The sequence below is a fragment of the Pipra filicauda genome, unplaced genomic scaffold (genome assembly GCF_003945595.2).
Source record: "Pipra filicauda isolate LSUMZ 115617 unplaced genomic scaffold, ASM394559v2 scaffold456_size525446_pilon, whole genome shotgun sequence".
Taxonomy (NCBI): domain Eukaryota; kingdom Metazoa; phylum Chordata; class Aves; order Passeriformes; family Pipridae; genus Pipra; species Pipra filicauda.
The window spans coordinates 232,346-304,166 of NW_024104594.1; the positions used below are offsets into that span (position 1 = coordinate 232,346).

Consider the following 71,821-nt stretch of genomic DNA (forward strand, 5'->3'; position numbering starts at 1 on the left):
TGTCTCTGCGGCTCAGTTTTCCTCCAGAGGAGATGGATTTGGCATTACTTTAGGGAATCAGCTCCTATTTTCCACTCATTTATTATCTTAGTATTTGGAATAACGGGGCCGGGCAAGCAAAGCTGATGGTTTCACACGTAACCAAACACTTGCAGAACAAGGCTGCTAAACAAATGCAACCTTGAGATTTGTGTTATTGAGAAATAATTGACTTTAAAGAGTGAGATCTTTTCTATCCCCCCCTCCCAAACACACTGAATGCAGTGGCTTAGTTGTGCAGCCACCAGCCAGGGTGCTGGAGGGCCTTGTGGAGAGCCAGGGTTGGGGCTGCTGGAGGAGAAGGGGGGCAGCTCATGGGAACTGGGACGCAGCTCCCCCCCACTCCATCAACCTGCCCAACAGGGTCCCACCTTCCTCTCCCCTCACACTCTATTCCAGATTTTGATGCTTGGCAGTGACATGCACAGGGAAATAAAGCCTGAAACAGCTCAGTATTTGTCATCAACTGTTTGTTGGGGATCCAGCACTCAATTTGTCTCTGTACTTACCTTGTATGATGGGTAATTTAGTAGCAGCCCTGGATACTGAGGTGATAGATGCCTTGTAAATACAGCAGGTAGATTAAGTTATTAGTGTAAAAGTAAAAAAAATTCCCAGATGGGGAAGGCACTGAAGCTTTACCCCTCCTACAGTCCATGGAGGACATCGGTGAATGCTCAGCAATCCTTTAAAACTGGTGTCCAGGCTTAATACTGAGTCCAAGAAACCTTTGCACTAACTGTCCAACATAAGGGAAGGAAGGAAGGTAGCCCATATTTTCCCACATTTGCCACTTCTGGACTGGTTGTGTCTTATCCCACCTGACATAAGAGCATCCCATCTCCAGAACTTCTGTCTCCCCCAGCAGCTCACACAGTGGGACTCAGGGCCCGCAGAAGGGAAGCAGCTGGGGAGGCATCTCAGTATCCCCACATCTCAGTGAGAGGGCAGTGAGAAAGGTCTCTCTCTGTCAGACTTAGGAGTGAGAGAGAAGGAGATGGAAAATAAACCTGACCCTAATTTGAAGCTGTGAGGAGGAACTGCCTCCGTGCAGCAGCTTTATGAAATGTGCAGCTGAAGCCTTTGCAGTGCTGGTTGGGCTCCCCGTGGTGCTTTTCAACTCTGTCTGTGCAGCATCAGTGAGACTGAGAACAGGGAAGATGCTGAACCTGCCACTCACTGCAGGGGTGACCCTGCTCAGCAAAGGGGTGGATTTCCATGATCCCACCAAGGGGAAGTGTCAGCTTCACTCCACAGAAAACATGAAGATGCCAGGATCTGCCAACAAAGAAAATCTGAGTTCTGTATCCCAGCATCCATCCCCTCTGGAGTTTGCACGGTGGGGTTTCTGCTGGGGGTAGCTCCCCATATCAAGGTATCGGGGCTGGGGAGGAAGAGGCACACGGAGCACGTGTGGCAGAGCAGGGCCCTGCTCATGTCACAGCATTGCAGTGTCCTCCCTCTGGACCCCACACCAGCATCAGGGTCCCAGGGAAGGACCTCATCAGCACGAGCAGGACAGCAACCCCTCAGTGGTGATGGTGGAATCACACACCACAGGGGAGGGAGTCTCACAGCTCCCTGTTAGTGAGGAGCTGGTTTGTGTCCTTGACTTAATCTCTTTGAAGATAATGGGGAGGGTTGGCTGCTGGGGAGCCTCTGTTCTCACAAATCTCCATTTCTTATCTGAATCTTCCTCACTCACATCTTTAGCACTCAGCTCCACGTGCTTTTGTATAAATGCAAATCATAACAGTTTTGAATTTACCTCCCTTCTGTTTCATTGCTGATACTTTTGCTGTTCACTACTAATTTGGGGGCAACTCTGGTTGAAGTTGAAGCCTGGGAAAACTTTGATTCCCTTGAAAAGTAATAAATATTTCCAGGATATGTTTATATTGCCCTTTTTGTCGCACAAAAGAAAGGAGGAGACTACAGAGATGTCAGACAATAATCTCTCTTCGGTATGAAGGCTGAATGGGAAGCTACTTTTCCTGTTTGCATACAGTATATGCTGTTCTTTCATGCAGCTCCTTTAATCAGGTTTAGTGATCAAATTCTGGCCTGTTTTGTGTAATTCACAGGGCTGGTTTTACATATGCTTTGCAAAGAGAAAATGTCAAATGCTTGTACTTGCAAAGCAGCCGCTGGAGGTGGGCTGTGTGTAAGAAGAGCCGAGCAGGGCAGGGGCAGGGGTGAGGACAGTGGGGTCTGTGTGTGTCCACAACAGCATCACAGGCTGGGGAGAGGGGATACATCCAGTGAAACGTGGGGAGCAAAAAGTCACCTTCAAAGCCACCTGTGGGAAAAACTTGGGCTCATCAGCAACATCTTGTGGAGCTTCCTGGCAGCTTCTCCCTCCTTTCCACTGGTGGGATGACTTTGGCTGTCTTAGAACTGAGGGCTGTCAGGCCCTGGGTGTCTGTTAATAAGAGCATCTGCCTGGATGTCTTCACACTCCTGACGTGTAGGGATTGTGCTAAATGTGAGCAAACACAACAAATCAACCAGCCCAGGGGGAGGGCTGTGAACTGTGAAGTTATAGGGTGTGAGGTTACAGACGGGCCAGGGAGTGAACCTTGACAGGGAAGGAAACTCGATGTGCACAAACAAACACAGCTTCATTCAGCAACTTGTATCAGCAGAGGTGCTCCAAAATTTGGGTGAACATCAGCACAACTGGCATCATATCGAGGCAGTGCCTCGTGCTTACCCTTGGAGGGTGGAGAGCTCCTGTCAGAGAGTGCAAGCTGCTCAAAGTGACCCTGCATAACCCCTTTGCAAGGCTGAATTTTCCAGGCTCTTACAGAGTCAACCCAGGATGTAAAAGCAAATAAAGAAGGTTGAAGCTTGCCAGGAACTGATGATACCTGGGGGAGAGGAAAGTGCAGAGGAAAATCACAGGCACTCTACAAAATGACCGTGAGAGTTTTCCAGGCAAATACCTGTAGATGAGCAAAGACTCCTTGGCACAAAATAAAGATGACTCTGGTGAGTCTTTATGACATTACTGTGCGTGGCAGGAAACATGAGGAATACACATCTATATATTCTTCATATTATACATGTTAAATGCAAGTGCTTGCAGCGGTAATGAGCGAGGAGAGAAAAAAAGGAAAAAAAAAAAGGAGGACTCGGTTGTAAGCAATGAAGGGGAAATATTTGTTTCTGTTTGTGTCAGGCTCAGCACTTCATAAAATATGATGGGACTGTGGCAGCTCTTCCCGTTCCGGGGAAGGTTCTGATTCTGATCATTTGTGCATCATTTATACCTGTGTGCCCAAGGGGAAGCTGAAATAAGCTGAAATGCAGTTAGACCAACTGACAGGGAGGAAAGAGATCTTAAGGACTGGTTAAATTCCCAACACTGCCCTAGGAATGGATTGCATGGGAAGGATTGAGAGGCAGGAATGAGCTGTCTGGGGGGAGTATGGAATATACCTCAGGAGAGTCAGGAGTGGGTTTGTCAAAGATCAGAAAGGACACAAGTGTGACAGTTCCTGCCTTTTCACAGGGATGAGGACAAGAAAAACTTCAGCAGTGTGTTCCTACCCTGGGATTCTGGGACTATAGAAATAACAGTACTGGATTTGGCTGGTTTTTAGTGTTTTTTACTTGACTGATTATTTCCTTGAAGACATTAACTCGGAGTAAAATACCAATAATCACTCTACAGTATTAGGAGCAGTTTACCAAAGTGAGGAATTTACTTTCAAAAAACATCCTAAAGTAGGACACTCAATGCAGTTTATGAGGGTAAGAAAAGCCATCCAGGGAGCCAGTACAGGGAAGTTGCTCCTGTGGCTGGGATGGGAGAGTGTTGGATTTTATTTGTGTTGTTCTGCCATACATCTCTTGTTTGCTTTTGAACAAGTCTGTTTGCACAATCAGTAAAATGTAACTATTTTCTGCTTTGGTTATCACACCTGAAACCTCTCTGAAATCTGCCAGGGACTCACATGCTATAAAATGAGCGTTCACATAAAATGCCTTAGATAGAGAAATTCAGATATAAGACTCTGTAAGCATTTTTACATGGAGAAAACCAATTCCTAGCCTGATTGTCTGCCTTCAAACAGATGCTAAGTAAAATGGTTTATTTAGGATGATTGATTATAGGAACCTCACTCATACATCCCAAACACATTCTACAATCACATCTTCTTTTCATTTGCAAGGGCTGAAAAGAATTTTCATATCTCTTCTCCCCCTTGTGATTTATCATTTCTGAGCCTAAGCCTGTTATCAACATGGGTTCACTCCAGAGCTCCCAGAAGTCATAACACATTAGCATGTCTTATTAAACCAAGGCTGTGGTTGGAGCTGCAGAAATAGCAATGCTCTTTCTAAAGAAAAAGAAATAATAAAGGATCGAATTCTGCATTTATTAGTTCTTCTCCTGTCAAAGATCCCTTTGGATGTCAAGGGGCTTTCTGCTGCACTGTCAAGGGCCACATGGAACAATTTAGGTGGTATTGATTTAATCAGATTTAGTCCTTATAAAAGTTAGGTACTTATTCTAAGACAGTTACACTCTTTCTGCAGCCAGTGGAGAGCGCTGGGTATTCCATCCCACCTGATGTCCAAGATAGATGAGAAGGATTGTCCCAGAAGTGCCCCTCTTTGGACCTGCTTTTATAGGAGTCCATCTGCTCAGCCTGGCTTTGAGCTGACCAGGTTTTGGACAGCTAATGTCAAATATGATTAAATTCATCCTTAGGGCTTGACTCAGAGCTCATTGGAATAAACAGGAAATTTTCTGTTGACCCAAGAGAGCTCTGAGCCAGGTTTTGAAGCCATGAAAATATGGAAATCCAGCCCCTTTCCTCCCTCAGATCAGGGTGTCAAGATGTTTTTCTTCTCTTATACCTGCTAGTCCATTGCCTTTGGAAATGGTGACAAAAGGCCCTGATAACCTGAATAGGAGACTTGTCTGAGGAAGAGCCTCAGAATTGGGTCCACAGTGCACCATTTTTGAATTAATGTAAGGTTAAATGACAACTTGCTCTGAACTTCATCAAAGCAACAGAAAGATTCCCAATGGGAGTTAGCTCAGATTTTATGTTAGACAACAGAGGTGTTCATTTTGCCTTTGCAGATGAATCATGGTTCTTGTGGGTTTGATTTTACAAACTTCCTGCAGAGATCAAAACTAACAGGTCTGAAATGTGTCCTCTGTGTCACTGTGCCCCCGTGGGACACAGCTTCCTGTTCATTATGAGGGTTCTTCTCCCAATCCACCCCTACAGAGGTGTCTTCAGGATATCAAATGAGTGATTAGAGGTGTTCCTGCTGTCACTAGAGCACACTTGTACCATCAAAAATGAGTCCCAGCCTCCAATCAGCAAACACAAACCCCTGGTGCCACGGGAGTGGGCAGCTCCAGAGCCCTCTGGAAGGTGGCATGTATTTCCAGGAGTATTAGCAACTCTGTTCTCCTTGGTGTCTCTTGATTTTGCTTTCATTTTTCTTCCTGAGATGTGCAAATTGCAAGTCAGTGTGGTCTTCTAGATGCAGGTCCAGGGGAGGAATTGGTGCCAGAAGATGCTGAAGGTCTGAACATTTGTGGTGACTCCCTTTGACCAGCAACCAGGGATGCTCTGCTGCCCAACAGCACCCAGTTGTCTCTTGGGATTGTGGTGCATTTGCTTCCTGGAAGTAAACCCACTTTAGGAAAGACCAAGGATTTCTAGATGGTGACAAAGAAGCCAGTTAGAAATCTCAGAAACAGCTCAATCTTGTAAGCCTGACTTCTCACCAACCAGAAATCCAAGGTCTCCAAAGTGACCTATCCCTTGCTAATAATGATCACCAAGAGGAGGGGGGTTGTGGCAGGAAATCAAAGCAGAGGTAGAAGGGATATGCTCCACTTGGAGGAGAGGGAAGGAAAAAATGATTGAACAAGAGGCTGGCTTCCCTTGGAGGGAGGCAGCATTGCTCCATCACTCTGGAAGCTTTAGACAGGCTGATGCAGCAAATGTTTATCACTGTAATGACAAGGAAGAAGACGAAGGGCTGAGATAGATCCCACCTTATTCATCTGCCCTTTCTCGGACCAGAAAAACACCAACAGATGAAGGAACCAGGGGTGTGGCAGATGTAAATGAAGGACCTGATCATTCCCTGGAGCTACGTGGATTCACTCGCTCAGAATTGGGTGTCCTGGTGCTTTGTGGGTGTCAGAGCTTTACCTGTAGAAGGATGTTTTTCTTCCTGAGGGACACAGGGATGTCAGGATGCTCCTGCCTTCAGGAGTAAGTGAACTCCAGACCCATCACACACACTGAACTGGACTCCAGATGCCACAATTCCCTGCTCCAAATCCCTGCAGAGCAGCACACACACCCTGCACAATCCTCCCACCTCCTGCCCAGCCAAAGCACACAGGGAGCTCCAAAAACTGAACTGGGCTGGGCACGTCCCGAGGTGAACAAACCTGGCTGTTACTGGTCTCTCACTCAAGGGTAGCAAGAGGAGCACCTTTTGCACAGCATCTCCTTCCCCCTGTGTAAATGGGAGCGTTCACAGCTGCCAGAGATCCTCCAGCTGATCAGAGCCTGGGAGCTGCTGACGTACTTGGTTATTGTAATTTCTTGTTCATCGTTGCCCGTGGAGCAAAACCACAGTGTCCAACTGCCTGTGGCAGAGAGCAGGTGAAATGAGGCATCAAGGTGAGAGAGAACAGAACATCTACCAAAAAAATCCCCCCAGCTGAAAACACATTAGTGCTTCTATTTCCCCCCCCTTTCCCACACTCTCTTTTCATGCCCATTTTCCCCCTACTGCTGCCTGGGCCTTTTGCAAATGTGCTGTGAATAGAAAAGAGCCCCACAGGCAGCTGTGCTATTTTGGATACAAGTGGTAGGAGGCCCCAGAATATCCTCCAGAACCAAGAGGAACCACCTCCATGGTAGAAAATCAGGTCCTGTGTTAGAAACCAGGAAAAGTTTGGGAGCCTGAATAATCAGGGTTTAAAAGGCTGGTCTTCTTATGGACTTGCATCTTGGGGATGGGAGCCAGTGTGGGGTCTGATGTCTGCTAAGAATAGCAATGAGTCCTATCCCTCAGTAACCCAAACTTTTCCTCCTCTATCCAGTTGCTGCTTTGTCACACAACTGCTGGGAATATATCTTTGTTTACCTTTCCATCCAACTGGGTGAAATTTGGTGCTGAGGCAAAGAAACAGAGAAAGAGGAAAATTAGGAAACAGAATATTACTTAATATTACTTTTTAAGGAATTCACCTCACCCCTGAATCTGCTTCTATGTCACAGCAAGACACGAATGAAAAGTAGTTCTGATAATATCCAATTTGCACATGGGAACGTCTGGAAAAAGAGCAAGGGGATGCTCCAGCATTGCCCACGAGTCAGGGAAAGGGTAAACTTTCTTTTGATGCTTCAATCCTTGCCTATGACAAAGTGAAATAGCAGGTCTGAGCTGTTTCTGGGGATCTGGGGGTAATACTTCCTTCCTGCTGGGAATGAAGGTCACTCAGCTACCCGTGACAAGTAACCTGCTCCAAGGGAACTCCTTGAGGGATGAAACCATTTGTAACTTCCCCATCGAGCTGCTCCTGCCTTCCTGACTCACAACAATTACCTGAGATACTGGGGAAGGAGGAGGAGGAGGGCGGGGGAGAAGAAGGGACGAGCACATCAAAAGTTTAATCCTCCACAAGGAGTTCAAATGCAAAATCCAAAGGTGTATCACAAACAAAATAAAGCTCCCTGAAGTATTTGTTTAATGTTTACCCAGTTCTGAATCCTTTCCTTGGCAAACGGACTGTTCTGCCTGCGAAGGGAAAGGGCTGGCACTGCCTGCCAAGCATTTGAAGGCTTCAGAACAGTGCAGGGGAGATTTGTATCACCAGGATGGATGTGATGCTGAAGGCTATCCCCTGCATCCCAAGTCACAGGTGAAGAATGTTCATGTTCAACTAACGCAAAGCGATGGTATCAGCGGACACTTTCATATGGGTGCATCTTGCATCTGTTCCTTTCTTGAAAGAAAAGCATCCTGGGAGCTGTCTGCAGGATCCCTGCTGCTCTGCACCTTGCCATCTCTTATGTCTGTGTTACTATTATTATTATTATTATTATTATTATTATTATTATTATTATTATTATTATTATTATTCTTTCCGTGTAAAGTTGCCACTGAAGTGCTGGCTCTGAGATTTGAAGTCCTTGTTTCCTGAATGACAAAGCCTTCATGGATGTGAGCCAGGAGCTGGCAACTGGGAGTTATCTAATGGATGAAGTTCTTTTGCACTTCTCTGAGCAACAGAGGGGCATGGAATGTTTGGATTTGAGGGTATTAGAACTTACTGAAAACAAATCATGTGCATACCTACATTCTGTAGATATATGCACGACTTAAAAATATATATGAAGGGCTGATCTCACTGTGGTTGCAGAGAATACTTTTTTTTGGTAGAGAATAAACTTTTTTTTGGTAGAGAATAAACTTTTTTTTGAAAAGAAAGGAGAAAGAAAAGAAAAGAAAACAACCCTCTCATTTTACTGATAGCTGGTTTAGAAGCAGTTATGACTGACAATAGTCTCAGGTCAGGATCCTTTGCACTTGAATGTCCAAAGGAAAATTAATTTCTGCAAGGAAATGCACCGGGAGAAGGGAACAAATGAGGAAGGGGACAGATGGCTATTTTTGCAATAAAAAAGGGCAAAGCACATGACCTCAGCAGACAGGAGGGATGTCTGGAGGTCTCAGGTGATTGGCAATGAAACAAAAAGTAGTCTACCACTTCTGTAGAGCCCTGTAAACTTGGGCTCATGAGGTCTACTTTTCAATGTAGCTGAGCTGTTTCCATTTCCAAAGGTTCCAGTAATTTCTATCCATGCATCACCTGGAAATATCCCATCACATTAATGACAGCACTGTATTTGATGGGCTTAATGTGTCTATATCCCACTATCCTGTCTCCACTCCTGTGATCTCACATGGAGGGAAGGGTGAGGGTAGTGGCAGAGGCCAAACTGTGGGTTTAAGCTGGGGCTGATGTCATTCCTGCCTATGCACAGTGCTCTCTTTTTGCCTTTGTCCCCCAGAACAAGCAATATTTCTGGGACCACTGCTCCCCTTTTCAGGCTTGTGTTTGTTACTCTTGCTTTTCTCCAGACTGAAAGCCCTTGTTTCAGGCCACCAGTGTTGAGGAGCTGAAGCCACTGTCTCCTGCCCTTACTGTCCCACTGACCACAGCTCTTCTTCCCCCATTCTGGCATTGTCATCCATGGCAACAAGGCATCTGGGCCGTGACCGAGGGTTGGGGCAGTTATAATGGCCACAAAGAGGAGCGGTGGGCACATTTCTAGAAGCATTTCCTGCTTCCTGTACAAGCTGCTTGCTTTCCCTGGCAGTGCAGTTGCAACCCCCATCATCTTCTTTGCTCAAAGCCCTCAGTGAGTCCCTCTGCAAACAGTGAGAAACTCCATCAGCAGTGACAAAGCTCAACACACTCCGTGGTGTCCCCTCTCCCTTCCCTCCTCCCTTTCCCCCTCTCCAGCGCTCCTAATGAGGTCATTAATTCCTAAATCAGGCACACCAAAGCTGCTGCCACAGCAGTGTGAGTGTCCCTGCCACGAGGGAACAGTGGGCTCAGCAGGGAAAGCCTCACTGCTCCGTGTGTTGACATAACCACCCTCCGCGGAGGGTCCTGCCCGGGGAGTGCAAATCTCGTGTTTGCCACTTGTTGAGACAATTTTTCTCCATAAGCCACCTGCATTTATATGTACATGTGTATATTTTGTCCTGTTTTCCTCTGGCTTCCCCTCCCTTGTTAACTTGTGTGTGGCAATTATTCTGAGTGAGGCTTCTGCAGCGCACGGAACGGGCGCGATGCCTGCAGAGCTGAGCCCGGGCCCTGATTGCAGATCTGGAGCTGATAGCCCTCTTCTTGGCACTCAACCATTTCTTTTGACTTCAAAGCAAGAAACAAAAGATGTTTCAAGGACTTCTTTGGAAAATCACCATTAGATATGATGAGGCTTAGGGCCGTTTCCATGGCAATGGAGCCTTTTTACATTGTGATCATCGCTGCAAAATGGAAATGTTCTTTTGTCTCTGAAAGTCTGTTCACTTATTTATATATATGTGTATGTGTGTGTGCGTGTGTGTGTGTGTGTTTCTTTCAGCAATAAAAAATAAGAAAAGGAATTATATCTCATGGCAGGCTTCCTAAACTGAGTCACCTTCTCACCCTGTGAAGTTTTTATTAATTCTTTAAACTCTTGCATCAAAGGAAAACTTCATGAGGGTTTGATTTAAGTGAATATTAGTAGTTAGGCCATCAGATTAACAGCCTTTTAACAGAGAGTGCTAACATCTTGCTGTCCCAGTGGACTGGAAATGTGATGAACAGAAGGTGCTCTCTTGACCCAAAAGAGCAAATCAAACTTCTCCCTATGACTGTAACTATCACCTCTTCATCCCACTGTGCTTGGCATCTTTGCATCTGTTGCTTCATCCTGTTACTATTTCCCCACTGATCAGAGTTCACTTGAAAATCAGTGATGCAATTGGAGCTTTGATGCAATTGGCTCCCCCAAAACTGTACCACTTTCCTGGAGAGTAAACACCTCTGTCTTCATTTGGACATGGAGGTGGCTGTTTGGTCTCCATTCGGACATGGAGGTGGCTGATCCACCCTGAAAGTGGATCCTAACCTTCATAGGAAAATGTCTGAATTTTCTCTTTCTCATGACCAAATTATTTTGGGGCAGGGTAAGAGGAGAGCTGGGGGATGGTGACAAGTGCAATGGCTAAAGTGTATGCAGCTCCCAACTTTGCAGGCATTGCTCTGCTTCCAGTTTATGCCAGTGACCAGAAATTCCAGGACCAATACGTCACAATCAAATGTCACATCTGGCACAGCGTTTTTAGGTACTTTCCCACTTCATCTGGCCCATTCTGATCCTTGCCTGGGTTATTACTGAGGGCTGTGGGCTGTGCTGGAGGGTCAGCTTTGTGATGCAAGGGATCCTTCTGGCCCCTGTCCCTGCCGTACAGCCTGGGGTGAGGTCCTGGTGCAGCTCGGAATGATGTGTAGCCCCCAAAACCACCCCAGAGCCTTTGCCCCCCACCCAGCATCACTCTCTTCCTCCTCATCACCCTCAGATGTGCTCAATGGCCTTCCACTCATGATACCAACTGAGGAATCAGCCCATAAAAGCTGCGGTTTATCTCCTGCCGTTTCCCCATTTGTTGTTTTATTGTCATTTCACTGCCAGTTAAACGGAGTTTTCTTCCACTCTCTCCTCACGCTCCTTTTGCTTGCATAAAACATGATGCTGTATTGTGAACAATGCAGGAATACATTACATAAATTTCTCTTTGATATCCAGCATGTTTCCTGCTGTAATGGAATCGGAACAGAGCAACCTCTCCTCCCCGACACGTCAGACAACTCTCCCTCCACTCTCCATTAGGACAAGTGGCTGCAAGCCTTTGAAGAGCTAAAACACCATAAAGTAAAAAGAAAATGTTAAGGGCGCTCCAGTGGGTATCACTGGAAATAATTGGGTTGAATTAAGCGAAGGGAAAATTTAGGCCAACTAATGGGAATAAAAGAGCAAAGTCTGTTAGGCTGAGAAGTTGTCTCCGAAGATACTAGCCTGGGGAATAGTCTCAAAGGAAGATGGTGCAAACTTTAAAGAGCAAAATGTATGATTTAGGGAGACAGTCTATAAAGATGGTTGGTGAAAAATGTATGGCTTTGAGTCATTCTAAGCTAAACTGAAATGAAGCACTTCATAATGCAGCAAAGAACACTTTGTTGGGCTGCTGAAACTCTCCTACACTGACTCCTTGTGCCTCCATCATTCAGTAACCTGCTCCATGTACACTTCCCATAGAATCACAGCACAGTTTGGGTCAGAAGGGACCTTAAAGATCATCTCATTCCAGCACCCCTGCCATGGGCAGGGGCACCTTCCGCTATCCCAGGTTCCTCCAAGCCCTGTCCAATCTGGCCTTGAACAATTCAGGGATGGGGCAGCCACAGTTTCTCTGGGCAACCTGTGCCAGGGCCTCCCCACCCTCGCAGCAAAGAACTTTCTTCTCATATCCACTGCAGTGTGTCTGCACAGGGGCTGGCAGGTAAAGTATTCCAAAGCAGACCACAAATCCTGGTTGTAACACAAGGTGAACTGGGGGAAATTAGATACCTCACTGTCTCCCTGGAGTGGTTGCTTGTTCCCTGTTGGAAAGCACACACCCTGTCAAGTTGTTTGTCGGCAGAAACCTGAAGGCAAAATCCTACTCTGTGACTTGTGTTCCCTCAACGCTCTCTCCCACGCTGCTCTGGGCTGTGGCATGAAACAGCCTGTGAGATGTCACTGGGACGTGCCTGAGCAGGTTGGCATCCCACATGGTCTGATCCACTCCGATTCAACGAGAGACTGGAAGAAAAGCGCTCAAGTGCCACCCACACTTTCTGATTCTGACTAGCAACCGAAGCTGGAAACGCCACAGATACCTTTAGAGAGTGATGGGAGCAAGATGCCTTCTTTCATTTAAAGGTTTCTGCTTTGATTCTTCTTACTGCTGCTTTTTGATACAGCAATAGATCATCTTTCTATGTTAAAATGCCTGGGGTTTTTTTTTATCTGGTAAGAAATTAGAAAAGTAATTTTTCTCCTTGGACTATTAGACTTCCTGACATGATCCCCACAAATCCTCATCTCCATCTGGTGAAGTTCCAGTTCACAGTTCCTACCTCCATATCTTTGTCCTTCGCTGCCAACCTCGCCTTATGTTTCTCTCAGATTTCTTGTTCTGAAGACAATTCCTAAATCACAGCTGCAGACTGAGCCTGGAAAATGAAAGGCAGGCCGGGGTCGTTCAGGATCGTGCATCACTCATGACTTGGAGCTGATGGGATGTAACTCTCAATTCTGCATTTCTCCCTAATTGTGTGAAATCTGTGATTTTACTCCCAGCTATTCATATGAGTGAATTACATCCAAGTTTTGCTTTCTGGGGCTCTTTTACCCGGACATTTTGGCCAGTAACTGTATTCATTCGTCTCCAGTGTCATGCATCTAAAGCTATTAGCATACATGTTCTTTCAAAACTCTCTTGCTCTGGGACTCCCTGTCCTCTTTGCCATTATAAGCACTCAAAAATTCTTCCAGTTTGCTGCTTTCATCCTCCCTCCCGGGCTCTTGCTGATCAGATCTCCTCAATGACATGCTAAGTTGTTTTACTGACAGTGATGCATTATGCTGGACTCCATCAGCCCAGCAACCTTTGGGACCAGCACTGGGAGTCAGGCAGCCAGACAGCTCAACTTGTCTCCATCAATCAGGAAGTGAGACTTTATGGGCCAGAATGAGGGCTACAGGTGTACACCACTGTCACAGCTTTAAATAAACACGATCAGTTTGCCTAGTGCTAAGCAACTGTTTCTGAGAGCGTGTTGGTAAATGTGTTTATAAAGCATAAGAGTCCAATCCATCAGCCCTCAAAGAGCCTAATCAATATATTCCAATTTGATCTTAGAGAAGTTTCGCCTCTGGGAAGTTTAATTTATTTCAACTCATGGCCATGAAAAAATGAGCAGCCACGGCACTTTGACAAAACAGGAGAAGCGGATGAGGTTGTATCCAGCACCCGTTCCATTTCAATTTTCCATTTTACCTGAACAAATCACCCCTACGACTCGAATGACCATGAAAACCGATCGAGCGACGGGGAGAGACTGAGGGCCAAAGCGAGGGAAGGAATAAAATCCGGATGGGAGATGTAAATTGCAGGACTTCTGAGGTGCTCGGCTCTCTTAGTTTGCTCTGTACAGAGTAGAACAGGAATGGAACCCCTAGAACTTCACGTGTGAGGTAAATTCATTGGTTCCCAACTGCACAGGGCTGCAAAACTGGGGTCTGACTAGACCAGGCAGCCTCTTCCCTGCATTTATACGAGACTATTCTTACATGTCCTTGTAACTTTTTCATTGATAGCCCTACTGCCCACTTCTTGTGATCCCAAATTCAGGAACTCTAAACCCTCCCTTAAAGCATTGGTACAGTGGCTAAACAAAAGCCCACCTGGAGTTCTCCTGAGAAACACCCAAGTGTTACAGCAAATCAGAGCCAGCAGTGAGTAGCTGAGCAGCACCTCTCCAGGAAACACCTGCCTGGTCACTATATCTCTGAACCCTGGGCTTACACCTTCCTGTCTGAGGAAATGTTTGGACAGGACCTGGTTTTCATGCTCTTTATTCCAACTGTCCTTTCAGCAGAAGGAGGTGAAGCCTCGTTGACTCTATTCAGGGGTATTTCAGGTAATCCAGTTTTTATTGATAGTGGCTCACCTCTGTTCTGGAGGTTAAGATCACACTGCTCTGGTTGGATCAATGTACAAGATACTTCAAAGTGTATTTAGCAAAAATACCATGTAAAACAAATGAGACAGTTGTTTCACTAACCCTCTGAGGAGTTAAGCCAAGATGTTTGACATCTTGCTATTTAATAGTTTTGGGGGGGGGGGTCAACCCTATTAATTTCCAACAAGGATTTTGTTCAGAATGGGTCATGAGATGGTGTTTTATATAGGGATATCCTTGGTTTTCATTCAAGATGGAGGTTGGAGGAGAACAACGGGTGTTGCCCCTTTATCAGAGACTCTCACTGTTCTTCCTGGGAACCAACACTGTGTAAGCAGCAATTTTTTTCTGGCCTTGCCCCATGTTACTAGAAAGTCTTTTGGGGAGGAGATTCTGTTTAATGCTAATTTGTTAAGAACTGCATGTAGTGTCCTCAGAAAATGCAAATCAGTTGTTTATACTGATGCCAGAAAATGTAAAATCAGAAATGAGTGTGTTGATTTTCTTTCCTCCAACTTCATTTCATCCTAATGTCTCTGCTTTGATGCTTCCTCCCCAATCTTATTTGATATAGCATCAGACCATCTTTTTTATGTCAAACATTTGCTTCAAAGCTTCTCATAGCCTGTGCTAGTTGTCAAAAGTTGGAGGCAACACGTTTTAAGCATTCAGCAAGCATCCTCCTGAAAAGAAAACCACTATTTCTAATGAGCATTTGAGAGTGCGGTGCATTGCAGAAACTGTTTTCTAAGATCTGTCACAAATGATTTACTTTTATTAGTTTTAATGGCCCTTAGCTACAGGCATGGAATATAAGTGAAAATTAAGATATTTTTCACAAGATAAAAATAGATTTCAATCAGAGAGGGTGGGTATTTCCCTCCCCTCACTGATCCCCTCTTTAGTTCTGTTTCTGACTAGACAACCCTGCTCCAAGGAAGTGGCTTCACAATGTTTTGGCAGACACATATTCCTCTCCAAGCATGAGATCTGCTGATTTCAGAGGCCTTTTTCCTAGTAATTCCTGACACTTTCCATCAACAGCACTTGCATCATTCCCACTGAAGCAACTTCATAGGTTTTACTTGGATTTAGCCTTGGGTAAGGTCACAACAAGGTGTTTCTATTCAGAACCACAGGTTTCTATTCAGAACTACAGGTTTGCCGGACTAAAGAACTCATTCTAAGACAAAATTTATTAATTCTCATTCATAATTTCACTGTCTCTTTCCATTATCTGTCTTAGATAAAACTATGCTCTTCCTGTCAGCGTTTTGGCCATCTTGTTCTTTCCAGATTTTGTTATTCTTAGGAGGTTTTTTAGAAAGTGCTTTTAAAATGATTTTTAGCACCTCACTGTGGTTTGTATCCAGTGGAGAAGGAGGGTTACAGCTCAGCCCAGGCACTTACTTCGTGAGGGCAGTGCCCAGAGACTCCCTGCATGAGCGAGGCTCTGCCAGGCTGGTTGCAAACGTGAGTGGAGCTCCAAAGAGAAAATGGTTCTGCAAAAAGGATCTCTCCCTTCCATGCCAAACCCCTTGCTTTGTTTCCAGTCCCCATACTGTGTTATTCTTATTCAGCAATAGGGTTTTTTTTGTCATCTGCAACCCCTGAGAGCAAAGTAGGAGTCTGTGTTTCCTACTACACCTGCTCTGTATCAAAGGCTTGCAGACTTACCATGGCTGTCAGTGCGTGGAGCTTGTTCTTTGGCTTCAGTAACAGAGAAACTCTCTGCACTAGTTGTAAAAGTCCCAGATCCAAACCTTCCTAAAAACCCAAGTATCTTCAGTTTCCACTTTCTGATCTGTAGCTGTTTTAGAGCTCCAGCTTGAATGTATAAGCACTGGTAGTAAAGTGCTCTGATAACTAAGGAAAGACACCAAAGACACCTGATGCTGTGAGCTCTTCCTTCCTAGTCTTTGGATGTAGTTTCCAAGCTAAAACTACCATTGTTTTTCCCCTTAGGTCCAGTGCAGCATTCTCCATCTGGAATGTGCTCATTGAACTGGGGCTCTCCTGCCTCATTCATAATCTCAGTAATTAAGCTTTTACAGCTAGAACATAATTGATAACTTTATTGCTGATTAAAAAGACAGGCTATCTCCAGCTCCTTGCCCACAGCTTCATTGGCTGTGTGGTATTAGAACAACCGCTTGTTTTCCCTGGGGAAATGAGCTTTTGGGATCTGAAGATGTGGAAGCAGCCAGATTTGGCTCTTGGTTATCCCAAAGAACACAGAGACTAATTTAACCAAGTCAGAGCAATTACTCTGGATTTACATCAACAGGGTTGGGAACATGGTTTGGTCAAGAGAGCAGAGCAGTGGAATAATACTGAGCTAATTTTACAGAATTTCTTCTCTGAGTGTAGCCACAATTTAATGGTCATCTATAATTAGTTAATTCATTTGCTACTATAATAAATGCTTTGCAGCCCTTATAAATGTCCATTAAATGTGTCAAATCCCTTCCTCCTTTCCTCCACACACATGCAATTTCCTTGGCACGTGAGAAAGCACAGCTAAACCCAAAGGTGAAAAGAAGGATGCAGTACGAAGAGGGCATGTCTTCCCCTGTCACTCAAATTCTCATGCCTGAATGAGTAACAAGTGCTCTGTAACGATGTTTTAAATGCAACAGATTCCACCCTGGAAAAAAATGATCATAGACTAGACTAGACTAGACTAGACTAGACTAGACTAGACTAGAATAGAATAGAATAGAATAGAATAGAATAGAATAGAATAGAATATCCTGAATTGGAAGGGACCTCCAAGGATCATACAGTCCAACTCCTGGCCCTGCACAGACACCCCAACAATACTACGCTGAGCTCTGGCAGGCTTGGGGCTGTGCCCACTGCCCTGGGGAGCCTGTTCAGTGCCCATCCACCCTCTGGGGGAAGAACCTTTTCCCAATATCCAGACTAATTCTGCCCTGGTACAGCTCCAGCTGTTCCCTCAGGTCTTGTCCCTGGTCACACAGAGCAGAGATGGAGCTGCTCCTCGTGAGGAAGCTGCAGACCCCAGTGAGGTCTCCTCCCAGTCTCCTGCAGGCTGAACAAGCCAAGGCACCTCAACCACTCCTCATATGGCCCCTCCAGGCCCTGCACCACCTTTGTGCCCCTCCTTTGGATGCTCTCTAATAGCTTTAAATCTTCATTATATTGTGGTGCCCAGAACTGCCCCCAGCACTCGAGGTGAGGCCACACTTGGCAGCAGAGCAGGACAATCACCTCCTTCAACTGGTTGTCAAAGCTGTCCTTTCTTCTTGCCTTTTTAGCCCTATCACTGATGCAGTGCTGGGCACACACCTTCCATGAGGAGTGTGCCACCATCTGAGCGTGGCAGGAGCAGAGCCCACTGCCCCAGTAAGACCAAATCCTCACCAGTGTGGAAGCACCTGAAATGTGCTGGTTCACATGGTGGTCTGCTCTGAAATCCATGGTCTGGCAGAGACCAGCAACCTAAAGGACAGACTCTTAATCTGTCACTTGCCTAAATCTCCAAAATCCTGCCTCAATCCCAACAGCACACTCGGAGCAGGCAGCATTCCTTGCCTTGCTGGCTCTCTCTCTATTTAAATACAAGGAACAGGCGGATCAGTGGCCAACAGGCAGAATCTCAAGCAGTGGGTTGGGGAGTGTAACTTCATCTGGGATTGAAACCCTGTATTTAAATGTTAAGCAGACATCGCTGCTTGTCCACTGAGATTCCATTCAGGTAAAGGAGGAGGGTCACTTCCCCAGCTCCAGCTTTCAGCATCTAGTTCTTTCTCTCTTCTCTCCTTTTTCTTCCCTCAAAGGAAGTCAACAGAGAGATGGCAGGAGAGTAATACAACAAACTACAACACATTGTGTAATTGAAATGGACCATAATCACTAATATTAAAGACAGTGAATCATTCTAATCGAGCCATGCTCAGCAAACAATGAAAAACTGTATGCCAGAAAAGCTAATGCTGGTTTTAAAATGAACAGAAATGAGGCGAAATGGAACCTCACTCTTTATTCATGAAGGTCAATTTAACGTGATTATTTTTTCCCTGGCATCACAGCTTTGTGATTACTGTTGTATACCTCAGTGCTATTTTCTAACCTAATAACAGTAAAAAATAACCAGCTGGTGATGATTCTGTTTAAAGCAGAGACTAAATGCTCACAAAAACCCACCACTGAACAGTTGCACATGCTAATCAGACACAGCTCAGCCAGATTCCCAATGGAATCCATATTTTGCACATTTCAACTGGTTGACTACATTGAGAAATTAGATTACGCCTCGGACATCCAAGGCTCAGAGTGATCCACATTTCTTCATTCCTCCTGGGTGAAATCAAACCCTCCATAGATCCAGACGGGCGTTTTTAATTCATCCCACTCCATATCTTCCCATAATATTTACCATCGTGCAGTGCAATCACTTTGAGGACTTGCTGTTCCAGTGGCAGTGACAGGGGCTGATTGTCCCTGGGTGTATCCTCGCTTTGGAGGAGAGAAACGGCTTCGGTTTGGGTGCAATTACTGCTGGTGTTGGGCAGGGACAGCACGGGAAGGATGTGTGTTCCCCGCCCCCCGGGCATTTGTGACACTCTGCTGATGGCACTTGGAGGAAAGCTGACACCATTAATGATTGATAATTACCAGACTTGCCAATGAACGCTGTGAATTTCGGGGGGGCGGGGGGGGAGGGGGCAGAAGGAGGGAGAAAAAGAGACAAAAAGTTAATTAAAAAAAATGCCCAAACATTTCCCTGCTCAGAGGAAAGTGTTGTTTATACTGGAACGAAGTAATGTCTTTTGTTTTGTTTATTTCTCAGCTGTCTGTAGAGCTCAGCAGCAACGTTACTGGCATTTTTGCTTTACAAATACATATCTTTTTAATGCATAAATAAATGTATTTTTTTTGCACTTACCTCGGGTTTTTTTTAAATTTTGTTAAAATCCCAGAGAGACAAATTAGTAAAGAGGCAGAGCTTTGCCAGGAAGCCTTCATCAGCTCAGCACTAATAACTTCTTTCAGCAGCCATGGATAGCTTCTGACATCACAGCTCAAGCTTGTCCGAAAGCTAATTATTTTCCCTGTTATAAAACAAAGGTTCTGTATCAAAGGCCCATAATGTGACACAGCACACGCTCCAGATGCACTGATTTGCAAAATAAATCAACTATGTCAGGGTGGAATTTGGAGGAGAAATTACAACAAATTGCAATTATACTTGCAGTGGTACACTATTTAAATGCATTGTCAATTTGTTAAATGCAAGGCACCATGTGTGTCTTTTTCCAAGTTTTTTTATGGGGGAAGAGAGGAGAAAAAATTCTTTTCTGTCAAAAGGAAAAAAATCTTCTTCTCTTCCCCTTTCCCCTTGTACAATTTCTTCCAGCCTACAGATGCTGGCAGAGCAGGCTTTATAAAACGTTGAAATGGTGTCATAGGAAGGCAGACGTAAACAGGAGGTAAAATGGTTGGAGCCCATCCCAGACAGAACAAATGAAGGGATGTGTTTAATAACAGAAAGTATTCAGACCTTTCTGATCCCCTTACCTTGTTTAGGCTGCTGTGAAACCGTATCTCCAGGTAACACAGTAGTGTGAGACTTGTGATTTGTTTTCCTCCTCCACGTGGAGATAATTTTCTTCCCTTTCCCCTTCTTCTCTTCCTAATATTCTCCTCCCTGAACAGTGCCAAAATCATGATGATCAGGCCACATGTCAGGATGGTCAATAAGACACAAGCACAGGATTCACCAGGATCCTGCCCACACCAGCATGTTGGGTGGTTGGATAAGAAAGGGACAGTGGGAAGATGGCAGGAAAGGGAAAGTAGATGGAAAGAGGTCTTGTCTGCATTGGCTGGTGACTCTGAAAGTTTTCCAAAGCACTCTCAAAGCACAGCCAGCACAGCCAGTCCTTGGAGCACTTCCAGGCTGAATTCCCTCCCTGCCCTCACAATGTCTGCCTCCTCCTCTGACTTTCTCACTGTACTTTCTGTTGTCTTATGTTTTTCCCCTTCCTATCCACTCCATAATTTATTTATTAATTTTCTTCTCCTTTTATCATAGAATCATCATAGAATCACAGGATAGTTTGGGTTGGAAGGGACCATAAAGCCCAACTCTCTCCAGTCCCCTGCCGTGGGCAGGGACACCTTCCACCAGCCCAGGTGGCTCCAACCCAACCTGGCCTTGGACATTTCCAGGGATGGGGCAAACGCAGCATCTCTGGGCAACCTGTGCAGGGCCTCCCCACCCTCACAGGGAAGAATTTCTTCCTAAATTATTTGGTTGTGTCTGTGTATTTTCAGCCTCTAATTTGTGCCACATTTCCTGTTCGAACTTCCCCTGTCCCATCTCCTTCCCCCCACGTTAATGTCATCTGTTTGCTCTTTGCAAACACTTTTGCTTTCATTTCCAGTGCTTGTTTCCCTTCGATTTGTATCTCTCTGAGTGTATATACACACATACAGATATATACATATATATACATTCATAAATCTTGCAGCTGAAGCTTTTTGTGTTTCAAAACTAGCCTGTCCCTGGAGTCAGTTTGTTATTCCGGTCTCATTCACTTTATTGAGTTATTTTCTTTGCTGCTATCAGTCTCTAAATACAATCCAGTAAAGATACAGCAATGATTTTTGACAACTTGACCTTTCTTTGCTTTCTTACACTTGTTTAATTAGGTACCACATGCAGCTGTGGCTTGATCTTTACAGTTTTCCAACCTCTCCCACTCCCTACCTGGAAGGGGGGAGGAATAAAAAAGGAGAGAGATGTTGTTGAAAGAAGGTCATTTTTGACAGCTCTGCCAGTTATTTCAGGTGTTGGAAAGCTGGTGAGTTCTGCAGGAATGGCAGCCCACGCTGTCTGTATTTTGCTTAACAAGTTAGAGAAAACCTTTGGCTGGGGGAGGTAGGGAATTAGGTGATTTATTGGTTTGATGAGGGCGTGCAGTGATTTAACCTTCAGATGTCCAGTTTAAACACAAATCTGACAAACAAGAGAGGAAGCTGGGTAGAGCTTCTGCCAGGCTTTGCTTTGGAAAGCTGGGCTCTCTGGACTGGCCAGGCTGGGGGAGGGTGTAGACAGACAGAAGAGTTCCCCCCACAGATCCTTAAGTACAGAAATTACTGATGCCACCTGCAAGGGGAGATGGCAGGCAATCATTGCTAGCAGGACACAGAGTTTTGTGTCCCAGGTAAAAAAAGTTCTGGTAGTGTATGAGTTCCTTCATAAAATCAGAGATGCTTTTTCGGTTTCTGGTGGATCCCAGAATCACGGAACCCTTTAGGTTGGAAAAGTTCTTTAAGATCATCGAGTCCAACTGTTAACCCAGCACTGCCAGGCCCATCACTAAACCATGTCCATAAGCACCTCATCAGCACATTTAAATCCCTCCAGGGATAGGCTTTCCCTCCAGGATTCAGGCTCTCAGCGGGCACACATCCACCTCACAAACTCCTCGCTCACTGTAATGTGAGTCCACACCCTGGCCAGCAGGTCTCAGCCATGAGAATCAAAAGCCAAAATGAATTATCTGCCCCAAAACAGGTATCCTCATGTGTGTTTTGGCCCAATGGGCAGGCAGGGAGAGCTTGTTGATGTTTTCTCACATGAACTGTGATTACACATCCTGAAAATCCCTCCTTATCTGGCAGAAAAGTTGAAGCTTGTGCCCAGGGGCAATGTTATGTTTGCACTTTGGTGTCATATTTTCTTGCAAATTTATTTATATCTTTATTTATCAGACTGATCCTGGTTCACCAGTGGTGGCTGGCACATTTTCCCATCAGGATACACGTGCTCACTCCAACAATCTGCTACAGCACCATTCAAAGCCCATGGAAGACAACTGGAGTCCTTCAGCTTTCCTGTGTCCTCCAGAACAGATCCTTCTGTCCTGACACAGGCAGATCCCCCACTGATTTCCAGGTGCCTGCATTACTTGTATTTTGGTATGGATATTATTTAAGCAAAAGGACATGACAAACTGCCTGGTAACGCTGATTAATAGGTGCCCCTGGGGAATAGTGAGGCATGAGATGAAGTTAAATAACTCCAGTGTGCATTACTCAACACTGCCACACCACCTGAAGTGTCTCATTGTGCCTAAAAAATGGATTCCCTTTTAAAAAGGAACATTTTTAATGTTTCACATTAATTTTCTCCAAAGTCCTTACGCCGTGAAAAATATTCCTTATGGAAAGCCCTTTCCCCACCTCCACCATCAGTGCCTCCCACCAAGCCTTGCCCTGCAGGTGTCCAATGATTCCTTGACAAGGTGCAATAGCTCAGTGCATGTCCTGATAACCCACATGCCCACCTTGATTAATACTGCACACCCAGGTGGTGCTGCTTGGAAAACCAATGGATCCCCAATGGGATGCAAATCTGACTTCAGTATTTTCTCACTGGGCAGATCACCATAAAAATGGTCCCGAGTCCTGCCCCAAAACACCACAGGTATAACAATCATAGGATCATTAAGGTTGGAAAAGATCACTGAGTCCAACCATCCCCCCAGCACTGCCACGTTCACCACTTGTCCCCAAGTGCCACATTCACAGGGCTTTTAAATCCCACCAGGGCTGGGGACTCCATCACTGCCCTGGGCAGCCTGTTCCAATGCCTGACCACCATTCCCACAAAGAAATGTTTCCTAATATCCAATCTAAACCTCCCCTGGTGCAACTGGAGGCCTTTTCCTCTTGTCCCTGTTGCTTTTACTGTTTCTCCCAGATCCAGCAGAGAATTCAAGTCTAACTGCTAAAAAAAAAATCTTCCTGGTGCTTAGCTAAACAAATCATGTACTTATTGTAGGCCAGAGTTATTTTCCTTTTGATTTTACTTTTTATTAAAATTTATGGTTACTAAAGATCAGAGATATAATGCAAGGATATAAACCAGCAGTCTCTGATTGTATTCACAACAGATACTACTATCACAGTTCATTCTTCCAACAAAAGGATCCATGCACAGATAAGAACCACTTGGTCATTTATCACACTCTGGAACGCAGCAGCCACATAGACAAATAGAGAAAACAGCATTTTCAGGAAGAAAAAATACTTGTTTTAAATTTATTCACCTAAAATATTAGTGTGTGTTATATAATAAAGAATGATAATGTATCTACTTAAAAAAATTAAGGTGTTGAGTTGAAGGGACACTGTGAGTATTCTCTCACTGTAGGAGGAAGCACTTTTTGATACCTAAGTCTAAATTTAGGGAAGGGTGAGATTTGTTTCCTTGAGTCTCAGAAATATCCATGTGCCAAATCAGCTCATGGTCTTTTAGACCACAGGAAATCAGCACTTATTCCACCAAAACCTTGGTGGTTTAGCTTGCTGCTAGAAAAGAATGGGGGGCCATTTGTTTTCAGTGACTCGCTTTTAACCTCTGTCAGTTTATTAAGCAAAAAAATGAGTATTTAAAGAACTGTCGTTCATCTGCTGTGTCTCCCCAGTGCAGGTGTGAATTCTGCACCGACAAAGTGAGCCTTCAAAGGGGGAATTGCCCTTCTCAGGCGATGCCCCTGGGCAGGCTGCAAACTGCTGTGAGTAACCAAGTCCCCAACCTCATCCTGGAGCCCATTTTTTGCATGAGGAATTTCAAGGCACAGCAAATTTTGACAGTCCCGTGATGAGAAACCGGAATTTCCACTGCAAATTCTGGTGCAGGTGTGAGGGTGCTGTCACACAGGTGGTTCATGTGGGAGCTGTCACTTGTCCCAGGCACTGAGAGCAGAGGTGGCTTTTACAGTGACTTCCCAGCAGCCCTTGATGTCCTCAGGTTAGAGCATGTGACAGTTCCCTAAAGCCCAGAGGCCCAAGTAGGACAGTGCACCCTTGGGGTCATGGAAAACTTTTGATTTACAGAGTCCTCACAATCCTCTATTTTATTCTGAGGCAAGAAGACTTTAGAAAATACTGTGTTTAGGGTCTAATCATCTACTCCACTTGCTCAGCCTAAATTCAGCTTTGCTGCGGAGTTGAAACTTTGCCAGTCAGTGAAAGGACCCACCTGCAGCACTGAGGATGCTCCACTGGGATCTGACTGTTGTTCATCTTAGAGAGAGGACAAAATAACCTTTGAGTCTTGCTTTGCATTTGCAAGCACTGTGGACCCACAGCTCAGCACAGCCTTGTTAAAATCTCATGTAGGAATACGAACTGGAAGGGGCCTATTTTCTGTGCCCATCAAGAAACACTCCAGACCTCAAAAATTCTGGGAGCTGGGCTGCTCATCTTTAAACATTGCCAACTGCAGATTTTAAATTAATCATTTATCAAAGCACAGAGACAGACATTTCTCATGGTTGGCCTGAGGAGTGGTCCTCAAATATGTGGAGGTGCAGGTATAAGTCCTCTGTACCTCCTCCTCCAAATTCAGGCTCAGACAAACCCTCCAAGCCTGAACACAATCTTTCCAAAGTTTTGAGATGTAGATGAGGCATGTGCAGGGTCTGTGAAGGACTGGTTTAGCAACAGAGCAGTAAAAAGTGCTCTCTTGTCTGTTGAATGCTCCAAGCAGGTCTTCAAGGTCTGCAGACACTGAAACCACATATCTGAGAATGATTGAGTTACTCGAGTAATTATTAAATTGGATACCACTCAAATCTGTTCTGCTCTTTATTATACACAATGATTCACCATTTATAGAGCCATAAATTCATTTGAAGGAGGTATAGCAAGCTGGGGACGTGCTGCAGAGGTTTGGGAATGAAGCTGAAGCCTCCGGACTGGCCCCTGTCCAAGGGGCTGGGACATGGAGCCCTCTGAGCAGCGACGTGTCACCTCAAGTGCAGCCACTCCAGCAGGATCTCAGCACCTCATCATCCTCCCTGGGCTGCCAGAGCAGGGCTGAAAGGGCACGAGAGACACGTGCACAGTGAAATAAAGGCTTTGCCCCTCTGCCAGAAGTCTCTGCTCTGCTCTTCTATCCATCCTCCCAACCACCTTCCCTCACTGTCGCTCCCCCAAACCGGTTTTCCATCTGGCAGTACACTTTCTTTTCTTAAAGCAGTTCTTTCCCAAGGATTCACTTGAGTGGTTGTTTCTTTGAGCGGTTGTTTGTTTGTTTTCCTTTCTGGGAAATGGTTTAAATTACCATGCTTTGTTCACTTATTTCCCCTCCACACACACACACACACACACAAGGAAGAAAACTAAAAAACAGAGTCAGTGAAAACAGGGTCTATTTTGGAAACAACCTAGTTTTGGGGAAAATCAAAAAAATTGGGGGAAAATGCTTAATCACAAACCTTTTGGACATCCACTTTTTTTCTCCTGCTCTTGTTTCATTGGCAGCTGGTAGAAGGTTTTATAAAGTTGCCATCCAGCACTGGGAAGCAGCGATGGGGTTTGTTGGACTCATGAGTTTCACCAGGCAGGGAAAATAACTTGCTGTGATAGTTATTTTGAACTGAAATATTTGCCTCCACAAATACCTTCCATTGCTCTTACACAAGCCTAAATGGAAAGCTGTGGGGTTTTGAGGCCTGGATTAGTCAGATGCCAGTCAGAAAGTAACAGGAAGAAATTTTCCACCATATCTAGTTGATTTTCTACCATTCTAGTTGATTCATCTGCTGAGTTTCTCAGTAAAACAATTGGATCATTTTTACCCAGTACTGGTTGTTCCTTCTAGACTCCATTTGTGCTACCTGCACAAAGAATTCCCATTTTTTGAAGAGATCTGTCTGTCAGAAGGAAAAGAAAAGGCATATTTTCTGAGCTGCTCACCAACTCTGAGCAAGAAAGTAGAAGAAAAACTCACCCAAATCCCATGAAATACATTATCCTGCTAATTGCAAAAGTCTTTGTTTTTCCATCTGTCAGTGACAAGGACTCAGTTTTGCAAAACTGGAGGGGAAAAAAAAAGAGAATTGGTCGTTCTTTGCCAATCCAAGCGTAGAATGCGTTAGGGAGTCTGCAGACTTGGATGAAATTCAGTTACATTTTGCACTGTGAACTTGAAAACCTCGGTTTGGCTGAGAAAATATGTTAGAAAGTGAAAAAGCAGATGCTGCTTTCCAGGTCTGTCATTCACTTTTTAAATGTATTGCTCAATAATCACTAAAACACAGCTTTCTCAGGTGTTAAAACATCTGGGAGTCGACACCTCTCTTAACCCAGATCACTGGGAATTCTGAATTGATTCACCAAGTTTCACAGAACAGAACAGGTAACTGGGCTGAATTTAATCCCATTAGCTGGAGGCCCACGTTTCCCCAGCTTTACCTCCCAGGTCTGGGCTGGCAGCAAATCATCTCCTTTGTGTGCACACGGAAAGTCGATGTTTTGCAGGGACATCCCCCAGAACAGCCTGAATATCCAAACAAACTGTGTTTCCAGGCTCGTCTCTGGCAATGCAGGGGGGGATGCTGTGGGCAACTCAGGCACTGGCACTCACCAGTGGTCGTGTGCCCCAGCCCTGCCTGTGAGCCAAACAAAAGCTGTGTGAGAGTTTGACCCATGGGGATGTGTCACTCAGATATTCCGTGTTGTCTGACACTGGGGAAAGGGCTTTCCCAAAGTTCTTTTCACTGGAGTCATTCCAAAGTACTTGACACCCACAGCAGAACTTCAGGGGCATTGCACAAACACCCCTCCCTGAATGCAGAAAGACCTTGGCCACCTCTTCCATCTCCTCCTCACCACCCATCTTAAAATATTTCCATCACTGTTGCAGCTCACACAAAGGTAGGCAGGAATGTTGTGCAAAATATGGATAAGGTTTTAAAAACAAGTAATTTGCTGGTCACTGATTGTGTGTTAGTTAGTATCTTTCTGCCCCTCCTTTAAGAAAAATGATCCACAGATGGCTTCAGACTGAGAAAAAAATGCAGTTTTTGTTCTAGCAATCCTGTTTGTTTCCTGCCACCACCCCTCCAGCTACCCTCTAATTGAACAAAGTGGACTTAATTTGAATTAAACTGTCAAAAGTCTTCCACTTAAATTGATTTATCAGCCTTCCTGGCTGAAATGGATTCATTTCTGCACAATATATATGAAGTGTGTTTTGATGGATTGCATTTCATGGAATGGAAACATTTTTTATGCATCTTCATTAGATTCAACTCAGGTGTGGAAAGGAGAGGGGGGGAAGCAGGAGGAGGGAGGGAGAAGGAAAAATGAGTGTGAAAGAGCACATGAGGGAGGAAGCACGAGGCAGAGAACTCCAGCTTGAGAGTAACAAATATCATCTTTTCATGACTTTGTGTGTTCAGAGCAGCGTCCATGATGCACTCACAGACCACAGATGTCAAGTAGAAATCTTATGCCCAGAGAAGCTGTGGCTGCCCCATCCCTGGAAGTGTCCAAGACCAGGTTGGACGGGGCTTGGAGCAACCTGGGCTAGTGGAAGATGTCCCTGTCCATGGCAGGGGGTGGAATGTGATGATCTTCAAGGTCCCTTCCAACCCAAATCATTCTGTGATTCCCTGATTCTGTGATATCATGGAATATGGGCAGGGACACCTTCCACTAGAGAATTATCCTCTTATTTGTCACAGGTCTGTTTGGAGAAGCTTGTGCGTCCACCCTTAGACAGAGAATGCCACTTGACAGGCATGTAAGGATTATGTTGGGCTGGTTGAAGTGCAGTGGACCAGGAGACCATGGTGGTTATATGTCTGAGACCCCTGGGACAGCCAAATTAGATCAAGGAGATGCCTTTCAAACAAAAATTTTTATGGAAGGGGCACTGGAGAGAGAAAAATCAAAAGCTTCAGCCAGCTCCACTAAAAGCCTTTCAATTGTAAAAAAAAAAAAAAAAAAAGAAAGTATTGTCTTTATTTCTGCTGTTTTCCTGACCCAGAGTGTGTTTAATGCAGTAGGAACCATTTGACAAACTCAATTAATTTCCACTTAGAATAAGGTATTTAATCTGAAGAGTTTTAGATTAACTGGGGCAGGTGCAGTTTGACTCTCTGATTGATTGAATTAAACTTCTATTCATTTCCAGCCATGCCAGATCCAAAAATTCTTCAACAGTTTCCATCTTCTCTTCCTTCTGCCTGGCATGTTTGCTTTCCCTCCTTCTGGACAAAAGAATGGTGGGTGGGATTCAAAAGGGGCAGCAGATTCTCAAAATGGTTGAAGCAAATGTCACAGGCAGGGAATACCAGAGTGGAGACAGCAAAGGGATTTCACTACTTAAAGGAAAGGAAGGCAGGAAGAGGGAGGTTGTTTCTTGAAAGATTTCAAGATTCCAAGAACAGATCTGATGGTCAGGGAAGTAGGGATATCCATCCTGCCACCCAAAGCTGGAAGGGATGGATTTTTCTGAAGGATTTAGCATGTGGAGCAATGAGCACCCAGTTCTGTCCGAGGTAACAAAACCCCTGAGAACAAGACCTGTCGTTTCACCGAAAATTCTTCTCCATCGGCCTCGAACAAAGCTGATCAAAGTCATCAGGAATGTTTCCCATGGTCCCAGCGGGCAATGAAAGGTCTTAAGGCAGCAGTTGTACAATTTCTGGTTGGGAAACCTGCCTGCAGAGAATCAGAGAGCTCTGAGGCAGCAACATTCGGTCCTGTACCAAACCCGCATCGTTTGGGATGGAGGTTGCCACAAGGAGATGCCAAAAGTCTACTCCCCTTACACCCCCTCCCTCCTGCTCTTTCACCAGCAAGAATATGAATCAAGCCCTGAAGAGAGCTGTCAGTGAGGGATGATTTTCCTGTGATTATTGCCTGGGTGAGAGATTATGCCTTGTTTTTTTGCAAACTGCCTTATTTGCAGAGCAGAACACATTGGGCTCATGTCCAATTGATGCATTCCTCTTCAAACAGCAGATCCAACTACAGAGTGAGATGCAAATTTAATTATTCCACATGTAGGAAACAGAAAGGGAATCTCATTGTTAAATTTGTTCTCCTACGTTGGAAAGATAAAAAACAAAGAAAGATGCTGAAGTGGCCTGTGTGAGCTGAATACATTTCACTCCCCAGAGCTGGAGAGAAATGAACTCTGTTCCTGCTGCAGAAGCCTCACTGATAGAATTCTTTTTCTTTTTCTCTTTTTTCTTTTCCATATTCAGCATTACGAGGAGCTGCAACTTCTTCCTCATTTGCATGTGTATGTGCCATTCACACCCCATTTCCAGGGAGCGTTTTGGGACTACTTCACTTCCCTTTGAAAATGGTCTCCCAGGATGAGAGCTGAGCTGGTTGGGACTGAGATAGTGGGACATCTAGACCAGAACTGACACAAATGGTCTTCCTTAAGGTTTTGTTCCTCTTGTCATGGCTCAGTTAAAGCTGCTTAGGGGATCACTGTGTCATCTGCAGAGTCCATTTCCTGCTGCCATTTACAAGTGGATGGGAGACCTCTCCCATGGCTCCAGTTTCTGAGAGGGAAAAGAACCTTTCTGGAAGGTTTTGCTCTCTTTCTTTGTGTCTTTCCCTCTCTGTCTGCTAATTGTTGCAGCTTCCTTCATGCCCTGTTTGGATCTGGTAGCAATGGAGCACAGATGTGCTGTGGGCATTACCAATGAAAGGTTTGTGGTAGGGAACACCATCCTCTTTGGCACTAACTTGTTCATCTCCAGTATTTGTGTAGGACAAAGATCAACAGCTTTGGGGACAAGCTGATCTTCCATCAATCCACCTCAATAGCATCTGGCTCCAGAACTTGTGTCCCATAGAGAGGAGAACCCTCTTGAAGGTTCCCAGAATCATCTGCTGCAAGAACTGCTGTGATTTAAGGGCAGCCTGAGCTCAGAGTTTGGTCTTCTTCCCAAAAGGGTGATCTTGTGCAAGGCTGGGCTTCAGGTCTGTCCCTCGAACTTGCAATTCAGGGGTGACAGATTTGTCTTAAGGACAATTTGCTGAGTCTTCTTTGGATGGTACTGGGAATCACATCCATAAGCTAAACATAGCTGAGGAGGTCTGTCCCAGAGCCACTCCAGCTCACCTGCCTTAGACTGACAGCTGCCCCAGGGCCAGAGCCACACTCTGTCCAGTGATGGATCAGGACACTGGACCCATTCATGATAGGTCATATCTTAGGACAGTGAGAATAAGTCCTGCACACTGTCACCCAGAGGAAAACTCCATCTTTTATCTCCCAATGCACCCCTCATAGCCACAGGCTACTGAGTAATATCAACATTCTATAGGGATGGGGAACAGGTCCATGGAAGGAGCTCATGTCATAGATAACATACCCCTAGGGCAGAGGCACTCCTGGGGCACTCACCTTCTGCTGCTCCTTTGCCTGTTCTTTATATTTTCCCAAAAGCTGCCTATAATTCACATCTGAACATGTGCTCCTTTCCTGCACAAAAACATCCCAAGACCTGCTCTGTCTGAGCAAATTTCCCTGCCAGGAGCAGAACAAGAGGTGAGCAGGGCTCCAGACCAATGCAGAGTGTGCTGGTGTTTAGATCCAAGCTGTGCATTGGCTGTGACATTTTTAAAAGGGTCTCTCTCCTGAGAGGGTCTCACTCCTGTGAGTGGCAGGGGCTTGGTGGTTTTTAAACACAGATCATTTCTGTGATGTGGTTTGCAGCACAACCCCCAGATAGAGGCACAGGTGAGGGGGTGAAGAGCTGCAACACAAGGGCAGCCAGAGGCAGGAATTTTTTAATTAGCTTTTACACTGGAAAAAGGGGTTTTGTGGCCACACTTTTAGCTCAGGGGAATCCATAACCCAGCCTTGCATAGCCTGGGCATGCTTACCACAAAAAGGAAAAGGAGTTAGTCAAACAGGGGAAATAAACATTGGGTTACAGCTAAAAGAACATCATTTCCTACCAAACTCTTTCTGTGTTTACCATATTAAATGATCAAAACATTTGCTCTGTATCAAACTGTGCAGATGGAGTATTAAAAGGTCAGCTGTTAACCTGCAGAGGCAAAGAGACTCCACATCTCTCTCTTAAAGATGATTCTCCATCCTGAATGGGTCCCCATGGCACTCCTATAATAACACTAATGCTCCAAGTGGCCCTACAGTGACTCTCGTTTGCAGTGCTTGGAACCTCTTCATTAAGACCCAAACTCCCACTCTGAAGATGGGTCCTGACTTTCTTATGGCACTTGAACAACTGGGGAAACTGAGACACAAGGAGATTAAATCCTTTCAATTTAAAAAAAAAAAAATCAGTTTTGAGTTCCTAATTCTCAGCCTCTTGTTCCAGTCTTCAGGCAGGTTTCAACACAGTAGAGTTTGTTGTATTAAATATTCGAAAAATCATGGAACTGGGGTAGTCTATGGATTGTGGATCTCTTCTGACTAAATTGTTCAGCTGTGTGGTCAGTAATTCTAAAAGAATTGAAATGAAAATATCTCTGATACCCGAAAGAACAGAAAAATCAGGGGCAATGAAGAGCAAAGTGTTTGTATTCATGAACAAGGGCCAGTCTACCCTTGGGGGCAGCTTAAAAAATAACAGCTGTGTTATGCCTTAGCCTCTTTGGGACAGACAAGAACTCTGCACCAGGCTTGATCCTCAGAGCCTGGCAGGGCCATGGATTTGTTTACATTTTAGTTCAGAGGGGGATTTAAGTCCCTGTTTATCTTTAAGACTCCTGGTAGCTGCACGAACTCTCAGGTATTTTTCACTGAAGAACGAGCCCCTCAGTGAATCAGAGCCTTGTTACACCCCTGGAGCAGATGGGAGAGGTGAAAGCCTGGCCCCACCTTCCCAACCTGCTAATGGAGCAGCTGAGCTGGAATGCAGATGTTGCCACACTCAGCTCTGCTTCACAGAGGAAGCCAGGAGTAGGAGGAGGTGTGAGATTTAGAGCACATTTATACTCACAAGACAATGCAAATGACTTCTTACTCTGGCTTCAAGCCTGAGCTTGGAGGTACAATACAGGTTAATTAAAGACACAGGAGAGTGTGGGGAAGATGCACAGATTGGATGAAGCAATAGTGGCATGGCCAAGGCTGAGGAAAGAAGGCCCAAGTTGATTCCTGCAGAGAAAATTGACATCACAAACCAACTTTTTTTTTTTTTTTATTCTGAGAGGGGAAAGCACAGCATCAAAGCACTGAGCAGAGCTGGTGCAAAAGTGGAATGGTCACTGTTGATTCTGGTTATCCCCATAACTTCAGCGACATGGGAAAACTGGGATAAATTTCTGTGTGTGCTATGAGTCCCTTCCAAGATGAGATGTCCTGTGGGTCAATGATTCCCTGTTCACCCCGTTAATGAGTCCCAGAGGGCAAAGAGGGTCATTCCCCACAAATGGTGAAACAGGTTTTCCCGTCTTTTGACAGAGTGAAATCACGAAGGCATGGGATGTGTTTCTGGAAGACAGGCTTCAGTCACACACCTTCTGTTTCTTGGGTCAGGACGGGGACAATCACTGGAAATTTGGCAATGTGTAGTGAGGAAAGAGTCAGCCTAAATGATCCCAGAACTTGTCCATTTCTCAAATACATTAGTGACCTTTGTATGCCAGGACTGTTATGCCTCTTTTATCCACACCTCAGAGTCTCAGAAAAGAAATTGGTATGAAATTGTGGTTCCAACTACTTGTGCAAGCACTAAATCTTGCTTTGTTTTTCCTATTTTCTTTTCTTCATTTTTTTTTAATAGCCATCCAGGCTTCTTTACTGAAGCCATAAAAAATGCAAGTTATGAAAAGCAAAAGAAAAAGGCTGTTTCTAGGCAGAGGAACGTGTCTCTGTATGTGTTTGTGGACTGAGCAGCACAAGAGGGGACCCGATCCTCGATATGTTTGTAGGATGCATCACACCACAGAGACCTGAATTGAGCCCTCCAGGCACAACTGTAATGTAAATATTAATTAACATTAATGGTCTGTGGCCTTGCCTGTCAGCTGGAAGCCAGCAAGACTGTGTGTGGCTGAGTACATTAATTTGTTGGAGGAGCCCTGAAAGCAGAATCTGGTGGTGTGATGAGCACAGCGGGTTTGTTCCCTCGTGCCCACCCCACTCTGCTTCTGGGTCATCTTCAGGGAGGGAAATCACCACTGAGATGGGATACTGGGGCTGTTTCAAAGAGCACTGGAGGCACAGGTGGGAGACAGGCTCATTGCTGAGCTCTGTGCCCTACCATGGGCTCCTCGTGTTGCCAGCTCTGGGCACGGTGCCATGTATTTGTCACGCTGGGAACACCGCCTGCACATGGCAGGTAACACTTCCAAAAGCATCCTTCATTCTCCTGGGCGGGTGTCTCCAAGCTGCACCAAGTTCCTCTTGCAGCCAGGCACACAGCAGTGCTTTGGAGGCCTCCAGCTGGAACATCTCAAGTTCCCGCTTGCTCCCACACTGTGGCCCCAATTCTCAGCATCAACATCTCACCCGCTTTCCTTTCTTTCCTCCCTCCCTCCCTCTCTCTGCAAGCACCTCCGATGAATTATTAATTGCAGCTCATCCAATTAAAGGGCTCCTGCATGTTAATAATTCATGGCTGCTCGTCGGAGCGCTTGGCTGGCAGGCTGTGCAGCACGAGGGCTGGGGCTGGGGTGAACTGAGAGGAGTGAAGTGCAATAAAGAAAGGAAGAAATCAATAGTGTAGCACAGGCTGTACACATCCAGGAGACTCTTTATTATAGCTGAGAATTGCTTTCTGTGATTGCTACCATCATTACTTCTGTATTTATTTTTTAACGACTCGTCCATCACGATGCCCGTATACATAACGAAAAAGGCCAACTGCACTAAACCAGTTAAATTCTTTTAATGCCTGGCACTGGGTGAAAGCAATAATGAGTTCATTTTGTCTCTACTCCCTCTCCCAGTGAAGGCTTCCTCATCCAGAAGCCAGTTTCATTGTTATCTCTGCAGGTTACAATAGATCTACTGCTTTTCCCTCTGGAAATGGACCCATCAATGATGTTCATGGGAGCAACTTGCAGCTTAACAGCTCTGGCATTAGCACAGAACGGCAGTTCCCAGGACATGAGAATGCCAGCAGGGTCTTCAGAGGAACTATGAGCGTGGTGCTGTTGCAGAACCAACAGGTGAAGGAAGAAAGGGAACAAATCTGGAAACCTCTCCCAAGGTTTGAGATGAGCTGGCATTAGGGAGAAGTTTTTCAAGATAGTCTGGGATGGGGGCCATGAATGTTAGAGGGCAGATCTGAAATGTGGAGAAAGGGACACTGTAGATTTTGGTGTGGGAGCACAGTCACAGGGACAAATCCCAGCCTGGCAAATGGCCAAGCTCCTTGTAGTCTCAGAAAGAGGCATACAAAGAATGCAGGGTTGGAAGAGAAAGCCAGAGAAAGTCAAAGGAGAAATTAGGTCCACTTTTTTTTTTTTTGCCAGCAATGGCAGAAAACTGAAAGAAAATTCTCAGCGAGGCTTTTCAACAAGGACATGTGCAGATGGACATCACACTGAGGCTCAGAGCCTCCTGAAAGGTGCCTCAGACACCTGGCAATGGTTTACAGCCAATAAACAACCCAGTAAAATGGTGTGGACTGCACTGAGCAGGAATCAAATCAAACAGCCATGTCCTCAAAAGTCTTTTGTCTTTCTTTTACAGGGGCCACACCTTCCTTTTATAAGCTTTGGGACTACGAAGAGGAGGTCAGACTTGTACTGGGGAACTCTTTTTGCAGCCTTGCATGTTGGGGATGTTCTCCTTTAAACCACATTTGATGGAAACCACAAAAAAGCCCACTGCTAATGTGTGGTACAGCCAGCAGTGCCTGTGGGTGAGCTTATTTTGAAAGGAATCAGGACTTTGTACAACATCTGCTTCAGTAAGGCTTCAGACTGGGGCTTTCCACCACACTGCAAATGCATAATATTGATGGAACACCACTCCTGCATGGGAGTGTGATGTGACTGAATCACAGATTTTAAAATACGTAAGAGCTTGGAGGGAATGGTTATTCTCTTTTTAGTGCGAGTGATTTTAGTGCTGATTTGAGAACCCTGAGGAGAATGTGGAGTTCAGTCTTCATGGCCCATTCAGTCTTTGGTCTCTCGGCTGCAATTTCCAATTAGTGCTAATTTGATTGTGGTTTCTGTGGTGTGGATCACGATGACCTTTTATACTCAGCTGACCTGGCACTGCAATTTGGTGGATCTTTCCCCATGGGCAGTGGATAATTTAAGCCTCTGCCTCCACCATATTTGTTTTGCTCAGCCCCAGCTCCTGGTTAGGCTGGTTCTTGGAGTTGTTCAGGCTCACAGTGGCTCACCCATCATTTCTCTTTCCAGACCCCCAAAGCCACATCCTAACTCCTGGCTCCACGTACTAAATGTGCACCACCAAAATAAGGCCACAGAACTAAAAACTGGCACAAAAGAAAGGACAAATCCCTTGAAACAGTGAGGGACACTTAGAGGAGAGCTGTGATTAGGAGTGGCATGGCCCAGCTCCGGGTGGCTGAGGAGGCAACTCATTACATGAATGGCTCAGCAATCAGCTGCTGAACATTCTCAAGGGAAAGGGCAATCGGTGAGGGTAGTTTTAACATCTCAGGAGGCTTCTCAGTGACCGTGTCAGCATCTCACCATCTGTGCAACACAGGGCAAGGTGGATCCTGGCATTGCCAGCACAGGAAGTACCCTTCCTTGCACTAGAACCAGCTCCTCTGTGCAGGGGTGGGTGACACGAGCTGGCACATGGCACACACCACTGCCAGCCAGCCAGCTCCGAGCCACAGCCCCCTCTCCACACAGCTTCCTTCCTTAAAAAGAGAAAAGACATCTTTTTCCAGATTTTTGCAGTATCTCAGTTTGTTCCCTGTGTGCCCACAGATCAATTCCACAGAATGAAACCAAAGGGAGCTTGTAACGTTGCTGTGCTTTTAAACAAGAACAAGATCAACAGAAAATAGCAAAAAAACCCACACAAATTTCTGTGTTTGTTTTTTTTTCTTTTTTTTATCTTTAGTGACATTTTCATAAGGGAAGAATTGATCTTGCCTCAACTCTGGAGTTGAGTTCTTTGAAAAACCTTGCTTTTAGCTTGCAATAAAAAGGTGAGAGGTGAGCACAGATGATGCCCCACTTCCAAACACCTTTCTGGAAGCTTGAATCCAAATTGAGTTCCCTTCCATCATTTCTTTTTTACAATACGATTTTCCACTTGTATTTCTCTCTTCTGTTTGCTTTATGTGTCTGTTAATACATAAGTCTGTTCTTTTTTATCTTGCTTGTATTTTTGGCACTTTTTTCCCCCCCTTTCCCTGCTTAGCACTAAACTGCAGCACACACATTGTGCTTTCAGCTGCCTGTGATCTGTCAGCAGGCCCAGGAGCTTAGTCTGAATGGGCTATGTAAATATTGCCTCAAAATTACAAATATTCAGCATGGCAGTAATATATGGGGCTTTTGTTAGAGCATCTTGTTTTATGGGCTTAACCACAGGCTGGGAAGCACGGAGATGTTGATGTGTTATTTGTACAAGGGACACACACTCACGTGTACACAAAAAGCCCAACGTTGTACAAATAGCAGTTCAGGCCATAAACATCATGGCAAAATTGCTCCCAAATCAAAACAAGCCCCAAAAGAGACATGATGGAAATGAAGTCAGACTGCATTGTTTTTGGGGCACACACCTTCCTTTTTTTTTTTTTTTTCCTCTTTCCCTCTGAAAATGGATGGAAAAGAGAACTCTGGTGCTGAGAAACCTATTCTGGATCAACACATTTAGAAACAAAATGTACCTTTGTATCTAAAAATCTGAGTGTCATGAATATTTAACGTGGGAGGAAAGAATGATTTTGTCAGTGTGTAAAGCAGTCCCAGAGAGGCTCGAATTCTGCCTGGTTTCTATTAGCTTTCCTTCTCTGTAAACACACTGAGTCATTTGCTGCAGGAGAGGTGTGTGAGCACAGGGAGGGAGAGGCACAAGGGTGTAAAGAAAAATCCCCACTGCCATGAAAACAGAGGGGAGTGGATTGGCTGTGCAAAGTGCTGCCTCCATCCTCATCCCTGGGTCTGTACAGCCAAGGTTTCAGCCCCACAATGGCATGAATTTGGAAGGTGTCCTGCACTGCTAAAAAAAAAAAATATCAAGGGTACATATAAACACTGACCAGCCTCCCACAGAGCAAAGCAGAGCCAGAGAGCCACCCAAGGGGAATCTTATATTGGTGCAAATGTGAACTATAAAAGCTTTCTTTAGCTCATCCCCAGTTGGTTCACACCAAACCTGTTCCCTGTGGAAAGACATTGTGGTTATTGGGGTGTGATGGGTTCCCATGGACCTCATAAGCAACGTGCACACCATGAAACCTCCAAGCCACAAACATAATGACAAGCAGGAGCTGCCTCTGGTCCAGCATAGCAGGAACAGTCCAGGGGATCTGATTTTGTTGTCCTGGCCTGGGGAAGCCTCTGGACTCAGCAACCATATCAGTACATACTGAAGTTGAAGGCAGAAAGCCTCTAAGTTAAGCATATCTCGAGAGTTTGGCTGAGTATCAGGGCCCCAGCTTGTTGCTCTCCATTCTATTTTTCTCTGTATTTGCTGAGATCACTCTGTATTTCATATTCCTTAGTCCAGTCTTTGGACTGCAGCAGGGCTGGGGAGGTGCAAATTTAAACCTGCCTGTGCCTCCTGAGCTGGGAGTGGGAGAATTTCTGGGGTACGTGGAAAGGGAGTTTAACTTCAGGAGAGGAGGGGGCTGCAATCTTCCCTTCCCTACTCTGCACCAGCACTTCCCAGGGATGGCCAGGGCACAGCGTGGGCTCAGTAGACAGATCTCTCCATTGCTCCAGGTTTCATATGAGAGGGGGCACAGTGCTCGTTCTGCCTAGACCAGTCCTGCTGCTTTGCAAATGGAGCTGGTTTGGCATCAGTCAGCAGCTGAGAATTTTATCCTGGGTTGCTTTTCCCCTCCTGTCTTTACCATGCAGGTGCTTGGTGCAGCTTTTGAGATGGGCTGCTTGTACCAGGCTGCCATCCAGAGGGGAAAGACACTATTCTGGGAGTACCAGGCACTCACAGGATGGAGAAGACTTACTAAAGGGACAGCTCTGATCAGAAAATCAGAGTAAGGCTTTGCCCCTAGGTCAAGGATGAGTTTTGAGACAGGTCAGATGTTTAAAGTAATTTTCAGGATCCTGCTGGCTTTAACCAAACCCTTGCTCCAGAATCCTTTCTGATGAAATTCCAGATCACCAGCAGCAGCAGAATTTGCAAATGCAAAGAGATAATAGTAATTGCTGTACATGACACTTGTCACTGGGAGATTTCAAGCACCTTGCCCTCTGGATCTTTACAGCTCTGCTCTCCCTGCCTCGGGGCTAATTACTCACCCTCTGGCCACAGACTCCAGCCTTTCCCTCTGTAGGACTCCAGACCCAACCCCAGACTCTGTCACTCAAACCTGTCCAGCCAGAGATGGCCAAAACTGTGAACAGGACATAAAGCAGCTGTTACCTGTTGTTTGAGACAAGGCCTGTCTGGTGTCTGCAGGTACTTTTGATCTCCAAACTCTCAGACCACGTTACTCAATTGCCATCAGTGAATAAGATTAATACACTCCTACAGGACAGACACACCTATATAATCAATAGCCTTTTCCACCTGTGGGTTTTGTGTGTGTATGTGTGCACATATAGAGCTAGACACATCTGTGCACACATTCAGGACCTTTTCAGTGTCTACATATAAATATATGCCAGTGCACCTATTATATATAAATACAGAGACAGCGTGGTGCTCTCTCTATAAATGCAGTGTGATCAATAACAGTCCTAGTGCAGGTGGTGAGCAAAGTGCCTTGTTAAACTAATAATTGCACAGGAACCAAATCCTTTCTAATAAAATCTTTTAAAACCTTTATAAAATTTCCACTCTAAAGCCAGTTTTCCTAAGAGACCTATAATTATTGAGAGTAGAAAGAAAAGAGCATAACTAGCCTCTCTTACCAGGTGCCCAATGGACACTAAAATGGGGCTGCATTGAGAAGGTGGCCCCTGTGGAGTCCCTTGATTGAGACACAAACCTGTAGGCTTGTGCTGTCCATCTCCTGTCAGGGTTTATAATTAAAGCTGTATTGCTGTTTATATTCCAGCAGCACCTGAAAGACCCAGTGCACAAGGTGCTGTGCAAACAGAGAGACAGCGGGTTTGCTGCGAAGGATTTACAGCCATGAGAGATAAAATGTGCTGGGGGGGGGGCTGTGGAGAGGGGTGAGGAGAAAGAAGGACAATGAGTCCTTCAAGGTGGTGTGTTAACAGAAGAAAAAGTCATGGGACAAGCGGCTGCCACTCTCAGCCTCTCAAATTTAACCTCCAAGAAGCACACGTGTGGCTTGACCCGGGCACAGCCATGTTATGTTTGTGCACAAGTGATGCCTCTTAGCTGCAGCTGACAGTTTTGGTATCTGTCAGGTGCCATTTGACTGCAGGAATCCCCTAAAGCATGCATATTTAGGATGGATTCCAGGCCAGTACAGAAAATTCCCATGCCCCAAGTGCAGATCCAAGGAGGAATCCTCGGAGCTGGGGAAAGGGAAAAGCAGCTGCTCCACACTGCAGTTGCATAACATGGAGGTCCTGCTCCTGGCCAGCAAGTCAAAGGCAAATTTGAGAGGTCTGTGGCTGACAGCACTAGGAGATGCTGACACATCTGGGAGCACAGGAGAGGAGGAACCCAGGAGGCTGAGGGTGTAGTAGATGGGCATCTACTACAGCAAATCCCATTGCAGCAGGAGCAGTGAGGGTGACTCCCAGCCAGAAGAGGCAGGAAAGCATGCCAGTGCCTTGTTCCCAGGAGCATCCTGCCTGCACTCCCTGGGAAAAGGCAGATCACCTGCAAAGGAGGCACCATCTTCCCTGGAGGGGCCACTGTCTCCGTGAGGGTTTTCATTACCTTCAGTGCCATCCATCCAGGGCAGCATTAACAATGCACGGAAGAAAGGCAGGAATCAAGAAAGTTAGTAAGTCGTGGGCTGTGTTTGGTTAAACAGTGTCTTCAGGCTTCAGAACTAATGCATATGGAAGGGGGTGTTATGTAGGGACACTCAGCTTCCTTCCTCCAAGTTAATTAACCTCCCTCACCCCCGTGCTGTTATAGACACAGCCAGTTCTGCTGCATATGTCAAGGGCATAATTAGCAGAGGCTGAGCAAACCACACACAGGATGGGAGCGTGCCTGCAAGATGGACACAACTGAAAGCCAGGCACCAGCAGAGACGGGGAGCCTCAGCACAGGTGACCAGGTACAGCAGGAGCAAACCTGAGCTGCTGGAGGGAAAGATAAGGGCTGCCCCCTTTCCATTCCCTTCATCTGCTGTCTGCAGTTGCAGGGTATGTATGGGAGGCTGATCCACCAAAGGAGAGCAGGTTCGCTCTCTGAGGGGGTGACAAGGGGTAGGAGAAACTTGGTGGTGGAAGGAAGTCTCCCTCAGTTTCTATTCATCCCACCCACTGGACTCAGACCTCCAATATTTCCAGAGTTTTAGTGCCTTCCTCCCTCATCCAGTTAGCAAGATGACACATCCTCAGGGAACTCTTCTCCATCACACAGCAGAAGGTCTCCATCCTCCCTGCCACCCCTGCAGCTCTGCCCAGCCCTGAGCTCCCAACACCTCTGCAGCCAGCACTCCAGATCTCATCTCCCTCCTCGTAACCCAGGTCCCATATTCTCATCCCTCTGGATAATGACATCTCTGCTGTCAGAAAATGAACCCCCTTGGCAAGGAAGACTTGGGTGGAGACCAACAGTGACCAACTGATAGAGGGAAATGGCCCTGCCTGGGGGCAAGTGTGCAGGGATCCCTGTGGAGGTGCCCACCACTGCTCACACTGCTCATTTCATGGGACCTTTGTCCCTCACTCCTCAGTCTCAGTGGATCCTTCCATGCCTGTTGATAACTCCATCCGTGCTGGCTCCTCTTCTTCCATCCACTTCATCTATTAGCTCCTGCTACACCTCACCTGTAGATTCCAAGCATCCTGGGATAACCCTGCTCCATGAGGGAAGACCCCCAGGGCTGCTGTCATGCAGATCCTTGTGAATGGAAGGTGTGAGAGGGGCAGAACAGAGAAGGTTGATGATTCCCTGCAAGGCCTCACCTCCTCTGCAGCTCACAGCTCCCGACACTGCCTCCTCCCTTCTCCCCAGAATCACAAAACACACATGCAAAACACCTCCAGTTTTAAAATGTTGCTGGTTTAGAGAAACTTAGTGCTTGTTCCAGCTGCAGGCACTAAATCATCCCTCTCCCCTGGACGTGTGCTGAGGAAGGAAGGCCAGTGATGAATGGGGCTGTCCGTATTTACACTGGGAGCAGAACAGCTGTGTGGATCTCACTGTGCAATGAGCACTCTGTGCAAACTCGGCATCCCCCCTGCTTCCTCCCCCACTGGGAGCTGACAGAGACTGATTGTCCACTCTTGCAGAGCACTGCCCAGCACCACACTTGGCTCCCAGCACCTCCTGAAAGGGAGCAGGGGGGGAACCTCACCCTCGAGTCATCAGAGTTGCTGCATTTCCATGGCAAGTTGTATTTCCTGGGATGACTTTGCAAACAAGCAGGCCACAGAAACAAGAGAGAAGCGCTGGTGAATCCTGAGTGAGAGGGGGGAGCAAAAAGGGCATCCTGGCTTTTTCCTGCAAGGAACTGCAGCCAAGATATTGAGCACCTATAGCACTTTTCATCCCTCAGACAAATTCTCAAGGTAAATATTGATGCCCTAATGCTCTGTGTAATCAGACTGCAGTTCTCTGCATAGAGCTCTCGGACTGGGGAGTTTAAGAAGAGCTTGAATTGTTAGTGAGACTTAGGAAATGTATGGACAACCAATACAGGCTCCCCATCCCTTTTCCTGCTGTTTCTGCCCAGGGAAGCTGTGGCTGCCCCGTCCCTGGAAGTGTTCAAGGCCAGGTTGGACGGGGCTTGGAGCAACCTGGGATAGTGGAAGGTGTCCCTGCCCATGGCAGGAGGTGGATTGAGATAGTCTTTGAGGACCTATCCAACCCAAACCATTCTAGGATTCTGGGATTCCATGTTTCGTGCCTGCCTTGATTTAAGGGCTGCTACCTTCACTTGATGGTCTGATCTCAGCCGTGGGTAGAAGGAAATATTTAGTTCTTCTCTGTGCAACCCTCCCACCGAATTTCCCTCCTTCCAAGCAGATTCCCATTCTCACAGATCTGCTGGTTTTCCTAAGAACTTGTATCCCTGTAAACCAGCAGGGAAATTTCCAGAGATGACCATGGTCTGTCAGGTGCTTCATGCAATTACCACATCTCAGCAGAATGCTTTGCTTTCCCCAAATCAGCATGTTCTGAGAGGAAAAATATGAGATTCCCAAATCAGACAGGACATTTGTGATCCTGTCTCCATTATACTCCTTAGCTGATGGAGATGTGCTGCATACAAGCAAGGGAATTGTGGAGAAGGGAAAGAGCTGTAGGGCTGTCTGTGTCTAAATCTACAGGTGAAACAAGGGGCTAAAGAAGGGAAGATGCTGAGATATCTCTGATACCTTCAGGCAGCACTTTACTTAAAAAAAACTTAAATCAGAGAGTAGGATGGGTGTCTTCACTGCACAGAGGAGAAGAAAGGCTCTTGGCACTGTGCTTTGAAGAGACAACACCATGTGAGGCTCTCACCTGCTCTAAGTAGGCCCAGGTGAAGAGGAGAAGTAACTTCTAACTCCCTTTGTACAGACAGCTCCTGTAGCAGACCAGAGGAAGGTTTCCTTGAGATTCCAAACTCAGTACAGGCTCCCTTGTGGTAGGGTTAAGCCCACAGGTGCCTTCCACACCTGGAATCAGTCCAATCCAACCCAGCACGAGCTGGAGGTGGACTAAACTCCAGGGCTCTGCTGTCACAAACACATCTCCTCCCCACCATCCTGGGCTGAGTGAATCGCTGAAGGGGGAAAAGAAAGAACTGCAAATGGAAAATGGCATTTTCAATCTGCTGGAGTGTCTGGGGAGGGGAACAAAGGTAGACTCAGGGAAAAGCAATGAGAAGAATGGCAAGGAGCTAGGAAAGGCTCCTTGCCTTATTCCTATGCTGCTCCACTCCACACTCAGATAAAGTGGTCCCTTCTCTCCAGCCTTCTCCTTTCTAGTCACACACTCTGTTGGTTAATTCTCTCCTCGCCTTGATCAGAGATTAGATAGAGCCTGGATTTATAGCTAGTGAAAATAAAAAGAGCTGCTCCTATCAAGGATTCAAATGATTAAATATCCCACCATAGAAATACTTTTAACTTCACTTACAGTACAATTTCACTTACACACTGATGCAGTTGACAGCACTAACAAAAGCTGCTTGAGTAATATGGGGCCTGAAGAGACAGAGAAAGAAGCTGGAGGAATGAGAAAAAGGGATAGGGACAGAAATGGAGAAATAGAGAAATGGGATTAGATAGTGAGATGCAAAGAGAGGAAAGGAAAGGCAGGAAAAGAGAAGGAAAAGAGGAGGTTGGCTCTCTCTGCCTGCAGCATTAAAAGTACAAGAGCTAAACCAATTAAACAATGAAAGGAAAGCAAAGGATTAAATGAAGGGCTATGTAAAACAGCTCCTCTAATCCAGCTCATTTACTGCTCTTTATTCTCCATTTCCCTCTCATGTTGATCCTCAGATTCAGCAGTGCCAGTGCCAGACTCGCAGTGCCTCGCAGGGTCCTGCTGGCACCGTGCTGTGCCCTGTGTGCTCCCGCTCCTCCTCTGCATTTCCCAGGGCTCCTCTTCCTCCCCTGCCCTGCCCAGGGCCTCCCAGGCTGGGGGATGGCAGTGGTGAGTGAGGGCAGGACTGGCCTGGAGATGTTCCTGGGCAGGAGGACGAGACCGTTCCCAGCTGTGCTCCATCCATGGCTGGGCTGCTCCTGCTCCCTGGCCAAGCTCACCCAGGGACAACCTCAGCAAGGCACTGAGAGCCTCTCTGTGAAATGGGGCTGCCCCCTACCATCACTGCCAACAGATCAGAAGAGGGGCTGCTCCTCTCCAGGTGCTGCTGGACAGCCCCATTTTGGACAAAGAGTGGGAATCCACAAAGAAGAATTTTCAGGGCATTTTTTGCTCCAGCTGCCTCTGCAGCTCCTCTTCTCCCTCATTCTCTTCCTTTTCATAGAAGCACAGACATAAGAGCCATGGGGTCTGGAGCAGAGTCAGCCCCAGGGAGCATGGGAGGGCTGGACCTCTCACCAGGACAGAGCCCACCAGGGGCTGCAGCATGGGAAGGAGCATTTCCACACCTCCTCCATGTCCTGCTGGTACTGGGATCCACCACAGCTCCCCAAACCTGCTGTGTGGGTCAGGGTGTCCTGCAGAAACCATGGCAGTTATGGGGAAAGTGTCTGGTGGCTAAAAATACAACAAACAGGACATGGATGGGCACAAGCATCTCTCACTCACTTTCTCCTTTCCCCCTCTTTCTCCATTTGTCTGATGTCCAAGAGTGATTGTTTCTTTTCTGGCTGCTTCCTGCGGTTTTGATCTCAGCCTCAGGGAGAGCAGAGGGACAGCAGAGCAAGTCATTTGGGGAGGGACAGTGGGGGAAATGTGGCTCCCTGGAGGAGGTTATCTGTGCCTGGCCACTGTCTGCAGGGATGCTGTGCTATTTGGAAATTACTTTTCTTCCCCTTCAGCACTCCAGAGCTACAGATCATTTGAATTCACCCTCTCCTTCCCTTTCAGGAGACAGAAAGGCCCCAGCCATACTTGAAATGAGACAGATGCTTATGGAATCGTGGTTTTAAAAGCATTTTTCAGTTGAGTTCTCTCCTTTTCTACACACAGCAGTCCAATGTGAGCTGACTAATAAATGCATTATCTTTTTTTTTCCTTTCCTAGGAGGGTTTGATATGGCAGCTCCATAGATCAGCCTGGTCTCCAGGGATGTTTCTGCCCTAAACAAAATGGAAATTGTCTGCCCCCTCAAAAGCCCTCAGTGACTCATACAATAAAGAGAACCCATAAATATTTGGGTAATTACAGTCCGTTCACCTAAATTCCATAAGAGGCAGAGCGCTTTCTCACTCAGTGTCCTTAAATGGCTGTTGTGTGTTGCTGTTCACTGCCCTGTGTTGCTGTAAACACCCAATTCCCATGAAATGTTCAACCTCTTCCCAAGCAGTGAGCGAAGGTTGGGGATTTTGCATGGCTAAAGGATGAAAACTGTGCAATGAACAGTGAGTTAGATCATAGAATGGTTCGGGTTGGAAGGGACTGTAAGGACCATCTCCAATCCCCTGTCATGGACAGGGACACCTTCCCCTAGCCCAGGTTGCTCCAAGCCCCGTCCAACCTGGCCTTGGACACTTCCAGGGCTGGGGCAGCCACAGCTTCTCTGGGCAACCTGTGCCAGGGCCTCCCCACCCTCACAGGGAAGAATTTCTTCCTAATATCCAATCTAAACCTACTCTCTGTCAGTGTGATGCCATTCCCCCATGTCCTGTCACTCCAGGCCCTTGTAAATAGTCTCCCTCCATCTTTCTTGTAGGTTCCCTTCAGGCCCTGGAAGATCCTGTGTTGCTTTATTTGTTTTATGCACAGCACACACAGAGTTGGTGCCTTTTGTCTACTGCCCCACCATGGGCCACCAAAACCACTCCACAGCCACCTCCTGGAGCTGGAGCCCTGCTCCTGGAGAGAACCTTTGCTGGAATCTGCTGTATCCAGGCTCTCCAGCGCAGTGACAGCCCTCGAGATTGATGTGCTTTAAAATGATATTATTGCTGTGCTGTTGTTAATAGTTTACTGTTTGTTGTCGCCAGTCCGTGAGGCAGATCCAGCTACACAAATATCTGATCTGGATGGTCTACAGTGCTTTACACCAGGCTCATGCTACATCTATTTGCTGCTGCATAGAATTATCAGAGAGATAAGAGCAGAGAATATATATTTCAAAAAGAATGGATCAGTGAATGTTTGGGCTTTGTTGTTTCCTTCCCTCCCTCCCTGCCTCCTCGAGTCAGGGTGAACTACAGGGTGTGCAAGAAGCTTTTTAAAACCCCCTCCTGGCAATCAGGATGTTTGGAACAGTATTGCCTGCACTCCCCACACTCTGTCCCTTCTCTGGGCTCATCTCTGTGAAATGACCTTTTGCAGTGGCCATGGTGACAGGAGGGCCACAGGTTTCCTTTTGCCTAACCCAAGGCAGTCAAATAGACATGGAGTGGATTTGCATAACGTGTCTTTCTTTCTTTCCTGACTTTCCAACAGCCCCCCAAAGAGCACCTTCACTGTGAGAAAACCTGGGCTGGCTGGAACCACTGGGAAAGCAGCACAGTCACTGCTCCTGCCAGAGGGAGGGATGGAGAGGGCAACAGAAAGAGGTTTGGTCTGGTCCAGAGGGGAGCTCTCCGAGGAGCCGGTGACTGGCAACTCTAGCATGGGAATAAAAAGCTGTTAAGCTTTTTTACCCCTCAAGGGCAGCCTTCTGCCTCCGGAGGTAACAGGCCCAGCTCCCTCTGGAGAAGCTTTGAGCAGCCCTAGAGCCTGGGATCAGACCCTGTCAGTCACAAACTTTTTATTACAACCTGTTTCATCAAATGCTTCATTTTATCTTTTCTTCATCCCCCCTTCCCTTCTCCTCCTGCTACTTAGAATTTGTTTCTTTCCTTGCTATGGGTGATGGTGCTTCTAATCAGCACTTTCCTTGTCTAATTGCCTCATTCTGAGCTTCTCCCTGAACCTGTCAGACACAAACTCACACTTCTTGCCTTACTTGTCACGAAAAAAATTGTTCTTTTAAATGTGTCTGGGAGAGGCACAAGGACATTGAATGCTCCAGGGAGAGAGAAGGATGGAGCAGTGACTAACTGCAGTCACTCAGTACATGGTATTTCTAAAAGCTGCCCCTCCCCAATTTACCTGGAGATGCACAAACACAGCAAAAAGAAAATTCCCTGTCTCAAAGACTTCACAGTCCAAAGTATGTTGACACTGAAAAGTCCCTGTGGAAGTTGTGCCTGCTGTGATTATAGCAGAGGATGAGTGGATTACTCAGTGAAACAAACCATCCATGGCAGGAGGGATTATTTTACATGTTAGAGGAAGATTTGGGGACTTTAAATACTAATACTCCATTAATGATTAATGTATCTCTTGCATAGGAACCAGCTTGATGACCCAGTCCCTCCGTGCCTCAATCACATCAGATGTGCAAGAAGAGGAAAAAGTTTGTGTGCTTTTGCTGTGCCGGGTTTGCATTTGGGTAAGAAATTTCTGTCTCATTTGAGGGAATGAGCAGAGCTCTGAAATTCCTCTGTCATCCACCCAAATTAGATTATTTGTGAAGCAGGTTGGTGCTCACCCTGGTGATAGCAGAGCAGTCTTTCAGGCCAAGGTGTTTGTGGTTGTCATCTCCTGATAAGAAGATTCGTCCACTGTTCTTCCACTGACACCTGAGCTTCAGAGCTGCCAGATTTGCCTCTCAGAGATAGAGGGGGGTTATGTGTTTTTTTCTAGCTCAGCTTAACATTTCCTTTCTAAGATAAATGATGATCTTTGTCTCAAACTAAGCAGGTGACAAAAGTGATGTCCAGCCTCCAGGTCCTGCCGGAAGTTATTTGGAGGGCTCTGACTTCATGGCAGTTATATGATAATGGAGACATATTGGGTTTATCTTTTACATTTTCTCCCACAAGATTCTCTCTGTGGCTCAGGACAAGCCTTTTCTGCCCAGGGTCCCTCTCACCTCCTCAAGAATTAGTCAGGGAGCAAGGTTTTATTCACAGTAAATAATATCTTTGTGTTTCTGTGCCTTGCCTGCGAGTGTAGAGATCACAGCTATTTCCTTTTCCAGTTTTGCCTTTGTGTTTTGGAGAGTTTTGGGGATGGGGGGCAGAGAGATCCACACGGCAGTGGCATTTGGGAGCTTGCTCTTGGGAATATTGGCAGCAGGAGGTGTCCAGGAGCTGTCAGTGGGGTTGCTCTGTCCTTGCTGGCTCTCTCCTGGGCACCTTTGAAGAAGTTTCCCCAAGTTCTCCTCTAACTGCCCAGGATTTCATCACTTGTGACCCACTGCAGAGCTGCTGGCAGGTGAGGTGGTTACAGAGCAGCTCTGACCTCCTGGTGAGGCAAAAGCACAGAGATATTTGCAGGGTACAATCAGAGGGCAGAGTAGAGAGGGGGAGAGATTGACTGGGGGCCACAACAAGTGACACTCCTGTCAAACAATGACACTGCACATTTGGGCTATAAAAATATCCCTTCAGTCAAGGCAAGATCTGCTATTCACAAGGACAAAGCTAAGGCAGCATCTTCTCCTTGTCTCAGAAAATTAATTTAAAATAAAAAGTGTGGAGAATTCAACAGCAGGAGGAAAGAGATCAAACCATGCCTGTGCATTGTCTTGGGCCCTTCTCCCTCCTGCCTCTCTGTGGCGGTGGGGACATGGTACAGCTGCTCATTCAAGGAGCAAAACTTATGCAAAACCCAGTTAAAAGTCCCCAAAGTTGATGACAGTCTCAAAAAAGATTTCACTTTTAGATCACCTCCTTTACTATTTCCCTCCTCCCCTCCCAGGAAGGCAGTCCACAGCCTCCATCCCCATCCTCTTCCAGGAGGAGCTGGGGTCACCTCCAGGGCAAGACCTTCGCCCTCTCCTGCCACATCCCACCAGATTCACGTTAAATAAACCAGAGCTGACTTTGGCCTTTCTTCTGATCACTTTTTCCTGCACTTTTCCAATCCCTTGCTGGCCTACACGTGGGATACAAATGACTCCACCCATGCATTTCATGTCATTTGTGAATCATTAGGCCTCACTTAGGAGGGTTTGCATCACTCCACGCTCATCTTTCTACTCCTAGCCTAATTCTGGGCTTTGGCCAAATAGCATTCAGGTTTCACTTCTATTCCTTTACCTCCAGTTATGTATTATTGAATTATTCAGGCACTTTCCACTGGGATGAATTGGAAATACACAATGGAAAATGTGGTTTCTCAAAGGAAAAATTTGTTTGGAAAATCAACATTATATATATGTATATATATATACTTTCAGCCAGACTGATTAAAAATAGAACCACGGCTCAAATATTTCAATTTTCTAAATGTTTTGCTTGAAAGCAATCAAACAAAATAATAAATGTATTTGACTTATGACACACTAAACACTGCCTCATAAAAAATTGGAAGCTGGACACCTATTTTCCTGGTAGGAAAGGAATTCCTCTTGTACCTTTGATTTGTGGTGTATCAGCCTCATTGCAAGACTCCAGGATATTTTTGGATATGCTCGTTGGAATTCTGTGATCCCTTTTTTTGCAGCAAGTTGGCTCTTACTCCAGCAGGGAACGCAGCACTAAAGACAAACAGATGTTTAATACTGAACTGATGTGAAAAAATTCAGGGAAACTGAGTAAATAAAATGAAAATATTTTGTTTCATTTGGTGGTGTTGTTTTAATTCGGCTTTTTTTTCTTTTAATTTTTCAAAATTCAAATAATCACAATTGAAATATTAAAATTTGAGCATTTTTTCGCTTTGGAACTTTTCATATTTCCTCGTCAATAATAAATGTCTAATTAGAGTTAATTTTCTAAGTTTCATTGCAAACGAGGAGAAAAACTTGGGCTAGAAAGTCCAAATGTAACTCTGTGCTGCCTTTTATGATGACAGAAAATGAAGAGCCAGCAAAAAGAGGAATCAGAGCAAGAGTCTTTTCCCACCTGTTGATCATGGTGGGCTCACTCTAACGAAGATGAGAATAATTTTGGGCAGGTACAAAGATGGGATGGCCACTGGTTAATCTGAGAACAAAAGCAGCACAAAGACAGTCCTGATGGTGAAGAGCAACATGAAACCTCAGCTGTGCCCAGGCCCCATCTCTGTCTTTATGGAATTTTTGGCATTTCCATCAGAAATCCATGGTGGTGGGATAAAAGCCTGGCCCACTCCAGCGATTCCTGTGAGCTCTGGGACTTCTGCATTCAAAAATGTGCCTGGAAAAATGCTTCTTGTCTTCTTCCTCACACTTGGTGACCCCAGGGAAACTCTGGACACCCCCATCTTCACCCCCTGGTCCCTTATGTATCACACATATCCCTTTGCCCACTCTGGGCACTACAATAAATGCAAAAGGCTTCTCTACCCTCAGATGCTTTTGGGGGCATTTTTATCACCAGTAGGATGCATATTGATTTTGAACCAGCCTTGTTTGCCTGAACTCCAGAGCTGGCAGGCCATGGACATCATTTCAATCTCTTCAGCACTCCCAGGAGTAGGGTGCCCTCTTTTTATTTTTAAGGCATGTAATAAAGCACAAAATTAATTCCATGTCTGATTTATGCCCAAAGCCACCGTTCTTTGTTCTTCCAGCTGAGGTTTGATTGGATTTCATTAGATTCTTTCCCATAGAGGCAGATAATTTTCTTCAGGTTTAAGTTGGAGTGTTTCTGGGCTTGTTTGGGGTTTGGTGTTGTTTTGTTATTATGGTTAAATAGCTGAAAAATAAATTCTAATATTTATCGGTATGAAGCTATTCAAACAAAAATAAAGAACATCCCTTTTGAAAGTCAAAAGCACAGGTATTGCATAGACAAGGTTGTTCCATAATTCTTTCCTTTTACTCTTGCTATTTATTGACTACTTCGTGTCATTAAAAAGTATTGTCATGAGATTCTTTTGACACATTTATAACAAGACCTAGCAAATGATCCTCTTACAGACCTGCATTTACTAACAATTCCAGCTTAGCAGCTTTCAGCTAGAAAAAAATTAGGCATGCCTAGTTTGTCTGGCAAACACCTTTCCTACCTGATGCTTCCAGAAGGAAATCGAATACTCCCCTTGATCTGCTGATCCTACCTTTGAGAACAGATAGGCTTGATAGATATGCTTCCAGATGTGGCTGGGAGGGAGCAACACCAGGGTCTGTGAGGCTCCAGGTAACAGAGACTGTGTTGTCAGAGCTGGAGCCTCAACCCCCCCTCAATAAAGGCTCAAGGTCTGACTCCAGAGTGAGTCCTCCCTGCTCCTGATCATGTCATCCCAAGAAAGGGGAAGGGAAAGGGGAAGGGGAAGGGGAAGGGGAAGGGGAAGGGGAAGGGGAAGGGGAAGGGAGAGGGGAAGGGAGAGGGAGAGGGAGAGGGGAGAGGGAGAGGGAGAGGGAAGAGGAGAGAGGGAGAGGGAGAGGGCGAGAGGAGAGGAGAGGAGAGGAGAGGAGAGGAGAGGAGAGGAGAGGAGAGGAGAGGAGAGGAGAGAGAGGAGAGGATAGGAGAGGAGAGGAGAGGAGAGGAGAGGAGAGGAGAGGAGAGGCGAGAGGAGAGGAGAGGAGAGGAGAGGAGAGGAGAGGAGAGGAGAGGAGAGAAGAGAAAGAGAAGAGAATATGGGGAAATAGCTAGAGGAGGTGTGGGAAAAGCATCCTAAGGTGATAACAGAGCTGAGTTCAACTCAGATTTACACGCTCTCCTACATAACAAGACTAAGCTCTCCTTGATGTGCTTACAGGCTCCACCAGCCAGAGAGAAGTGCCTGGAAGATTTTTAACACCCTGCAGTTGTTTAAGGAGCCAAAAGCAGCGTGTTCCCAGCTGGGCACTCGTAGCTTGCAAGTTGTCATTGCCATGCCCAGCCCGGCGCTTCCACCCTGCCCGACGCAGGAAGGAATTTCATAGGAATCCACAATTTCTTTAAGTTCTGAGATCACAGCTTGCAACTAATTATAGAAATAAATAACTAGTGACTGGAGCCATCTGTTCTTTATTTGGCAATGCCTTTCTTCTTCACGAAATTAGCACACCTGCAACCCCCACATCTTCCTGAGGATGGGTCACTCTGCCCTCTAAACCGCAGACGAATTGCTGGAGCTCAGGAAACCCTCTGGAGATGTTGCTGCTTATCCTCCTTCTCCTCACCCCCAGGGGAGAATAATTAATATGCTCAATTGAGTTTCATTAGTTATTCAGGTTGAGGGAAAGCAGCGACTTGGAGGTGCAGTGGTAAATAGATATTTATCACCACGGTTTGAACCTCATTAGCGGTGCAGAGCTTGGAGGGTTTGGCTTCCACAGCCAGGCTGCATCTTTCCTGGTAAAATAGGAGTCAGAAAGGTGTGGGATGGACATCACCCAAATCCAGACAGTTTAACAGAAGGTTTCCCATGTATTCAGTGGGGGTTAAATCAGGGTACAACGTGAGAAATTCTATTTTTCTCTCTTTTTCCTCTCTCTGCTGTCACATTTCTCTTGGTTTAATCTTTGGCATTGAGGTGTTCTGTACAACTGTGATCATGGGAATGAATTTTAAAAAGATTATTAATTTTACTCCTTTTTTTTTTTTTTTTTGGAGTTTGACTTTTAGCTTAAGTCGAAAATATTTCAGGTCTTTAGAGCCATAATTAGATATATTGTCCTTAACCAAATGCCAGATAATTTGTACGCACTTGAGGTAAATCTTTTGCTGGAAAGGTAGGCAAATATTGAAATATGTAATGAAAATGAAAGGAGGCACGAATAAAAAAAAAAACCCACACAACTATTTTAAATCTTTTAAATTACTTTCTCTTCTCCCTCTCATTAGTAAATATTTTAGTTATTCTTGCACTGAACAAATCCTCCTTTCAGGGCTTCTGTGTGTCTTTCTCTCTCATTAACATTCTTTTTTTTTTCTTTTTAAACAAGTCATAAAGACCTAGTTATTTTTAAAGTTCACATCTTATACACGATGCAGATGCAGGGACCAGAGAGAGAGAAGGAGCAGCGTGTTAATTCATTCTGGGCAGGGATTTGTTTTTTTTCTTCCTGCCTTTAGATGAGAAGGAGTTTGCTTTTGGCTGAAAACATTCAAAGTAAGTGCAGCATTTTGGGAAATAACACATAAAGGGACTTTAGCGGGAGGGAGAAATGAAAAGGATGGAAAAGTCGAGCAGTGACAGAGGTAGTCAGAGAATTTACAAATTATTTTTTCTGACAATGTAGACAGCTCTAGGAGGCTGCCTTCTCTTTCAGGATAAAGTCACTTGTCATTGTGTTAGAAAAAGACAAGGGACGTGTCAGGAGTTATTTGAAATGTAAAGTATTGTTTTTAGCTTCTTTCTTGCTCATTATTGTAGTAGCAAAGTGCTCTCTCTGTGCTGATGGAAAGGCTGAAATTGCAGCGGGGAAGGAGGGCTGCAGGACCAATGGGGCTCAGCAATTCCCAGGGATGGGATAGACCACGGAATAAAAAAGGATTTGAGGGCAGCATTGAAGACATGGGGCAAAGCAGCAGGTTTGTACCGGGAATGAGGGGAAATGGGGATTATGGGATCAGCTCCAGAAGGACTGCAGGCACACAGGGCAGCAGGGAGGGAAGGGACACAGCTCAGCAGCAGGGACCTGCTATGGACATGGGGCTGCACAGATGATGGACCACCAGAAGATGCTCAAAGAAAGGGTAGCACTGACTATTTGTCTGTCACAGTATTCTCCTTTTGTCCAGGTTCTCTCTACCTCCTCCTCTAGGCTGGGTTCCTTTAGTGCCCTTCCTGTGCTAGAGGAATACTCTTCCCAGAAAACTCCTTCCCAAAACTTCCTCCTCTCTGCACCAGCTTTGCTTGGAAGCATCACATGAATGCAAAGCGCAGCACAGACACAAACCAGCATTGCTCTGTGTGGCAGGTTTTTAGTTCCCACATTCCCTGACCATTTCAGGATAACCCCACTACCCAAATGAAAAATCCCCAAATATTTTCTCGGGGCGTATCAGATACTGCACCAGGCCTGTCTCCTCCAACCTAATCTTCCCTGATCCAATGCAAAGGAAGTTTCAAACCAACTTTCTACTCAGAGCCAGGCTGCTGCAAGCCCCGACTGCTGCAGAAACGCAGCTGATGGATTCTGGAGCCGATGGCACAAGGAATTCCAGGCGCTGGGAAAGTTGGTGTGTGGGGAACATATTTCCTGCTATCCTGCGGATGGCAGGTGGTGCTCTGATGTTCCCAGCTATCCCAGCTTTCCTTCTGTACCTCTCCAAGTAATGGCAGCAGTTAGCAAAATCACACCGATGGCAGATAAGCATCTGGTAACCCATGGCAACCAAGTTCCTTTAGAAAATGGTCTTCCGGTAATTTCCTAAATGAACAGGCCCTTTTTTTTTTCTTGCTGGAAATGGAAAAAAAAAAAAAAAAAAAAAAAAAAAAAAAAAAAAAAAAAAAAGGGGATAAGAGGCTAGAGAAAGGCACCAGGTGTGTTTGTGCACACAAGTGTGGAGAAGTGCCACAGGCACCCCTGGGTGCTGCGGAGGGGGACGATCAGCTGCCTCTGCAGGTTGGGCACCCTTATCTTTCCAGCCCTCACTCCCTGCAGAGTTTCAGATATTGGTTATCCCACCAACAATTTCTTCCAAATCTCATCGTATCAGGCAAATGCTAAATCCCCAGCTACAGGATCAGAGGGACAGATGAGATCAGATAGAGGCACAGACAGGGCAGCAGACAGTGAGACGGGTGTTTGTGCAAGTTGCTGTTACAAGATGAGGCTGATTATATTCCATTCTGGATTTGATTAGATTGCATAAGTAGACAGACCAGCAGAAATGAGCTGCCTGGGAGAGCAGGACATTTAACTAAAGGTCAGACAAAATTGCCCTGGAAACTGGTAGATGAGAGAAGTGTGGAGGTGGAGGCGGAGCTGTTAGGGCCAGCTCTGGTAGAGACACGGAAAGAGCTTAATTGCTGGAATTTTTGAAAGTTTTGTACGTCTCACCTCAGAAATACCCTACACAAACTCCCCCATCCTGCAGCCATCGCCCTGCAGAGTTCACCTCACAGCATGGGGAGACCATGGGAGCACCCCAAATCCGCAGGGCACAGCCCCAAACACTTCCCACTCTCCCTGCATGGTCACAAAGATCCCCTGCTGAAAATCCCTTTATGTATCCATCTGTCCTGACCATGGAGGAAGGAAAGCACAGTCTTCCACTCCTGCCCTCCACTGCTGGGATGGCCAATCCAGCCAACAGCCTCATAACAGGGAAATATTTTCCTTGTTAACAAAACCAAAACTGCAGGGGAACTGACACTCACAGGCTTTGTTGACAGTATCTGTATTATTTTTTAATATATATTTTTACCCCCTCTGTAAATTAACTTTTCCTTTAAATATATTTTTCCAGCAGGCCAAATAATTGGATTTTTCTTTGTCAAAAGAAGGGAACATAAATTACTCCTGTTGGGTGCAGATTAGGTTATGGGATTTCTTTTCTTCTGTCACCGTCAATGCCCCAGTGTCAGAGAGCTTTAATATTTAATGCATTCCTAATTAGTCTCCATTGGCCCAGGGCACTTAACAAAACCTGACACCGACCATCGAGTCAAGTTCATTTAGAGAGCACAATTACCCAGCCATCATTTCCATACTGCAGCTGGATTACCCATGAAATTCCCTCCCCAGCCCCCATCCTCGCTCCCACCTTCCCACAGTCGCAAGTTAATTATGGGGAAAAAAAATAAAAGATAAAAAAAAAAAAAAAAGTGGATTTGATTGCAGTGACAGAAGATACAAATTATCTCATTTGGTCAGGGCAATGACATTTCCAAGACTCCTTTAATCTCTAAGAAGCTCTGCTGCGTTGAGCGGCATTTAGGGAAGGATGTTGCTGCTGGTGTCGCTGCTGCCTGGGTGTCTTGTTGCTTTGCATGCTCCAGAGAGCTGAAGTTCCTGTTTTCCCAACCCACAGGCTGATCATCTGGGAAAGGAAGGGGGAAAAAAAAGCACCTGGAAAGGAAAATATAACTTTAAATCATAATGATTTGCCCAGGGAGACTTGGCTTGTCTTGAGAGACTCAACAGGCACAGGCAGGGACTGGTTGTGGTGAGAGACAGCGACAGCAAAAATGAGCTGGGGGTGAAGGGAGAGTCCAGCTTCACTGGAAACTGAGCCAAAACATGGGATATCCAGGCTCTCCAGCTTTGGGGACCTAACCCTGGTGTCACCCTTGGTGCAGTTCTTGATAAATCCAAGAGAAACAAGCTCTGGAAGCACCGACCTTTCGCTGCCGACTCAAGGGACACAGCAAGGCAAAGTTCAGCTTCATGAATCCCAGCCTAGAGATAGATTTTGGCCCTTTGCCTCAAAGAGCCCTGAGTAAAACTAAGCTGGGTAAAAAAAAAAAAAAGGAAGAAAAGACATGTCCCAGGACTTCACTGTTCTGGAAAGCAATAACCCCAACTCCTCTGGTGCCAGCTCTTGTTGCCACCAGAAATGTCTCTGTGTGGCAGACTTGGGCTAAAAATTGTCCTTTAAGTGGCAAAATGCTATGAACTGAACCTTTTTTGGATGTTAATAACACTGAAACCAAACTGCTTTGTGGGGATGCACTGGCTTGACCTTCATTTTCAAAGAATAACCAGAGGAGCCTCCTCACGGATAATATCAACAATTACAGAAAAGATAATATCTGTAAAATCTGTCACCCCCGTGACTAATTTCAATTACAATGACAAATGCAAACATATGTCGCACGGAGAAGAATAATTTAATTTGAAACCTTAAAAAAAGGGTAAGTTAAAAAACATGTAATATGAATTAATTAAAAATTGATACCGGTTTCCTCCTCATACTTTCCACACTGATCCCTAAGGATAAAACTTAAAAAAATAGGATACTTTGCTAAATAAACAGTTACAGGTTTCACGGTGCCAATTTTTAAGTTGCTCAGTCAACTGCAACATTTGCAACCAAACCTGTATTCACAAATCACCCAAAGCTGCTGCTCGTCATACGTGGGTGGCCTGAGACTGCAGTTGGTGCAATTGGAAATGTTTGATCCAAGCTCGTGGATTTCGGTGGAAATTTCTTCTCACCAGTGCCATGCAAATCTTTAATTTTTTTTTTTTCCAAGAAGAATCACCCAGCTCTGCTATCTGTTTGTATCTGTTCAATACTCAGGAAATAAATCCCTCCACAGCTTCTAAAACTTCTTAAACTGAGCACTAAGAAAGTCCATTCCAGGAAATGATGACATTTCTCTTCAGTGAGTGAGAAATAACTACTTATTGTTGATCCTGTGTAGGCATCTTCATCCTCCTCTTGCAAAAAGGCAGCAGCTGCAGGGTTAATGTGGAATATTAACTTGTTAGATTGTTGATCTGCCCTGGGGCCATGAGAAGTTTAAATAGCCAACAGTTAATTAAAAATAAACTGACACTTTACTTTAAGGATAGTTTTAATAACCATTTATAAATGTTACATTAAAAATTCATGCACTGTTATCAACTCCTGCTAAGGATTTACAGCACAATGGAGGTGTCATGAATGTTTTATAGCTTCTGTGGCAAACCTCTTCCTGAACAGACATTTTCAGAGGTCTCTGTGTCTTTCCAGGGCTGCAGCATCACATACCCAACACAACACAGGCAGCTTCCCAAGATGTCAGGGCTTAAGTTTAGACTTTGCTCTGCAACATATGTGGCCAACACATCAGAGGCATCAGATACCTCGAGAAAGTGTTAAAAACTCCTCCTGCTTCCTGCTGTAAAGCAGCCCATCCAGCCACGGGCTTTGGGAACAGCCACACTGAGCTCCCCCTCACAGACAGGCTCAGTTTTCTCAGTCAGTACGTCACAACCCCCAGGAGGGTCACGATAAACAGTCAGGGGCCTCCAAAAGTGCAGAAAAATATGATTACAATCTAGAGCAGAGAAAACAAACCTAATGCTCCAAGGTAATCTTCATCAGCCTCTCGGAAGGCGCACACGCGCAGGCAAACACGCTCCCAAACACACCCGCCCAAACACAAACACCTACTCCTGTGCATGGATATAAGCTGATGGTGGGGACATTTTTTACTCCTGTTTGCAGCTGAGGAGAGGCAGCAAAGCTGTTGTGCTTGGAATAAGCAGTCTTTGACCTGGAAAGCATCAAGAAACTCCTGCTGTTGCCTCGAGGCTCCCGGGTCTTCTCTTCCTGCCACACAATGTGTGATGGTACCTTCCCTCCCCATCTGTCAGGAGGGATGATAATCCTCCCCATTCATAGTGGGCTTGTACAGATAAACCCATTAATGTGTGGGAGGTGGCAAGATGCTACAATGATAATGCTCCTGAAATGATTATGGATAAATTGGACATCTTGCTGTCATTATTAGCCATCTCGAAATGAGCTTCCTTTGACAATGTTGCTGCCCCTTTTGTTTTAACTCTCTGCAAACACTGCTGTGATTGAAGCTGGCTGTCTACATGCTTATGGAAAACTAATTTAAGCCTGTGGTTACCTGCTTATCTGTGCTGCTTCTCGCTCATTCTGTGTACGACACTCTGAAAGTGATACCAGGCAGGGGAGATGCTGCATGTGGGAAGATGTGGCTGCCAAGGCCCTGCGTGGCACTGAGGCAAAGAAGTGATTAAATCCACAAGGTGAGGGCCTGACCACCTCCTTTGTGCTTAATATTGTCCATGCAAACACAGGTCCTCGCTGTGTACGCTCTGATGGAGAACAACCTTCAGACTCCACAGCCAGCCACCAATCAAACTGGCATTAACCTTGCTTGCTTTTGCCTTTCTTTTTTTCTTTTTTCTTTTTTTTTCATGTTTTGCTTTGTTTTAGAGGAAAGCTTCTGTGAGCATTGACTGTAGGGCCTGGCAAGCAAAAGGTTAAAAATTAATGAAAAATACTTGGTGTCAGGCAAGTGCCAAGCTCTAATTAGGGTAATTGATAATACAATGTTCGAAGGTAGCAGAAGCCCTCAGGCTGCCATGCAAACACCCCTGAGGAGCAGATAAAGATGAAGCAGGCATTTGTCCAGGTTCATCTCATCAAATTTGCACCCTTAAAAGCAGCCAAACTAATGCTGGAGTTTTATCCCCCTGCCCACAGCTGAGGAATGTTCCTGGCAGGATCTTCCAGGCACCCTCTTCTCTCACAGAACTGGAGGGTGAGGGCAGCATCCTCAGAGACCAAAGCTACACAGATGTAAAAGCTGATTGGGCTGCAGGAAATTCTGGCCCTGTAACCTGTCACCTGTAGCAGGATATGTTTAGGCATGGCCCTGTTATCCAGCTGCCTTGGCACTACCAGTGCACCCACACTTCCCAGGATCCACAGCCAGGGCACTGAGCCAGAGCCAATGCCCCGCCAAGGAGGTGGGAGAATGTGGGATGATTTTAGTGGGTGGCAGGCACAGAGATCCTTCAAAATGTTGTCCTCTCCATCCTGCATTCCCACTCACTCTTCCTCTGTGCTGTTCTCTGTATTATTTTCATTCAGGGCAACTTCTCTTTTCCCTCCAGTGACGACAGTTTTGTTCTGATGGAGTCGTGAGGTTCACTAAATATAGAGAAGGGCTGCTTCTGCAAGGACTTCAAAAAGCTTGTTTCATTTGCTTGGTTCTTTTCATCCTTTGTTGTCCCTGGTTGTGTTGGACTCCCAACTGCTACCCAGCCTTATCTGCTCAAATTTCTGCTGAGGACTTAGAGGCAACACAGTCAAAATCCACGTGCGATACCCAATCTGACAGCTGCTGCTCCACAGCTCACACAAAGCAACAGAAGCTCAAAGGGGTTTTACATCACACACACAGACACACAGACACACACAGACACACACAGACACACAGACACAGAGCCTGTGGATGCCACCACCACACGCTCTGAAAGGGTTTCACCTGATGAAACAGGAGGACGATGTGTGCACAGACATTCAGAGGAGGCACATCCCACATGCAGCTCCCAGCTGCTTGTGGCCACCCTGACTAACACTCAGAGAAGGTATTTTTGGGCATACTGGGCACTAACACCCATCTCTGCACACACATCACTCCCCCACACCCTGTTGCAAGCACCCTTTCTCTGCAAGTCCCAGTTTCAGCCTGCCTGCATGGGAATTGTGGCTTTTGGCACTGCCTGTCCTTGCTGAGGCCACACTGCAACACCCACGTCCACACTGCTGTGCCTTTCTCTCCCATATTCCCCCTCTACTTCTTTAGGAACAAAGAAAAAAGTTAAAAAGGGAAAAAAAAACTACATAGGTTTGGACTGAAACTGGGCCAGGACATCCCATCCCTCCCCAGGGTTATCCCAAGCTTTGTAGGTATTTCCAGCTCCTGGTGATTTTCACAGCACCCTGTTCTTGCTCTGACTATGCTGTGAGCCAGGAAAAAGGGGTGTTTTACAGATCCAATCTGTGGTTTTACACCAGATCCTGAGAAACTCAATGCCTGCACATCTCTCATCAAACTCAGACTCGTGTTAAGCCTCTACTCATGCACAGATGCAGAACGTGATGGAGAGGCTTTGTCACGCAGAAAAACACACACTCTGCAGCATTCCCAGCCCCTACCTGGGCCAATTTGCTCCCTGTGTTATTGCTACAAGAGGATTGTTGCCATGTGTTCACTCACCCAAATCTCCCTGCAGCATTTTTAATCTAATCCTCTCTCCGTAGCAGTGAGGTGAGGGTCATTTATAGCTATTTTTCATAAAAACAATATTTCAGCCCAAATAATAATAATAATGCAGAAGGGGGAAAAAAAAAAAAAAAAAAGGAAAAAAAAAAGAGAAAAAGAAAAAAAAAAGAAGAACCAGAGAAGTTGTTGGAGAGAACAGACATGGATTAAGCTCAGAGGCTTGTCTCCCTCTACTGGTCCCCAGACAAGGCAGACAGGAGTCAAATCCCTTTTTGAGGAGAAAACCAGCACTAAACACGCTGCTACACTGCCTCTTGTTTGCACTTCCTCTCTATCCGTGCACACACCTCTGAGAGAAACAAGGACAATATAAAGAGGTTTTAGAAAAAGTGTCTCCAGTTCATTATTGCACTTCCAAAGTAGGAACCAGCATTGGAATATATCCCTGCCTCTTTTTTCCTTCTCTTTTTTCCCAAGGTAAGATTGCTTCCCACTAGGTATTTTCCTAGGGATCTTCCTGATCTTATTTTCAAAGCTCCAGCTATAGATTTCCTTCTGAGATAATTAAAGTCCCTTTGCCACACAGCCTTCCTGCCTCAGAAATCATGATCTACTTCAACACAGTGTGCAGCATTTCTGCTGCTGTTTTCCCCTCCAAATCCCTCAACCAGACTCACAGAGAAAGGCATTTTGCTTCCCAGGAACTGTGAGCTTTCCTGTAGAACTTTTGGTAGGACAGGGAGGAAAGGAGAGGCAAAGAGCAGTCACATGCACGGATCTGATTTCATTTTGGAGCCTTAGAGCCACAGGTACCACCTCTCCCTCTAATATATCATTCCCAAATGAATTCTCTGCCTTGTATCTTGAAACGTGTGTGGGAGGTGAGGGAAGAATCAAAATTTATTAACTAAAAATTTTCATGAGTAGTTTAAAACTGCAGACTTAACCACAGTCTGCATCAGGATCTGAGACAATCCACAATTATTATCCTTGTCCTCATGATTTTTTAAGCAACTGAGGTTGCATTATGCTGCTAATATTTATATTTACAGAGTAACCACATGTTTGGGGTTCCTTGGTACAAGTCTTGTCCAAACTGTCTAGATCTTCAATATTTTCTAAGTTTCTTTCTGCTTGATAATCTGCCTCTTGAAAGCTGTAAGAAAGGGCATCTCTAATGAAATGAAATCTGTAAGAATGTTCTCTGAGTTCTGTGATCATCCATATTGCAAACAATTAGGCTCTTTCAGTGGCTTGACTCTCCAGAAATTACTCTTCCTATTTTTTTCTTTTGGTTGAAATGTTAAAGGAAATCAATGCTGTTAAGAAAAAGACATCATAATTTGCAGGGGGAAGGGCAAACATGGTCATTTCCAGCCATCATGAAAACAAAAATTGCTATCCCCAGCTTAAGTACTATTGTGATGAAGTTGTTTTTCCAATCAGAGCCCCATTTGTGCTGGACATTTTACAAAGATACTGGTTTACCTGCAGGTAAGAGCTCATTGGCATTTATACTAATATACCTGGAGGGGAAGCAGTGTAGAGTCCTTATGTTATCTCTATAATTCTGCAGAAAAATAGCTGAGAATTTTGCCATTTATGTTGGTTTTGCTTTTCAGGTGTTGTCATGTTCATACAATATCCCAAAAAGGCAGTGAAACTGCCTTGGAAAGTTTTCAGCCGTGACACAGAAGTGCAGGAAAAGAAAGAAACATAGGAAAGAAACATGAGACATTTTTACAGCTATATTGTCATAGAATCACAGAATCATTAAGGTTGGAAAAGATTTCCAAGATCATCAAGTCCAACCTGTGCCCGATCTCCACCTTGTCCCCCAGCCCAGAGCACTGAGTGCCACATCCAGCCATTCCTGGGACACCTCCAGGGATGGGGACTCCACCACCTCCCTGGGCAGCCCCTTCCAGTGCCTGACAGCCCTTTCAGTGAAGGAATCACACAGCACTGCAGCACAGAGAAGAGGAAACTAAAAATGTGCCCATGTGGAATTCCAAAGGGCTGACTGGGGAAAAGACGTTAAATATTCAAAATGGAAAATAGTAGGAGCAACACCTAACTCCTCAGTAAGGAGGTGGAAGAGAACGAATGGACCACAGAGGGATAGATCTTGGTTTGTATCAGGAATTTTCAGCTTGGATCATAGTTGCTGGAGCATCCATAGACTTTCTCTGGGAGATCTGAGAAAGCCAACAGAGGAAACAGAGCCAACTGCAAGGGCTTATTTTACACTTCCACCTCCAGCAGGCAAAGCCTTAGGGGGCTTCAAACGAAAACAGGACGGAAATCAGTGTTTTCCTCCAAACCAGGTCAGCCAGACCCCACCAACACCACAAGGTGGGGTTAGTCTAGCGTAGATCCGCTGCCGACAAACGCCAGGTAGTGAATAATAATTGCAATCCCACTTCCTGCAGCTATTTCTCCACCGGGGTTTGGGTTTGACCCGGTGCAGTTTAGCCGGTGAGATGTGATGCAATCACCGCCCGAGGGCTGATGGCAGTGGCTGCGGGCTATTAAAGCTCAGATGCCATCCCTAACTCGTGCTCTGGGCTCTTCTTTATTCATGACATGGCAGCCAGAGGATGAGGTGTCAGGCGTAACACTAACGTTTCTTGGCACCCACTGGTTTGTACTGCTCACAAAACTTTGCCTTCTTCAGGAGACGATTTGTGTATTTATAATTAATGTGGATTAGCTGTTATTATCTCTGCAATATGGCAGGCAGGCGGTGGAGAGAGGCTCACAGCTGCTCAACGATGCAAATGATGCCCACAGAAAGTACAGTTTAGTAATGGGATATTATTACCACCACACACACACACGAGTTCAGAACCAGAGATGGCAAATATGAATAGCCAGGGCATGGGAAATTTCCCAAGATTTCCCTAGGCATGTAGCTGAGGCGCAGGGAATGGACCCAGGCACTGGTTCCTCCTGTCATCTCCAACGGGTCTCACTGTTCACAGCAGTTATGAATGAATGGGAAAACAGCACAGCTGGCCTCAAAACAACCAGCTAGGCTTTCTGTGCTTGCTCCCAGCCAAAAAAACTCCCAATGCTTCTGTTTGCACCTGGAGTTTTTGAAGAGAGGCATCGGATTTGACAAGCATTTAGTTGGGAAGGTTGGTCCGTTCTAAAAATAACCCCCAGGGAAGGATGTGGCTGCGTGGCCTGTTCTCCAGGTTTTTTTGCTCAGAGGAAGAGGTGCTGCAGCCCTGGTGGGTCTGGGGTCAACAAAAACCCCACTGTGCTCAGCAGGCCCTCCCAGGCAGCACAGGTGAATGAGACCTGGATTGATGTGCTCGTCCCCCTGCACGGGCTGTAAATCCAAGGCACTCTGGACAGGCTGCACTCCCTCTCTATGAACCTCCCAGAGCACAGCACATATTTCTCTCTAGGAAACACTGGATGAAAATCCTGGCTGTATTTTTCACTCCAGTCACAGAAGCTTCTGCCTTTAGACACTGAGTTCTGCCAGCAAGACGCCCTGAGGTAAGGCTTCTCCCTAAATTTCAGGCTCAGTGATACCTTAAAGCCCATTGCACCTACAGCAAACCTGGCTCAGAGATTCCTCTGCAGCAGCACCACGTTAAAAGCCTGAAAATCTTCAGCTGGAATTTATACCTTATTAGACAGCAAAGCCAGTCAGCGTCCAAGAAACCAGGACTCAGTGGTTCTTATATTTTCAGGATCCTTATCCCACAAACACCTGTTTAGGAAAATGCGTCCCCTTTCTGCATGGGAGCGTGTCCTGCTCTACCAGCACCTGGTAGTAGTACCTCTTACAGGGCTGAGGGAAGCATGGAACTGCCTTTCTTAATCCAAACTCATCAACAGCAGAGCACAGGGAGGACCTGATCGCCTCCTGATAGCAGCAACACATTCATCTCCTCTCTAGCATCCTGCAAGGAACTGGGAAAAGATGGTTTCCAGGCCTTCATTTTGGAATTCTTGAGAGAAGTAAAAGTGAGGCAGAAAAACAGCACAGCTCCAGTGTAGCCTCCACCATAGGAGTGATGAATGGAGTAGGGTTTGGCATCAACACTCACACAGCTCCTCTTGGGCTTGTTAAGCCTGCCTAACTATATCAAATATACTGACAGGAGTCCTGTTAACTGAGTAAATCCAAATCAGCTCCTCTGCCAACATCCCAGTAAAGAGCAAAGGAGTGAGAGAGAAGGAGGACACCACAGAAGGGCTTTCATTTTGCACTTCCAAATCAGCTCTCACAGAGAAAGGGCTAGTTGGAGATAGTGAAACAGGGTGAAAAGGAAGAGGGGAGCAGGAGATATAACAGCAGGGAAAAGTGAATAGAAGTTGCATCTCTCTTCAGGTCTAAATCTGCACAGGACACACATTTATCTTCATGAGTCAGAAGCTCGATCTTTGCCCGCTTCCTTCACTGAATCCTCCTGCAAGGTGCTTTACCTAAGCTGTGGTACCCAGTGACACCTGCTCTGGGTGACAGACAAAATCCACAAGTCTGTTCTCCATCCTGACTTGTAGTTCAGGCTGCTCTGACAATGTGCTGCACAGGGAAGAGCACAGCTTTTCCCTAGTGTTGTAAACAAGGCTGCAATTACTGACAGCATAGAATAGGACTGACTATTGCAATATTTAATCTGCTGGGTGGGCAGTTCATTAAAACAGATATCTGGGGCTTTAATCACTCTGCCAGGCTGCCATCTGCTTCCCTCCTGCTCCCTCCTGGCTTAGGCCAGGTCTCCATGTAGGAGAGGACAGCTTGTGAGAGCACTTTGGGGTCTGTGTCATAATTCATTGTGTGCACACACAGAGCTTGCTGTTTGGTGCTACCACACACGTGCAACCACAGTGATCCTGCTGTGCACTGAGAAGGGGGGCTGGAAGAGCACAGGGGTCCCAAGGTTTGGTTTGGCCTCTGGGCTTAAGTTGGGAGCAGAAGTGATGGGGGGGTGCTGGATCCCCTAACTTCACTGCCATGTCAGCAGGGCTTACAGAAAACATCTGGCATCGTTTGCAGAGATGTTATTCACAGATATGAAATCCATTCATCTCATCAACTCTCTTACTGTGATTCTCAGTGGCAGTAGTCTTCTCCAAAACCTGAGCTCTATCTGTCCTGTGCACAACCTTAGAAACAACAATACCACCAACATTTACCACAGGTCACTTCTGCCAACAGCTGAAAAACAGGACTTCAGAGTGCTCCAGAGAGGGGTCTAAAGTCAATCTGACCTTATTTTCTTCACATCACCCATCTGGACTTGCCTGATAGGATCAAGATGGCTTGGCTGTGAGGCCCCCTGTTAGTGCAAACCCTGCTCCTTCTCAAGCCATCTCCACCCAGCAAGTCAAGAAGGAAAGGTCCATCATGAGCTTTTGCTTATCTGGCCATGTACTCAGCAGTGCTACACAGGGGAGAAGGTCCCTCTGACTCACAGATCTGAAGTTAAAGGTTAGTATGGTTTGAGAGTATTTCCCAAATGAATTAACTACACCACTGGCTGTGGACTGTGCAGTCTGTGGAGGACATGCACCAGGTAAACAACCCTACCCCTGAGGATGGGGTATCACTTGAGGAGTTGCTTCCAAGCATTTTGCAGTAGTGCTGCCTGGTTTGTGCCACTCTGGTAGCCAGACTGAGACACTGAAATGGTTCAGTGCCTTCACTGCTTCTCCCCTTTGACACCGCCCTGAGTGAACTCTGGGTCCCCAAGAGGTAGAAGAGAGGTCCCAGAGCAGAGGCAGCATCTCCCAGCCTCCAATGCTATAACTCAGACACAGACTGGCAAGAGGAGTGTTCAATAAATTCAGATTCCCCTCAAAAGACTTGAGAGGGCTCATAGAACCATATGCCAGAGGAATGGAAAATATAAATATCTCATAATGAGATAGGCACTGGAGTCTCAGGGAGATTAAGAGAGAAATGCAGGGAAAGGAACGGATGGCAGTGGGGCAGATGGGGAAAAGGAAATATCTCTACCATAAGGACTAAAAGATCCCTTGGGTGACAAACTAAACATATTATTATTCCTGGGCAAGATGCTGTCAGTTTTGTTTGTGAAGGCTCCCAATTTTCTACACACATTTTCCAGTAGCTGGTCTGCATGGGGAGCAGCTATGGCTGGGCTGAACTTGGTGAGGAAGGGATCCTCAGGTGTCTTCATGCCCACTGGGCAGGGGATTTGGGTAGACTTGAACTGAAAATAAACAGATGGTCTTGAACTCCTATGGAGCTGAGAACAGGGATTAGTTAGAAACCCCTTCTTTCTTCAGAGACAATGCCTGGTTTGTAGAGATGAACAAGAATCATGGGGCACATCACTTGAAGCATCGCTGGACAGAGCTCCCATGTCATTGTGCAAAAGGCAATGCAAAAATGGGTCAGAGCACAGGATTCTGCCTTTACTTAAAGCAAATGATTAATACTAGTTGAAAACAGTGATGGGATTTTAGTTACATGACAGCTGGTACCCACCTGGTGTCAGAGGCCAAGGGGCTGTTGGAGAGCTGCCTGCAGTGTGCTACTCCCTACTCCCGGGTCTCCTCCTGGCAGAAAACTCATCGACCCAACCTCCCTGAGGAAACTCCACAGAGACAAAGATTAAGGAAACATTAGGCAGCCAGGCAGGAGCACCGTCCCAGTGAGAAGTCCATCTTAACCAGTAGGGGTTCAAAACTAATTTGTCCATTTGATTTCCCAGAAGTTGAATGCCTTCAGCGCAGTAAATGAGTCTCGTAAATGGAGGTCACAGCAGGACCTGATGTTTGCTTTTGCTCCTGTCAGGAGCCAAGCATAAGGGCTTTCACATGCCACTCTGCATTTCAAACCAGCAAGGGCAGCCTGGGAGCCTTTAAGTGGGGCCTAATTAGCACTGATAGATTTCAGGGTGCTCTGAGGCTCGGCTGAGCAGCCTTTGCAGAGCTGGGAGGCAGCTCCTTCATCGCCTGAATGACAAACAGCTTCGCTGGGACTTGGGTTTGAAACAGCTCAATAAAAGCGGTTATGACATGGCCACAGGCCTTGAATTAACAGCTGATCCAACAAAGAAAAAGAGGTGAAACAGCAAACAATTAATGTGGTTTTTTTTCTTGTGCCATCTCCTAAAGACAAACTTCCAAAGTTCAGCTGCTTACCTGCATTTTCTCCAGTCCTTTGGATCTGCGGAGTCGGGGATGGCTCATATTAAAAAAAATGTGCCAAGTCATAAATTCCTGGCACTTTTAAAACTCTCTGTGTCTGTTTGGTAGTTTACGAACTGTTGCAGAATTATTCTGATTAGGTTAAGTGTCTGTAGCTTATGCTCTTAACTTGGCACGTCTCCAGTTGTGACAAGTGCACGTGGGTCAAAAGGATGTGACCTCTACGTCTTTTACTCACAGGACTATAATTCTGAATGGGTTCTGTTCCAGTGGGGAGAAAAAAATCGCAAGTAAGTCAAAAGAAGACACAAATCATTCCATAAGGATTCATAAATCCCAGTTTCCATGTATTTGTTTCACTGTTTCACCTCCAACATTTTCCCATTAGAGACACCTTTCCAGATGTGTTTATGGTCTTAATCACCCACACTGCATTAGTTCTAATATTCCTCCACCCACACCAACTCTTTACTGTCAGCTGGATGCTTTCACTGGAAGCTGGAATGTTATGTTATGATCTCCATGCCCAGCTGGAGAACCCCTGTTGCACATGTCAAATATACTGATGTCTGCACTAGTTCAAGGAGGGTGCACTGACTTTCCAGAGTGAAATAAACTGGGATCCTGTGTTTCTGTCTGGTCACTGCAGTGGCATTAAATGACAAAAAAACAACAGCAAGAAAAGTGTATTGCATTTTGAAAGTTAATGTAGAAGGGTAAAGGGCTTTATCTACAAATGCAAGGTATGCAGGAATGAAGGAGGAGAGGAAAAATTTCAAAACTTACACAGCTTAGGGGAAAAAAAGGGCAGTTAAGAAGGGATTTAATTGATAATGGTTTAGATAATGTCAAGTGAAGTTTCTATTCTCAGACCAAGTGCAGATGATGAGGCAAAAGGACTAAATGTAGAAAATAAACACCCATTCAAAGCTAAACTGAGAAACCTTTTGTCACACAGAGAATCATAAGTGTGTGAGAAGTCCCAGCAGGAGAGGTTCTCAAGGCAAAATAACACTGGGGGCATTCAGGAAATAATTAGCTGCCTTCCTGGAGGGAGCAAGTGTGTGTGAGGAGAGGAGGAGTGTGTGAGAGGAGAGGGAGGACTGGAATGGGACAAGATTGTCATAGAAAGAATGGGTGAGGAATGTGGGGCCTTTAACTCATTCCACTTGGGGGAAAAAAGTAAGTAAGTAGGTAAAGAAGCAGCAGCTCTCTTATGAGGGATTTAATGAGCTCCTCTGGAGTGGCAGTTCTAGATCAGACCTGTGAAATGAGGCTCCTGCTCAGTCAGAGAGGAATTCACAGCATCATCTCTGCATGGGACCACTTAGCACAAAACACAGAGACCCGTGGGCTGCCCCTGACCCCTGCAGCCAGCGCACATTTGTTGGTGGGTGCTTGGTCTTCCCGGTTTATAATTATGTTGTTTAAACCATCCCCAGCAGGAGCTCCTGGTTGGAACCTCCAACCCAAACGATTCTATGATTCTGTGACCCACACTGCTCTTGCTTTGATCCCCATTTCAATCAGGGATAGCTGTATGTGTCAACAATATTATTGTTGCCATTAATGACGCTGTTGAAAAGCAAAGCATTCCTGTAGGATCAATCCCTCCAGCTCCTGAGGGAGGAACTCTCCATCCCATCTGGCTCAGACACCACGCGTTGATACAGACAGTTGCCCTCTAAACACAACAGTCTCTCAGTTGACTACAAATGAAGCAGATAACCACCATACTGCCAATGCCTGACTTTTGGGTGGTTCAAACTGTGAGAAGCAAATCCCACACCACCAGCAAAAGCTCCAAGGCCTTGGGATTTTTGCGTGGAATTTCCTTGAGTACTGTCATGTCATTACCCTTTTGCAAATAACTTCTGATAATTCTTGTGCAGGAAATTTCTGCCACAATTGCTCTAATCTCAGTGGTTTCTCATTTTTTTCCTATAAAAGTGATAAATGATGATGCTTTTAAAATTAATTTGCATTCCAGCAGCTCATGACAGCCCCTTTGTCTGTGTTATTGGGACAAAGTAAAAACATTAAGGAAGGGATTTCATGGGTTTTATCCTCAGTGCTAACGCACAAGGAAACCTAAAACAGAAAGGAAAAGCTAAGCACAGCCAAAAGGTGCAAGAACCACAAAAATAGTTTTCTGCATCAAACACATCCTCTGATTTTCTCCCTTCACAACCACACCCAAAACGAAGGATGTTCTTTTCAAGAGAATATATGGAAGGTTTCTGAGGTCTAACCTTGAAATTCCTACATATTCTGGAAGCAGGTAGCAAACATCTTACCCTGACTGCCTGTCAACCCTTAACTGGAGCACTCACCTTTAAGGAAAAGAGTTCACTGTTTGGGCCTGTTCTACCAGCGTCTTTCCAGCAGTAACTGCTAACGAGGACACCAATTAGCACTAAATGTACTGGTGGTTTTTGCTACATAAGGAGGGGTCTGCTAGGAACACACGTGAACCTGACTCCCCTCTGACCTGACCGTGTAGCCAGAGGCTGATCAGTGTAACCTGTTACCAGCTCTGCTGGAACTGAACCACTGCCTGTGACACCCAGGTGCTGTCATGTCCCCATGACAGCCTTCCCTCAGCCTCAGAAAGGCTCTCTGTCATTGCCTGTCCCTCCCTTTCACAGTCTCCAATCTGTGCCAGTCTCTGCCCTTGTGTCAATCCAATGTCCTGTAATGACAAATCCCAGTAAAAGTGGTTTGTGGATTCCAAGCAACGGCGTGTCTGGAGTGTTTCAGCACTGCCAGATACTGAGTATGGATCATAAAATCATAGAGTAGGTTGGGTTGGAAGGGACCTTTAAAGGTCATCTAGTCCAACCCCACTGCAATGAGCAGGGATGGAATGCAGACATATGGCTCAAGCCACTGAGAAGGGGCTGGGAGAGCCTTGCTTCATATCTAGGAGTCTACTGTCTGAGACAGTAGAATAGGATATTACCCAAAGTCAGGGCTCAGACACACCATTGCTAGAAACCTTCCTCCAGTCTGTCTCTCGATACCAAAAGGTCTCAGCACACCCACCATTCCGTTGTGTATTTTATAGCAGAGTCTAAATCATCTGAAAGCAACCCCAAACTCAGGGCTGTCTCCAGGCAAAGGAGCTTCCCACGCTTCACAAGTGTAGAAACCCAGAGCAGATTTCACAAAGAGCAATCCCTTCTCCCCCAAACAGCCCTGTATCTCTCTCTGCCAGAGGGCTTGAGGCATCCCCTTCCCCACACACTTACCCTAAAGTAGGGGCCATCCCAAACCATCCCAGCAGGAAATCACTGTGCCTGAGCAGAGATCCAATTTCCTCCCTTGCTGCTCTTCTGCAACCAGTTTCCATTTCTTCCTATCACAACCTGACAGTGCAAACAGCAGAAGCCCAGCTTAGCACCAGTCCCAGGCAGGAAAAGGTCACTGAAGCCTAAATCACACTCTCCAGCTATCCCTAAGGAGGCAGAGGGGAATGGGGCACTGTGGCTGCAGGCTACAGCTGAAATGGGACAGAAAGACAGGAGAAAAGCCAGAATCTTCCCCTGAGACCCCTGAAAAGGGGCAAATTAATGAGGAGATACAAAGACTGGAGCTTAGTGTTTGGGTTTACTGAGGCAGAAGAGATTGTAGGAGGTCTGGAAGGGGCCAACAGAGAGTGCAGAAACCCTTTAATCTGCCAGACAGTGGCTGTGAGGGAAGCATGCTCCAACCTGCTCCATGACACTGTAGATCATGTTAGCCTTTGTGCTGGTTTAATTGGAGCTTTGCAGTTGCCCTTGGTCAGTGCTAATTGCCTTAATTGAAATGGTGTGAGTCTGAGCGAGTGGGAATACACGGCTGTGTGGGTTCCAGAGGAAAATCCATCCTCAGCCTTCCTTGCCATTGTCCAATGACTTGGGCTGAATTGTGTGATTGCATCAGCTGCCTGCTGTGCTTTAGAAAAGCTGGTTGGATTTATTGCAAGCTTATAAAAACCCAGCTTTAGGCTGCACTGGTTGCACTCTGTTACTTAAGGGAAGGGGAGAACAGAAAGAGAACGGAGCAGTTACCTGGTTTTGTCACATTCATCCCGCTGGGTGGGATCTCTCCCTACACTCAGC

General features: G+C 45.8%; 2 long non-coding RNA genes across 3 annotated transcripts; one reads left to right on the forward strand and one right to left on the reverse strand.

Annotated features, from left to right (window-relative positions):
• Positions 1 to 18,257: 18,257 nt before the first annotated feature.
• LOC120324199 lies at positions 18,258 to 20,150 on the reverse strand. Its single transcript, XR_005565314.1, has 3 exons — positions 19,928 to 20,150; positions 19,296 to 19,461; positions 18,258 to 19,042 (listed from the first exon to the last, which is right to left on the reverse strand). It is a non-coding gene; the product is annotated as an uncharacterized LOC120324199 (long non-coding RNA).
• A 10,435-nt stretch (positions 20,151 to 30,585) lies between these two features.
• Positions 30,586 to 36,127, forward strand: LOC113982004. Of its 2 annotated transcripts, XR_005565313.1 has the most exons (4): positions 30,586 to 30,731; positions 34,155 to 34,330; positions 34,857 to 35,028; positions 36,083 to 36,127. It is a non-coding gene; the product is annotated as an uncharacterized LOC113982004 (long non-coding RNA). The 2 variants fall into 2 exon arrangements; XR_003538617.2 differs by lacking the exon at positions 36,083 to 36,127 and having other exon boundaries at positions 34,857 to 35,188.
• The last annotated feature ends 35,694 nt before the right edge of the window (positions 36,128 to 71,821 follow it).